Raw genomic sequence first — 62,261 nt, forward strand, 5'->3', positions numbered from 1 at the left:
AAACAATGAAGTTACTGTACATTGGTACATGTACTTCAATAAACAAGTGAAGCTCATGACAAGACAGGTGACTTACTTTGCAAAACCAGATTTTGTTTCAGAACAGAGACGAATGCTTTGGTGACAATCCAATGAGATTCAGAGCAGGTTTCTTCACAGGATTCTACAAAACACAACAAAGGCATCTTGAAATCTCAGAAACAGTACGGAACACTATTTATTTGCAATTTGTGTATTATTAAAACGCTGATAATAGCAATGGGGAAGGCAGAGTTCTCAAGATGCACCAATCCACCAGGCATCCCAGAAAAAATTTGAATGGGACTGGTAAAATCCAAATTTTATTGGTCAAAATGCCTGGCCGTTTTTACAGCCAGTATTAAAATGACAATGAAAATCTTAACAAAATTATTTAATCAACTGACATCTTATTAATCATTATTGAAAAATATTTTACCAAAAGCCAAAAAAATAATAAACCTTTTTTTCACTCCACATTTGCCAAATCTTCTTTTACACATACATGTATTAAGACTATTTTCTATCCGAGTTAAAAAATAAAATGGACGTTAGCAACAGGAACAAGTAACTATTAACAAGACTTCATGACATTTTTTTTTCACTTTTGATTTATAATTAATAATGAAGTAAAGAATTTACGGAGGATTTATGAAGGGTACTTGCCCTAAGGTCCACCTGATCACAAACTACGGTGTTAATTTAAACCCCTGTCACACCGGGACTGCGTCCTCATGGTGATCGCACAGCGTCCATAAAAAATGCAAAACGCCGAGGTGAGCGCAGTAGAGTCTCCTACAGCGCCGTGACAATGCGACGAGATCTCCACTGAACGCGGTAGGGTCGCGTAGGGTCTCCTAGAATGCCAGGGGATGGCACGCACTTTGGGCATGCACAAAGTACACGCCGTGTGATCGCCGTCTGATAAGAACGCAGTAGAGACGTAGTATGATCGCCGTAGCAGCGCGGTGAGATCTCCAACAACGCAGTGGGAGCTCCGTACGCACGACGTGAAGACGCACATGATTGCAGCATGAACGCAGCAATAGTAGACTGCGCTTCCACGGAGACCTCGCGGAGTCCTTGGAGATGTCATGGCATTTCTATCGCGCTTTTATGGCGCTTCTAATGAGATTAATTGTCTTGTGTTTTTTTTGACTGCAATTACACAGCGACAACAAGGAGTTGTCACTGCGATCATTGCGCTCCCTTGGCGTTTCTACCGCGTACGTTGGCGATCACAATGCGCTTTCACGGCGTTGTTAGAGCGTTGTCAGCCAGCTCACAAAACAAGAGCAATGGCCTCATATTTGATCAGCAATAATTCTAACGTATTTGTTGCACTCCTGGCCAGGAGCATGGGAGAAGAATTGGGAAGTAAAAATTACACCAGAACCTGTTCTGTTGTTTCAGTGGAGTTGCGATGGAATTACTTAAATTTTATAACAACTTTTCAGTGTGTTTATTTTTTACATTCATAATAAAATCAAAGAAAAAACACATCTGAATTGATATAATTGAAAAAAGAAGGGTTTTAATTATAAAACTAACATTAATTTAGCACTAAATTATTCAAATATATCATTTTTGAAGTCTTTTCATTATGTGATTCGAATCTTTAAAAAAAAATTGTGTTACACTCCTTCTGAATATATATCCATAGTGAAGAACGCATCGTGGACGTATTGTGAATGCAGCAAGCGCAGTGAGAACGCAGTGAACACTAGGTGACAACTCCTAACACGCTGTAAAACTCCGCGGAAGCGCAGTCAATCGCGAAGAGATCTCCGTTGGGAACGCAGTAGCACGCCGCGAGAACGCCGTAGAAACGCGTGGGTCGCCGTAGGGACGCCGTGACATCTTCACATTGTAAAAATTTTACAGAAATTTGTGCAATTTCCCTGCGATTCCACTGCGATTTTAACATTTTTACAACGCCGTAATGACTCCGTGTGGACGCAGCTTGGTGTGACAGGGCCTTTAGAGAAACTGTGTAGGAAATAGAAAGGTAAAGGGAATAAATTAGCATGAACAATATTTTACTGTTTTTTATTACTTTTTTTGTCCATGTGTTTATTTTATGCAAAACATTAATGTTTTGCATAAAGTCTGACTAGTTTCAGGAACTCTGAGAAGACCTCTGTAAATAGATTCAAATCAGGTATTGTGTATTTGTTTGACTTACTAAAGAACCTTTGGAGAGTTTGCTCAATCTGTGCATCATCTGCTGTCGGGGGTATACTGGACAGGGCAGCTTGGACATCATGCATGGTATTAGGGTCCAAAAGAGTGTTTTGGCTGTTGTTATTGTTGTTTGCCAAGGAATTCAGCAACATACTGAAGCAATCCAACTCAGAAGAACTGCTTTCCACAACTAAAAAATAAATTGAAGATGATAATCAGTTTCTTTATAAAACTTCCCTCACCCAAAAGAACTTACGATTATATTAAGTACATACCATTTTTATGCTGATCTTCGGTTGTTGTGAAGTCTTCGTCCAAATTTCTCTGTGCCTGTCTCTTCTCAGAAATGGGTGTCTGTACAGTGCTGGAGACCTCATTTGTTTGACACAGATCCACATTGTTTGACATCTTCTTACTCTGGATAGGGGTACCGGGTTGAGCAGGACTTCTCCTTTCCTCTAGCATGATTTCTTCTGCATTACTCTTGTGGTGACTCACTGTCTCACCTGTTGGAGATCTCTCTTCAGCACTTGGCACCTTCTCTGCTGAGTCTTCTGTGATGGAATTAGTTTTTTGTCCATTTTGTTGAAATTTAATTGAAGGTGACATGTTTTGATCAGTAACCTCTAAATGGTCTGGGTTCTTTGGCATGATATTTGTTCTCTCAATAGATGACACTTTTTCAAGTTGATCACTCCTCTCAGGTTCATGCTCAGTTTGACCAACTTGATCTTGCTTTTCAGGTTCTATCTGTTTGACAATATCAAACAGAATCTCTTCCTCAAGGAGAGTTGCATTCTCTGTCATCTCTGGCAATGAAGGCTCCAATCGATTGAAGAAATCTGCCTCTATCTGTTCACATCTAAATGCCCTGTACTTATTGTCCTTTCTCCTCCTCATACACTCAGTAAGATCTTGAACATCAAATCTTTTACACAAGTCAGCAAAAGGATAAAACTTTAATCCATCAATGACAAGAAACCTGAAATGTGCTCCATACAAAGGGGCAATACCTCCCCTCAGTAATACCTCACATTCATTATTTTCACTCTCATCTATATTGTCTATATCATTATTAATGCCCTTTTCTAGATCAATACTGTCTCCTTGGATTTTCTCACTACACATTTCATCTTCAACTTCTTGACTACCTTCTTCAGTTGTGTCTACCTGTACTATTTTAACAGGCTGAACTACCTCCTTTAAGAAAACATCCTGACTGCCTTCCTCTATTTGCTGTTCTGTCTTTATTTCTTTGTCTATGATATCATCCTGATTACTTTCTCCAGTACTAAGCTGCTTCGTCTTCATCTCTTCATTTGTTGTCACTCCATCTTGTGAATCTGTAGAACTGAAAACATCTAGCAGAATAACATCATCATCATTATCCTCATCACTCTCCTCAGCATATGGAATTGTAGCATCACTTTCATATTCAGTGGATGAGTTAGTTTTCCTTTTAGGACTATCTATTTCAACAACTGTGACTTCAACAGCCTTTCCTGTTCCTCCATCCAGAGAACATTTTCTTGACTTCTCTGATGTCGCATTGGTATTATCAGTGCTGGGGTACAACTGAATACAGTCAGGTCCACAATTTTTCAGTCCAAAAAAATACTGATACAGCCTGTGAGCATCACTAACATGGATAATTCCAATGTGGTTTCCTTTTGTTGTTCTTGTAAGAATTTCTGACTTTATCATGTATTCTTTAACCTCAACTCTCCTCTCCTCTGGCAATTCTTTATAGCGAATGTTCAGGTCACGTTCTTTGGCCAAAAATACATCTGTAAAATATTTATAGTGCAAATTTTTAGCAGGAATGTCTTTACCAGCTTTGGCTTGTGCCAGAGATACAAAGTTTTTCTTCAAAATTTCTCGCATTAACAGGTGTGGTCCATCCTCACAATTTATGCACAAAACTTTTTCCCCATGGAACTTTATTGGGAAACGTGAACGTGCTTCAACAAGTATACAAGTTGTTTCTGGTGGAGGTACTTTTTGATTCTGAGTGGATGCCAGATTAGAGTCTGAGTACACCTCTTTCTCAGTTTCCTCATTTGTATGACACACATTCTTATCTTCCAACATGGGTTGCTGATGTTGTTGAGGATCCTTCTGAGCTTTCTTCTTCACTGTCTCACTGTCTGCAGATTTTACCTCTGAGATCATGTTGTCTTTGGGAGACTGGGCGAAATCTTGGTTCCTCTGATCAGACTCCTTACAGAGTTTTTTGGACGGATGAACATTTAAATCTTGTGTTGTACTTTCTTGATCCACATCAGTTGGGAATCGCTTCCTTTTGATGGCACCGGTATCATCTTCCTGCTTCTTCAGAGAAGTACTTTGCTCTTTTTCCTCACTGATATACTCATTTTTTTCTGATGAATTATTTTCAACTGTGGATATCTCAGTAAGCACTGGAGTTCTGGCATGATCAATAGGTGTTGGTTCTGTTTCCATTACTGAAGTTTCTGTGTTTAAAATAGACTCGGCTGTAGAAGTTATGATATCTGGTGTGGGGTCTAATGTTTGTTTAATGTTCACCATCACCTTACTGAGGACATCAGACAGTTTCTTGATACCTTTATTTGACAATATAACTTTCTGATTGGCAGACATTGAACTTTTCTTCTTTTGTTTCGTCTTGGAGGGGGGATGAAATGGTAATTTAACCATCATGTACTGATGCCTATCTTTTTGGCCATTATCTATTTCATCAGATGAGAGTGTAACCTCAGAGTCATCTTGCTCTCTTTCAGGACTGACAGTTTGTTCACTTTCCCAGTTTTCATTCAATTCTATTTTAAAAGACTGTGAGTCATTTTCAATAGGACTGATGATGTATTCCTGATGGTCAGAGGCTTCAAGTTTATCACTAGGATCGGCAGAGGTTGCTTGGACTTCACTTTGTTGACTGACTTGTATTTCATTATTGTAAGACGTGACTGATTGAACAACTGTGTTCATATTCATTTCTGCTGAATCAGATCCGTTTACTGATCTTAAACAACTAACCTGTTCCTGCCTGTCTTCTGGGAGTCTGTACCATTGTCCCAACACTGACTTGTCTGAAGGTTCATTCACTTGAATATCTGATGTATTCATCAAGGGAGGAAAATCTTTAAATATCCCAATTTCCTCCTGACGTTTGAGATAAGCATCACAAAATTCAGAAAATGCAGATGGCTGACCTCCAGGATTTAATACTGAGAAATTCTTCAGGTAATGTTCGTACAATTGGCGACAGTGGAGAAAGAATCCAATCTTTGGACCCTGTGGAATAACTGCTGACAAAGTTGTTGACTTCTGTTGAAATGATTGCCATTCTGGGGAAGACTGAAGTTGCTCGGTCATTGTCGGTGAATGTATGGGATTCACCATCTGTTGGATGCTTGGTTGAGGTCTAAAAGCTGGGTGCATTTGAGGCCTACTCAATGGTGGTGCATTATGTTGAGGAGTGATGTTTCTTTGGGGTGGATCAAATTGTTGTAAATTTTGTGGTGGATGGTACCGATTTGGTAGCCTTGGTCCATTTACATTTGGCATGGAATATTGTCTCATCATTTGGTTTGTAACATGACCTCTCAAATAATTATTCCCTGCAAGTACAAAGCAATCGTTCTGCATGAATTATTGAACAATATGTTAATGTATATGTATGTTACATTGTCTTAGTGTCCTACAAAATACACAAGTTACATAAACACTGATTTCGACTGAATATCACTGCATAAAACACTGATAACTATTTTTTTCAGAATTACAGAATTGTGCCATATATTTCTGAATAAACATAAAAATAGCATTAACGTTTCTGACATGATTACTGTATACAGTGTTATTTTCACCCTTTCACACTTGCAAACAATTTTGCAAATTAAATTTGCCCAATCACAATTCTGTTTAAGAAATTATACTGTATTTTTTGAATTCAACCCCGTTTTAAATTCGCCCACCTGTGAGTAAGGCAGAAGGGGCGAAAATAAAACGGGGGCGAAAATTTCCCTCTATACAGTATTTGAAAGTACATATTTTCTCCTAATCACATAGTAAAACCTTGCAACTGTCTTACTTATATAAATAGCCAACAATTTTCACTATCTATCAATGACATCACAGACCCTATAGAGTATTTTAAAAAGTATGGCAGTATTTTTGACTTTGGTTGAAGATTCTGTAAATATTTTCAATCCAGTACCAAGTAACATTTCTACTTGCCTTGAGTGTAGGTGGTCCCTACTTGGTTTCTGACTCTGGTGTAACCTTGTGTTGAAAAGCTCTGTTGAGGAGGTACTGAGAAGTTTCTAAACATTTCTGACTGCGACTGAGTCCCATTAGATCTGGACCCTATTCTCTGAGAACTGTCAGTATGTGACATTGGTACTCTTTGATTTGGCCGAGGTACTTGAAAAATTCCCATATCTTGTGAATAATATGGCTGTTGGCCAGGCTGATGTGCCAAAGATCTACCCAAAGGGGCATTCTGATTGATGGAAGTTCCAAGAGTAACTCCAGCACTGGCAAGTGTTGTGTAAGCAGAGGGGTTCCTATATTGGTTGGTACTTGATGCTGGTGTCAAAGGTGTGCCATTAAACTGGTTCTGTTGATCTGCTACTCTCACTGACCTTTGGTAAGTGGCTGTGTACTGCTGATATGTTGGGTAAATGCTTGGAGAAGGTGTCTGCTGGATGCTTCCTGGCATAAACTGATTTGACTGTTGTTGTGCAGGTCCATTTGTTATTGTGCCTGCAATTAAAAAAAACATTACTTATTGATCAATGCAAATCAATCACCTAAGTTATAACTGCATCACCCAAATATATATTACAATAATTCATTTACTGTAATGCCTATAATTTTATTAGGATCCATTATGTGATATAGTCTTACCTATAGTGCCTATCTCTTGACTGAAAGATATTGGTGTTGTTTGTCCATGTGATTGACCTACAGAACTTGAACTAGTCCACGTTTCTTGACCACCACTCTGGATGTTTCTGATAGGCTGTAACCCACTGTCCCAGACTTCTGGGTTGGTTGCCATGTTGTCCTCATCTATATCATGACCAAATACATACTGATAGAGATCCTCTAAAGGTGTAGGAAGTCCTGCTTCACTCTACAATAAAGGTGGAATTCTTTTTTTAAAAAAAAACTAAAATATCATATCAGCCATAAATCTTACATTCATTTCATAAAAATATATATTTTAAATATGATGGACTTAAAAATTCCTCACAAATATTTATCTAACGTAACTCTTGATACCTCGAAGTCCGCGGGACCGAGGAATAGTGAGAGATCAAGTTTTCAAGAGTACAGAATTTTCCGGATTGGTTGACAGGTTGTAATATTAGTCTAACTGGGTGTAATTATTAGCTCACCTGAGCCGAAGGCTCAAGTGAGCTTTTCTGATCAAAATTTGTCCGTTGTCTGTCGTCGTCGTCGTAAACTTTTCACATTTTCAGCTTCTTCTCAAGAACCACTGGGCCAATTTCAACCAAACTTGCCACAAAGTATCCTTGGGTAAAGGGGATTCAAGTTTGTTCAAATGAAGGGCCAAGCCTTCTTCCAAGGGGAGATAATCATGAATTCATGAAAAATTAATGGCATCATTTAAAAATCTTCTTCTCAAGAACCACTGTGCTTGAAAATATGAAACTTATATGGAAGCATCCTCAGGTAGTGTAGGTTCAAGTTTGTTCAAATCATGACCCCCCAGGGGTAGGGTGGGGCCACAATGGGCGATCAAAGTTTTACATAGGAATATATAGGAAAACTCTTTAAAAATCTTCTTCTCAAGAACAGCAAAGCCATGATTGGTCATATTTACATGGAAGCATCCTCAGGTAGTGTAGATTCAAGTTTGTTCAAATCATGACCCCCAGGGGTAGGGTGGGGCCACAATGGGCGATCAAAGTTTTGAATAAGAATACATAGGAAAAATCTGTAAAAATCTTCTCAAGAACAACAAAGCCATGATTGGTCATATTTACATGGAAGCATCCTCAAGTAGGGTAGGTTTAAGTTTGTTCCAATCATGACCCCTGGGGGTAAGGTGGGGCCACATAAAATAATATAGGAAAAGTTTGCAAAAATTTTCTTCTCAAGAACAGCAAAGCCATGATTGGTTTTTTTTATGGGTGCATCCTCAGGTAGTGTAGATTCAAGTTTGTTTAAATCATGACACCCCCCCCCCCCCCCAGGAGTAGGGTGGGGCCACAATGGGCAATCAAAGTTTTACATAGGAAAAAGCAAGCCTTTTAAAATCTTCTTCTGAAGAACAGCAAAGCCATAATTAGTCATATTTAAATGCAAGCATCCTCGGGTAATGTAGATTCAAATTTTGTTCAAATCATGACCCCCCAGGAGAATAGAGGGGTCATAACAGGGGATCATAGTTATACAAAGGAATACAAATGATATATCAATAAAAATTGTCTTCTTAAGAACAGCATAGCCATTTAAAAGCATCCCTTTGAAGTATAGATTCAAGTTCAAATCCCCCCCCCCCCCCCTCTCGAACCACTTTTATATCAGAACTTTTCAAGACTGATCTCTGCTTTTTCCTAGTCAGAGTGCTCAGGTGAGCGATGTGGCCCCTGTGCCTCTTGTTTTTAATCATTTCCAGTGCTAATCATACACATGCCTTAACAACGGGACCCTTTAACAACGATACTTCTTTGTATTTTTCTAGTGAATCTACGCATCTGCTTTTTTAAAAAAAACTGAGTAAAGCAAAAAATTATATTTTGTCATCATATTTAGATGAACATCATACTACACATTCATTACATGTTACAATTTCTAGCATTATAGCATAGATTATTTACATCTGTTCATATCAACATTGAACAAAGTTCTGTAAGTATTTGTAAAAATTGTCATATTGCTGCAATGCATACCGTAGTTTGCATTTTTATTATTCATATAACATGTGACTTAAAATTAGTGTCTCGTCTCATTATCAATTTCTACTTTTCACTGCATCTCCAAATTATCGTAAGAAAGTCTACTTTATTATTTTAAGAGCAGACAGGCAACAATATGATCAATTACATTTGTATCGATCTTTTATCACCTTGTAGTAAAGTGTACATAATCTGAATAAGCATCCCGTTGGGTCCTGCGTCAAATGAATGTTCAGGTAAGGTGTTAATTATGTAACACTTGTGCACATTTCGCCACTTCGAGGAATTGAAGGTAAATTACATTATGCTTAGTGGGACTGCATTTTGACTGAGGAATCAAGGGTTTTGAGAGATCGAGAGGTTGAGAGATCAACAGTAAATCTGCTTACTTATTTAGGGGAAAAAATATCAGGACCAGAGACCCCCCCCCCCAAAAAAAAAAAATCAGCAAATTGTGGTCCCCATTTTCAGGGTATTTTTGGTTTTGGTGCAATGATATGTGGAACATTTTAACTTTTTTGTCTGTGGAATATTTTTACTGTTTTGTCTATCTATTATCATATCTTTGTCATATTTAAAAAGAGGTTTAACATCATAAATCATAGTACATCAAGAAAGGTCTTGTCACATGTTATGTACATGTGAAGTATGAACGATCAGTCTCATCAAGTGCAAAAGGTCAACAATTATAGTTATAGTTATATGTCTAACTGTGACCCCTGTTGTTTTTGAGAAGAATTTTAAAGATATTTCCTATTCTATGTAAAACTTTTGCCCATATTTGGCCCCATCCTACCCCCAGGGGGCATGACTTGAAAAAAATTGAATATACACTATAAAAGAAAGTACATGTATTCAAATTTAAATCTTCACTTGACAGAGGGTTTGGCCCTACAATTGAACAAATCTGAATTCACTTCACCCAGATAAGCTTTGTGCCAAGATTGGTTGAAATTGTCTTTGTGGTTCTGGAGAAAAAGATGAAAACATGAAAATTTCAAGACAAAGATGATTGCGATAATGACAGACAACAAATATTGACCAAAAAACTTACTTGAGCCTTTGGCTCAGGTGAGCTAAAAAATGGAAGCATTTAAGCAATATCAAAATTTGCATATGCACTGTATGTAATAATGATTGTGCCATTTTCTGGTGGAATGTACCATGATAAAATTATTTGCCAAGTACTTGTAGAATAGCACTGTCAGTGAGAATGTAAAGAGCTAGCTTCACTTGGAGAGTAAAATGTCCCTGTTTGTGACAATTAATCATTTGTCACCTATGTCAAATTTTAAACTTTAGAGACTTCATGCTTTTATTTCCTATTGAAAACATCCCTGGAAAAGTCTAATGGAGAATAAGTTTCATGACATCACAAAAATCTTGAATTTTACAGAAAACTGGTATATTGGAATACATTCAACAGTTTTCAATATTAGTACATCTCTGGATCCTAAAAATAGAATATATGTGTAATAAAATTTACTAACAATTCCATCACTATAATCTTAAAAATTTTGGATCATATAGATTGTATTCTATTCAAAATATTGAAAAACAGCTTCAAATTTTGCTCTATAGGTAGAAATTTTCCTAAAGCATTAATGATACATTAACAAGCTGAACTAGAACTGTCCAAAAGGGACAAATTCCCCCCGCTGGGTTTTTCAGAGAAGGTACCAAATCACTAATGTTTTCTAGATGTGAGAGGTGTTCACAATTTGCTTAAACATTTAGAGCGAAAATTTAATTACTCATTATATTTTTTTTAATGAATGAAACTAAGGTGCAGCCTAATAAAACATCAATACTAATAATTACAGTGTTTTTTACATCTTCGCTAGCCAAGGGTTTATGATACGCTACTCTCCTCATAAGCCCTTGGCATACGGTGTTAAAAAAGTTGGGATTTTTTTCTCAAGCTGTGATTGGAGCTGATCGACATCATTCGACCAATCAGCAATTGTTTTTTGTAAATGACGATATTTGCGTTCGGGATATATCTTGACTCTTTAATATCGGAATGAAAAACGCAAGTAAACAACGATCCATAAGATAACATGTCATTCTATGAATAGCTATATGGTGTCACCCAATATCTTAAGCTACATGCAAAATATGTGATTAAGAGTCTATACTGAAGATGTAGATTTGCATTTTAACATGTTTAAATAACAAATTAACATAACTCAATACCTTCTTGTTAATTATTCTTCAAAAACATTATATTTTTACATACGCTTTTTATTTCTGTCGATGACGCAATCTGTGCGTACCTGGTAAGAAGCATGATCACGTGACGAAAACAATCCCGTCTTTTGTCAGCACCGTATGCCAAGGGTTTATGAGGAGAGTAGCGTATCAGGAACCCTTGGCTAGCGAAGATGTGTTTTTTATTACACTGAAAAAATAGTTTGCAACTATCTGTCATCTTTGTGAGACATGACACTCTGCAAATTGTTGAAAAAAAAAACATCATAGTTAATTATACAAAATCAAATTGATCTTAATACCTTTCTATCAAACTCATTTTAAAAATAAAAGGCTGTTCCAGTAACTATGTATTTTGACAGACATAAATTACAATTAAGAGACTTAGACAACAGAGATCTTTATTTCTTTCTGCCCAATTCCCAGGAGATATAGATAAGACCTGCTTGATCAGAGATGCCCTAACAGCTTCCCACACTGAACTCATTAATTAATCTTTAACTGGATGCATGTCCACTCATTACTCCCAAGGGACAAATGGATTTACACTATCTACTGTGTAATGTAAAAACTGTTTTTAATACTTTGTGATTTTTTTTTTAGTTCTAATGAGTAGTTTTAAGCTGTAGTTCACATTTTTGTGATTCTATGTCTCAAACCTTAGACATGAACCCGAAATGACTAAGTCAATAAAAATGAAAAAAAAAAAAAACACCTGTAAAATGCTGAAAAATTATCAAATAATGTTGAAAATACCAGGTGCACATCTTCATATGGTACATAGTAAGTGTACAAATTTTCATACAAATCTATGCAATAGTCTCTGGGAACAGATCCAGACAAAACCAAGTAATAAAAATGAAAAAAAACACACCTGTAAAATGCAAAATAATTATCCAATCATGGAGAAAATACCAGGTGCACACCTTCATATGGTGAATAATAAGTGTACAAATTTTCAGACAAATCCTAGCAACAGTTTCAAAGAAATGGTCCGGACAAAACCTTGTCTACAGACAGACGGACATGCTGATTCCAATATACCCCCCCCCCCCAAACTTCGTTTGCGGGGGGTATAAAAATAATGCATGTCACTATTTATATGTTCATTGTAGTCATCATGAGTCCAACTAACATTTAATGCCTTTTCCATTAAAATTATCATTGACAAGTTTTAATTTTTTGGAAAGAACAAGGTTCACTTACAGCCTTTTTTGGCCCTGTGAATTTCTGAAAAATCAGAAATGCTCAGTTTATTTGAAAATACATTAAATTTCACTTGGACCCTTGGTGACTGCATATCTATTAAAAAATGGCGTAATTTCTCGCTAGTCCATTTATCATGACATCATGAATTGGGTCAATATCCTCAAATACTGAAATATTCTTCAAAAATGGCCAAAAATTTAAGCTGTTTTCTAATATTTTTTGTAGCCCCCAATCTCTGATCCAAATGTTCAATTACATAATAAAAGAACTGCTTCAGCAGAATATAATCCATGTTTTCTTTTTTGGATCAAGGGGTGGGATCATATTTTAATCTTTTCTGAAGGTACTCAAATACATCCATTTTCTTCAAAATTCAAGAACTTTGCATTTCACAAAGCCTGTTTTTCAAAAGCTTGACCATCAGAGAAAATTTTTTAATAGGAAATGAAAGTACTAAGACTTACTTTATATTGATGTTTGAAATGGGACATTGGGACTTGGCCAATTAGTTGGTATATGGCAGGGACATTTTATGGATAAAGTGAACCTAACTCTTTTAGGCTCTTTGTGAACCTTGTTCTCCCATGTAGCCCTTATCTCTAAAAGTCTGACACTATCTAAGTCTAGAGGGTATCCCAGCAGGATATCCACATCATTCAAAACATTCAGCCTGATTCTGTTCATATGTACACACAATTCAATCTACAGATCAGTTTCTGTAGTTATGGATATCTATAGATGGCAAAGCAAAATCTCATATTCAAAACTGATCTATATATTACACAGTATTCAACTGCAAGCCAAAGATTATGATCACTTATATATTTATACATGTAAATGTTTATAAATTTATCTATCATCCAAAAACATGACATGTACTCCAAAATGATTGAATTTGTCCTTTATCTTTAATACTAACATCAGTAGACTAAAAGAAATACATTTTGAATTTTTGCTTACCATCACACAAGTTCTCTGTTCTGCCATGCTAATTCCTCTCTCACAAAACCCCCCAACAATGTGTCAAGCTGTTACTGCATGAGGGAAACCTGAGCCAACATGGCCAGCACAGTTAGAGGCACGAGAGAGTAATTAGGGAGTCAGATACAGGGAACCTGTCATCAAGCAGAAACACAGCATTTCTCCATCAGTGACTATAATATATTAATTTAGAGTGCAATTGAAAGTGTTGATGGAACAATGTTTAAATAAATTGTTTGGTAATTTAATGGGGTGGGGATTCCTATCACTACAAAGTAGATGCACTTGACAAGAGTAATTAATATGAGGGTTTCCATCAAATTCCCATTGGAGGGATAGGCAATAGCATTCTGCCTCAACAGCTTAAAATTTTATCTTTCATTTCAAATTGAAACAAACTATTGTCTATATACTTTTTTCCCTAATGTTCTATCAGGTTTTGAGATTTACCTTCTTGTCTTTTCCCACACTTTGGAAAGTTTCACAGATTTATAACTGACCTCACTATTCCTTATGCTTGTGTTATCAGCTATAATTAAGGAAGCCAGTGTGAAAAGTATGCCAGGTAATGAATTATATCTTCATCTCTCTCTCTTTGTTTATTGGAGAGCATGAGAAAAGATTTTAATGATAAACAGATTGATAATGTTATTTCTATATGATCCCACTCCATTTAATTTAATAATAACCCACCCCAACCCTCCTTGTAAAAGAAAATGGCTCCTTATCTAAATTATCCAGGAATGCTTCCACCAAGTTTGGTTGACAATGGTCAAGTCAGTTTCATAGTAGAAGTGATATTATGTGCCAGAGAGAGTGATTAATAGCTAGGTGAAAATTAATAAAATATAACTATAGGCCCAGTAAGCTAGGCTTGGTATAAAATGCTGAGGATGAAGTCTCCAAAATGGAGTGTCACAGAGTGTAAGGGGTGGAGTCTCTTGAGTAAGATGATGCAAGGGGTGGAGAATCTTGCTGCAATTTTAGCACTATTGCTTTAATTAAATCTGTCAACTCAATTTCTAATTTTCCATGAGAACTTGTTAGAATGCCACATTTTCCAAACAATTAAAAGATAATTTCTTTGAAGTTGACTGAATTAATCTAGTTTATGCCAAAACTCAATTTTGTGTAGACCATTTGACAATACCTTACGAAGTATGTTAATGACAAACAGCTAGGAAACAGTGAAACAATTTATGACCTTCACATGTCAAAAAGGGGAACAACTTTGCTATTGAATTAAATTTTTAAGAGAGACTGAATGAAACAGATTATCCTTTGGTGCAATGTTGTCATTTAATTTTGAAATGATCGAGAAACAACAAAATGAGATTCAATCCAATAAATGACCTTTAGACATCATATTAAACAAAGGGGGGCATAAATCCTCTGCTTTTGATTTAAATTTTGATAGATACAGATACTGAGTGCAAGGGAAACATCTAAACATCGGTAAGATTTGGTCCCCATGTTGCAATCCCACATTTACTCATGAAGTCTTGACATATTTAATTAGGTTTCAGGGTATCAAACTGAATGAAAGATAAAATAGGCAAATGTGTTGAAACCGACATAAGAGGCTCCACCCCTTGCACTATTTGAAACTCCATTTTGGAGCCCCCATCCTCTGCATTTTACACCAAGCCAAATTGTAAACAGGAACTGTTACAGACTGTATTCTCTTTAGAGAAGTAGACAGGCTTTCACCTACATGGATGTAGGCAAAAGCCTGTCTACTTCTCTAAAGAGAATATTACAGACTGCACAACAGTATTAAATTTTGCTATACATTCTTACCAAAAATGCACAACTTTGAGTAGATGGTCTTAATTTAAAACAAAATTTTAAGAGGTTTCCTTTTCAGATCTTGTAAAACAATTCTTTATAAAGATTTTAGTATATATATAGCATTCCAGCAAGGCACGCAAGTTTGTTTTGGTTGAAGTTGAGCAGGTGCTTGAAAATTCACTCCCCACTCAAATACAGTACATAGAAAAATCAGCACGCCCTTCAATTATAATGAATCTGGTCAATACAGGAAGTTTACATATAGTTTTTCATCTCATAAAAAATTCAGCTCCAGTTTCGTGCCAAAATGCCCTAATCAGGAGGGGAGATTCAGGAATTATTTTGTGTCAGCCATGTTTTGAAGTGAACCTCAACTGAAATACTGTTATAACACCTTACAGATATTCCCCTAATGGCTTCCTAATCCCCTTTCGTCCCCCATTCCCTACAAGCTTCAATAGGCAATACTTTTGTTTTATAGTTTTACATTTTATTTTCCCAAGTATTTTGTTGGAAAACTACTCTGATATTACCGTACAGGTATTAGCCAATCAAATTTCAGTGCATGTGCTTGCATGACTTTTCTATACTTTCACATATATTTTCTTATAGTATCTCACAATATACCTATGTGTTAAATATCAAAGAATTTCATTGAAAAATAAAGAAATATAACTATTTAAGTATAAGCCAATCAGAACAATTCAGCAAATGTATGCATGTGTTTGCATTCGGATTTGATAGTAACATAATGTAAGGATGCACTATACTTATCTACTTTTTATGTATTATATACTTGTCCTGAGTGTTCAAAACTAAGAAAGAAAGTTACAACCATTTTAAGTTTCAGCCAATCAAATTGCAACACATGTGCATGCACCTGTTTTCAAGAAATTACCTACATGTATCATATTGAAGAACCTCATAATTGGCTACAATTTCAATTTCAATGTATTTTTGTGTCGGCCAATCAGAGCAAAGTGCACGTACATGCACGTTTTTTGCTGAGCCAACCACATCATCTTGTCTACACTACTAATATATGTTTATAATAATTATAATTTATATACCATGTATACTGAGGTTCAAAGGATATCAGTCATTTTGCTCATAGCATGTGCACGCATGTGCAATGACCTTTGTTCAACAAATCTTAACAACATGACTGTTAACTCAAAAAAAGTTTCTTCTAAATTGGATGAGTAGTTTCAAAGCACAAACATAGGTAATCAAAGATTACGAAGCTCACCTCGACGAAGGTTATCTATAAGTAAGGCAAATCTCACATCATATTTTTTCTAGTTAGTGTACATCCCAAAATCAATATCTATACAAGTTTAGTTTAAGAAGGACTAATAATTACTTGGAAATAGACCTGCTCAAAAAACTTTAACCTGGTCACTCATCTAGAAAATCTAGGTCAGATTCAGCATCCGAAGCAAGTGTGTAGTGTTCATCCCTAGATGCATCATCCATGCAAGTTTGGTCCAGGTAGGGCGTATAGTTACTTGGGAATGGACCTGCTCCAAAAACTTTAACCTGGTCACTCATCTGGAAAATCTAGGTCAGATTCAGCATCCGAAGCAAGTGTGGTAGTGTCCATCCCTATATGCATCATCCATGCAAGTTTGGTTCAGGTAGGGCTTATAGTTACTTGGGAAAGGATCTGCTCCAAAAACTTTAACCTGGTCACTCATCTGGAAAATCTAGGTCAGATTCAGCATCCGAAGCAAGTGTGGTAGTGTCCATCCCTAGATGCATCATCCATGCAAGTTTGGTTCAGGTAGGGCTTATAGTTACTTGGGAATGGACCTGCTCCAAAAACTTTAACCTGGTCACTCATCTGGAAAATCTAGGTCAGATCCAGCATCCGAAGCAAGTGTGGTAGTGTCCATCCCTATATGCATCATCCATGCAAGTTTGGTCCAGGTAGGGCGTATAGTTACTTGGGAATGGACCTGCTCCAAAAACTTTAACCTGGTCACTCATCTGGAAAATCTAGGTCAGATCCAGCATCCGAAGCAAGTGTGGTAGTGTCCATCCCTATATGCATCATCCATGCAAGTTTGGTTCAGGTAGGGCTTATAGTTACTTGGGAAAGGATCTGCTCCAAAAACTTTAACCTGGTCACTCATCTGGAAAATCTAGGTCAGATCCAGCATCCGAAGCAAGTGTGGTAGTGTCCATCCCTAGATGCATCATCCATGCAAGTTTGGTCCAGGTAGGGCGTATAGTTACTTGGGAATGGACCTGCTCCAAAAACTTTAACCTGGTCACTCATCTGGAAAATCTAGGTCAGATCCAGCATCCGAAGCAAGTGTGGTAGTGTCCATCCCTAGATGCATCATCCATGCAAGTTTGGTCCAGGTAGGGCGTATAGTTCCTTGGGAATGGACCTGCTCCAAAAACTTTAACCTGGTCACTCATCTGGAAAATCTAGGTCAGATCCAGCATCCGAAGCAAGTGTGGCAGTGTCCATTCTAGATGCATCATCCATGCAAGTTTGGTCCAGGTAGGGCTTATAGTTACTTGGGAATGGATCTGCTCCAAAAACTTTAACCTGGTCACTCATCTGGAAAATCTAGGTCAGATTCAGCATCCGAAGCAAGTGTGTAGTGTTCATCCCTAGATGCATCATCCATGCAAGTTTGGTTCAGGTAGGGTTTATAGTTACTTGGGAATGGACCTGCTCCAAAAACTTTAACCTGGTCACTCATCTGGAAAATCTAGGTCAGATCCAGCATCCGAAGCAAGTGTGGTAGTGTCCATCCCTAGATGCATCATCCATGCAAGTTTGGTCCAGGTAGGGCTTATAGTTACTTGGGAATGGATCTGCTCCAAAAACTTTAACCTGGTCACTCATCTGGAAAATCTAGGTCAGATCCAGCATCCGAAGCAAGTGTGGTAGTGTCCATCCCTAGATGCATCATCCATGCAAGTTTGGTCCAGGTAGGGCGTATAGTTACTTGGGAATGGACCTGCTCCAAAAACTTTAACCTGGTCACTCATCTGGAAAATCTAGGTCAGATCCAGCATCCGAAGCAAGTGTGGTAGTGTCCATCCCTAGATGCATCATCCATGCAAGTTTGGTCCAGGTAGGGCGTATAGTTCCTTGGGAATGGACCTGCTCCAAAAACTTTAACCTGGTCACTCATCTGGAAAATCTAGGTCAGATCCAGCATCCGAAGCAAGTGTGGCAGTGTCCATTCTAGATGCATCATCCATGCAAGTTTGGTCCAGGTAGGGCTTATAGTTACTTGGGAATGGATCTGCTCCAAAAACTTTAACCTGGTCACTCATCTGGAAAATCTAGGTCAGATTCAGCATCCGAAGCAAGTGTGTAGTGTTCATCCCTAGATGCATCATCCATGCAAGTTTGGTTCAGGTAGGGTTTATAGTTACTTGGGAATGGACCTGCTCCAAAAACTTTAACCTGGTCACTCATCTGGAAAATCTAGGTCAGATCCAGCATCCGAAGCAAGTGTGGTAGTGTCCATCCCTAGATGCATCATCCATGCAAGTTTGGTCCAGGTAGGGCTTATAGTTACTTGGGAATGGATCTGCTCCAAAAACTTTAACCTGGTCACTCATCTGGAAAATCTAGGTCAGATCCAGCATCCGAAGCAAGTGTGGTAGTGTCCATCCCTAGATGCATCATCCATGCAAGTTTGGTCCAGGTAGGGCGTATAGTTACTTGGGAATGGACCTGCTCCAAAAACTTTAACCTGGTCACTCATCTAAAAAATATAGGTCAGATCCAGCATCCGAAGCAAGTGTGGTAGTGTCCATCCCTAGATGCATCATCCATGCAAGTTTGGTCCAGGTAGGGCTTATAGTTACTTGGGAATGGATCTGCTCCAAAAACTTTAACCTGGTCACTCATCTGGAAAATCTAGGTCAGATCCAGCATCCGAAGCAAGTGTGGTAGTGTCCATCCCTAGATGCATCATCCATACAAGTTTGGTTCAGGTGGGGCGTATAGTTCCTTGGGAATGGACCTGCTCCAAAAACTTTAACCTGGTCACTCATCTGGAAAATCTAGGTCAGATCCAGCATCCGAAGCAAGTGTGGCAGTGTCCATTCTAGATGCATCATCCATGCAAGTTTGGTCCAGGTAGGGCTTATAGTAACTTGGGAATGGGACTTGCTCCTAAAACTTTAACCGGGACGCCGACGCTAACGCCGACGCCAACGCCGGGGGTATAGCATAAGCTCATCTCGACTTCGTCGAGGTGAGCTAAAAAAGTACCGGAAAAGAAATAAAAAAAAAAAAAAAAAAGTAAAAACATGTTCCCAAACTTTCTTTGGGGAACATAATTAAGAACAAGTATATGTCAGAAGACTTAATCAAAAGATCACAAGCTTTTGGCTCAATTTTGCTGAAAAGGATGCTTAAAATGAATTCCCACTCCTACATAAGTGTTATCTTTAATTTATAGTTTATGATAGGGCAAGTAAAAATTGAAGTAGGGCAAGTGAAATTTGACCATTTGGGTATACCCATCAGCTCTAATACAAAATCCAAATCTCGAATTTCTAACGCATGCTCCAAAGGATGGAAATCCTTCTACACTTTGTCCGATCTAGATATATCCCGTGTTAACCCGAAGACTATGGCTCACCTATACCGATCAGTGGTATTACCATCTGTTCTCTACGGGTGTGAAACCTGGAACCACATGACTAAAGAAGACGTAAGACTTCTTAACACCTTCCGACATGGAATCTGCAAGCAGATCTTTAACCTTCCAAAATTTACCAGATCAGATATCTGCGAACAATAAATGAACATTCTACCAATCAAGGCAGAAATTGATACTAGAAATCTCCTCTTTTTTGGAAGACTTTGCCGGATGAACCCTGACTTCCTTCCTAAAAAGATTTTTACCTCTCGCCTGTTCTCCTTTCTGTACCATCTAAGTGAGAACCAAATGGGCTTTATTCCTGACGTCCTACATCTTCTCCAAACCTATCAAATTCCAGACTTCCTGAATACTTTTCACTTCCTGGCTTTCAGATGGATCATTCCCGTCAAAATCCGCCTGGAAATCGATTGTACGCTCATCTGTCTATAAGTACCAAACTCTTCAACGAATTGAACGAACAGAACACGATCCGGACTTTTTTCGCTTTAATACTGTTTTCTGTACATCCAATCCAATTCTTATGTGGCCATGCACCAATTCATCTAGTGAAATTCAAAACCTCAAATTTACTTCATAGCTTCCAAACCCCTACAGACCCCGATAGCTTGTATGTTGTGTGGACACATTATTACCGATGTATTTTCGCATGCTACCATCTCATGTCAGGCACTAACAACACAGCACTCCAACTGGTGGAACTTGTTGTCCAGGTCTTTTACCATACACCTGGAAGCAAAACTCAGCGGCTTTCCGGAGGATGACCTTTTCCTAATACTCCTAGGAAAACAACACTGACAGACCTTACTCAAACGGAGGAAATCAAGTTTAGGAAACTGAATGCAAAACATATTGTGACCTCTTGCGCAGTCTACAACAGACTCCTTGGGTAGCTCAATTTCACATCTCCAATTATTTTATTTAAAACCTTCTTATTTTCAAAATATATGTAAATAATTCCAACCTTTCATGTAATTCATTCTTTCTCACTATATATGTACATATATATCTCCACTTTATAACTTTTTTTCTTTGTTCATTATAATTTATTCACTGTATGTATAATTCTAATCTCTGTAATGGAGGAAATAATAGATGAATATTCAGGGAACATAATTAAGAACAAGTATATGTCAGAAGACTTAATCAAAAGATGACAAGCTTTTGGCTCAATTTTGCTGAAAAGGATGCTTAAAATGAATTCCCACTCCTACATATATATAAAACAAGAGGCTCATGGGCCACAATACTCACCTGAGTCACTTAGTTACTGGCCCAGTGGTTCTCGAGAAGATTTTTAAAGATTTTTCCTATATATTTCAATGTAAAACTTTGATTTCCTATTGTTGCCCCATCCTTTCCTAGGGGACCATGATTTGAACAATTTAGAATCTACACTACCTCAGAAAACTTCCACATAAGTTTCAGCTTTATTGGCTCAGTGGTTCTCGGGCTGACAAATCCCATTGCCCGAAGCCCGGGCCTAGTAAATTTTAAGTGAATTTTTAATAGGCACTTGTCCATGAGCAAGTGATTTAAACAAATCAATCAATAAATATTTTTAAAAATGTTATAGTTTTACACAAAATGGAAACTATTTTGTCGTAAGAGTTATCTTCCTTTGCTTGTCACATTTTGTATGCGAACCAGTTTAATTGTGTCATTGTGTATCTTATTCAATTCATTATAAGTTTTACCGTAAGTTTTTAAGTACATGCATTTGTATTTGATTTAAAATGACAAACTGGCATTGGAGAAATGGAGAAAGTTTTTACAGTTGTGAGGCAGAAGCTAATATTAAGTACCTCATTCATAACAATGTTAGTGAAAGAACTACAAATCTGTTTAAGTAAAAGGAAAACAACGGAAACAATTATTTTTGACAAATAGAAGGAATCATGACTATTGCTGAAATATGATAGTGGCACAGATTGTATTGTACTTACTTAACTTAGTACTTACTTGCAGGAGCTTTCAAATGTCGCCAATATTCAAAACAATTAACACATTCGAGTTTGTGTTTTGATTTGGTGACGAATTAATTCGTAGTAGACAACAATGAAAGAAATAAGGGAATATATTTTCTTTTTCTGAATGAAATCGAAACTATTTTGTCACAAGTGTTATCTTTAATTTATAGTTTATGATAGGGCAAGTAAAAATTGAAGTAGGGCAAGTGAAATTTGACCATGCACTTGCCCATTGGCAAGTGCTTGAAAAATATGTTTGTCAGTCCCTGGTTTTTGAGAAGATGATTTTAAAAGATTTTTCCTATATATATTAAAATTAACTGTCTTACAAAATCTTGCAACTTATATCATGAAACTTGTGATAGTTGCCTATCCCATTAGTATATATACCCTGATTTTTTGTACTTATAATTTTAAATATATCCCATTTCAGATTTTACATCAAACACACTAATGAGGCTATTATATCCCAAATTGCTGCTAAGTCAAGTCCATACTCTTCAAGAGTAATTTCCCTTGACTACATTCTTTGAGGAAAAGCCACAGAATCAAGCAATTCTATCAATATATTAAAAGTGAATAAATGAGAAACATACATAAAGCCTACCAGTGAGCTTCAGGAGCTTAGGAAGCTCTCACTTAACACAGGTAGAATTTATGCTTGTCTCTTCACTTCATTTTCACTAAATTTATTGATAAAATTGCGACTCTGTAGGAAAACCATTGACTCCTCACAGTGCCTGGCCTTGGTCTTTATGATGAAGATGGGTTTTCGGTTTGACATAGAAACCTTGTATTTTGATTCTGCTACCCATGCATTGAAAGTCTTAAGAAAATAATTTAATACACAGGAAATTTATTGCACCACGACCAAGTTTTTGAAAGCATAAAGAAGAGACACATAGACTCTGCTGGCACAACTGAACTATATTGCCAGTGTTATCGTTAATATTGGTCCTATTCTCTTTAGAGAAGTGGACAGGCTTTCGCCTACATCCATGTAGGCAAAAGCCTGTCCACTTCTCTAAACTACTAAAGAGAATAATAGCGAGCGCAGCGAGCGGCGCGAAGCGCCGCTCGTCACTGCGAGCTCTAACGACAACGCCTGGGCGAAGAGAAAATTCGGACTACTGCACATTCATTCAACAGAATTTTTTTCCGCAGTAATTCTGACCCACAATGCATCGCTTCTTGTTCTCGCTGCTAACTTCGTTCACGCGGTGACAACAACTAAAAATTCACACAAAATAAACTCACCTTAATTTAATGGATATTGCATGCAGATAGTAGATTAAACGTTCTTTTTTAAAATATTTGCACTTTTTAAACTTTGTTTATGGAAATGCAGCTAACATACGACGTCATGTGACGTCACAGTCTAGACGTTCCAAATGTCTCGTGCGGTTTGAAGAGGCGGATCATAATAATGAAGTGAACACTGCGCTCGCCCCAACGGTCGCACCGCCAACATATTATTGGTCCCAGCGAAATAAAGAACTCTGTCTTTTTTTGTATCATGTGCATTAAGTACTTACATTACCTTCTTTAACTTCAAGTCCGTTTGAAATACTCAATGTATAACATGGTTTACCAGGCAAACTTTCTTTGACAAAATGACAAGAAGGCGCTCTTTCAAAATAAAGGTTTAGACTAATACCCGCTTATCACGTATAATTACCCAGTTACCCTGGCTCACGGATTCATTTGTCTCAGTAAAGCTTATCCCCTCTTTCTAACATTACGTTTGATAAATTCTGATGGTGAAAGTTATTTTTCGTAATGAACATCTAAAATCTATAAGGATAGTACATAACAGTATTGTTTGTGTTTTTCTAGTATTCAATATTGAAATAATAAAATCTTATCATTCAACTCAGGGGCTAATATTACCTATTACTAAAACTTGTTCAAGATATTATCCATAATGGTAAATAATTTTGCAAATCACTTTTTTTTCAAATATAAGCTATAAGAATAACTTTTTAATGTGATTACTCCCCTATACTGTATCCTGTGGTGTTTTGTAGTTATTATACGTATCCCCCTAAATATAGGCAGGCGGTAAAACTAGTCTTGTTGACTCCCGTTCTCGACAGTCCCTGATTGCCTCCGTACCCTCTCAGACACATTCACTGAGTTGAAATGAATTACAAGTACATGTAATATATATATTTAGAGTGATCAGCTGGTAATTCGATAAAGATTCACATTTTAACTCTTAGCATGATAACATGTTGATTTTTTTGAGTTATGAGAACAACACATGCCAAGAAAAGGTACGCATTCTAGTTATAGAGCGAACTCAATAAAAGCGGAATTAGCGTTAATCTGTGATTTTTCCCCAGGGAGATGTGTGCGAGGCAATTAATGTCAGCAGTTTTGAGGGAAGGATCTTAAGTTTTACTGGTTTGAAATTAAAGCTAGAATACTTACTATTTAGAAGCCTTTGCACCTTTTTTCCTGTTGTTGTTTTTTTTAAAGGGGGGAAGGGGGGGGGGCGATTTTCCATGCAAATCATATACGGTTAAAAAAGTAAAAAAAAAAAAAAGAAGAAGAAGAAGAAAAAGAAAGTGAAATAAATTGTAGTGAACTAATTAAGTGTTCAGTAAAAATTAGACGCCTTTCAAATTTTTCAGTGTTTATATATCAAAATATTTTTTTCCTAGTATAAATTAACATCGGGCACGATGAACTTGGTTGTTGTGGAAGTCTCGCGCCTTATTAAGGTATCATAGCGGTAATTGACCAATGAAAATGAACTTAGTCAATTGTAGTTCCATACATATAAAATTATTATTTTTCCCTTTTGAATTTTTTTTTAATTTCCTTCCAGTCTATTTTTACAATTTTGGTACCTGTGTCTAGTGCATTTTACATATTTTGTAAATAAATAAAGGTTTTTGACAGGAACTATTTTTTTCAGGGCATAGGAGGCTACTTCCTGGGGTAGAAGTTTATTTTTCTTTGACTAAGAAAACGGAAAACTTAGGATCCACCCCCTCAAATCTGCTGCCGTTAATTGTCTCGCCAGCGTTAGGGGAATATGGGTGATTTGCATCAATTACACTTTTATTGACTCCATCGCTGTGGAAAAATGGACGGGATTTCTTGGCATGGTCAGAAAAATTGTGTAGATACATGTATAAGATCATTGGCCTTGTCATGATTTGCTCTTTTAAGGAGCGTTTTTTTTTTCTAAATTTTTAATAATTTGTGCATAAATAATTTTAGAGAGTGTTACTTTTGTCTATTGATTATGGTGTTCTGCAGGTTTCATGCATTTAACTCGACCCAGTAAATCAACATTAAGTCATTTTCTGTCTAAATATATTATTTCAAATGAATTTGATGCATTGGAAATGAAATTCAAACAAACAGAAGCACGGAAAAGGGGGGGGGGATGTCTTTTACCGTGTAACGTGAAGCGGTCGCCCATCCAAGGGTTATATATAGGCTTGCCGTTGCTTAACTTGCCTAAAATAGAGGGAGACTCTACCGCATCACTAGAAAAGCTAGCTTACTAGCGAGGCAGTATAAGTTCCCTATATACTGTTCGCTACAATAGTATGTTGAAGAGATACGAAAGGAAAATGAACTTCTTCCAAAAGGATCCAAACAATTGCAATCATAGTAACATCCATTGCATACTATACAAATATGAACAGAGTAACTTTATGAAATAGGTCAGGAAGAATCTAAGTTGCATTTTTTTAATCACTGAATTAGATTACATACAAGACAAATATTTCCGGAGTTTGGGTTCTAATTACGTTCAAATTTTGAAGTTCATGTGAGGTGGAAATACATCAAAATATATTAAAACTCCCACCCCAACCCCCAAAATGGGCTCAAATACAGTGCCAAAACATGAAAAGTGTCTATCCACAAAGCTGTCCATTCTGATGAAAAAGCATCGATCTATATAAAAAATGAGAATTTTTTATCAAAAAAAAAAAAATTAAAGAGGCTAATTTCTTGCTTATGAGTGGACAAAAGTTCTAGACGTCGTGTCACGTTCTTAAAAAACACATAATTTTAAATAATTTACTTTTCTTCATGCTTGCGGAGAAACGCAAACTGCCTTCGGCTCAGCCCTGGACCCAGTGCGGTCGATCCCTGCATCATTAAGGTTTTTCTTCCAATGGTCACCTGCTATGTACCTCACATGATAACCCAGGCACGTAGCATTAAGGGGAGGGGTTCCAATCATAACCTTTTTACTACTGAAAATGGTCATTGAAAGGCAGGTTTCCCCCTTTTTTGTTGCAGTATTTCAAATAAGGGTAATGTCCTAGTGTAATAAAAAAATTTAATAATAATAATAAAATTTGGTACTGACCCCCCCCCCCCCCCCCGAGTTTGGACAATTTTCCTTTTTTCCCAAAACTGAGCTACGTCCCTGTACCCAGTGTGATACATAAGAGTGAAATATGGAGATAATGAACAGTATTCGAGCTCAAAATCCATTAAAACAACACAAATCGGGAGCGAGCAAACACCGTCACGTACGGACCTCCAAAAACATCAGAGGTGGGATCAGGTGCCATGGAGGAGTGAGCATCCTCTGCCTACCGGTCACACCAGCCGTTTGCTCCTTATTATGATCGGTAAATAACAGGAAAATCCATTGTCAATTCAGTGTGTAAACAAAGACCTAACAAATAGTATGAAAAACGTCAGTCAGCATATGACTTAATGATAGATTGTATTTGCTGACAAGGTCATTGTATCGACCATAGAACTTACGAAATGATGACTTTAAACGAGACTGTTGATATTCTTGTTTCATCAACTTGTTTGTCAATAACTTACATCGTTTTAGAAATTGTTCATACGTAGAGCATGCTCTTACTAGATATAAATAAAAAGTTTACGTAGGCAGGGCCGGGACAATCATATGATTCTGAATATGATGACAGGCAATCTGATTAAAATCAGATCTTTGTTACGCTCCGAAATTCTGATGGTCGCTGTACAGCGACCATCAGAATTTCGGAGCGTAACAAAGATCTGATTTTAATCAGATTGGATGACAGGCAAATTCTGTCGAGTCGGATTGTTCATTTTTGATGCTTTCAGAAGAGTTCAGGGGACAGATTAACATTTCCAAGATAACAAGAGACAAATTTATCACTTGATTCCTTCAGTTTCTTACTTTAACAGTTTAATTGTGGTCACAAGTATTCGTAGTAAATATGATACAAGTAATATTGCAATATGAAGACTTATTAATACGTGTACGCCTTACATTTTCTTTAATAAATCATACCGTAACTTAACTGGAATCGTAGAACCACCCAACAGCTGCTCAAGGTAAGACTACTAATTTTCTTGTTAGATTACGATTTTTGTTAAAAAATTTCACGGACAGAATAACTTATTCTAAATCTGCTATAGCACACTCCTTCCCTTCTCAGAGTTAAATAGTCGTCCACTTGTATACAATATTTCTAAATTTCCCCACTAGTAGTTTTTGATTGATTTCTTTCAGATCTGCTTCTTTAAAAAGAAATCAAATGTCACATTACAACCTGCAAATAATCTAGCTATCATAGATGATTTTATCTCCATATTATAAGCTTAAAACAGAGACATATATAATAGATCTATTATATGTCTCTGCTTAAAACAACAATAGTACAAAATTGTCCTCACTAAAATGGTTATATCTGTCTCTATCGTACGAAAGAGACTGTATATACTAGTCATATTTATCGCACATATCAGACAATTAGTCCTGAGGCCCCAAATATGGAGCGCCGTTTCCGTCTTCGCGCCACCGGCTCCGGATTGGACTAGGATTACCACCTGCAATTTAAATTTTGAATTTTGATCGGACTCGGATTTTATTATTCAACTTCCTGTTTTTTTTTCTCTGGAGAAAACTTTATAATTTTTATTTTATCAAAGAAAAAGAGCAGTAGCCTAAGCGTATGTTAAGATTTAAAGTGAGTAAATTGTTGTTACATTCTACCAAAGATATGGTTACTGCGGGATGTGTTGGAAGTGTATAATTGCGTATACTTATAAGTATTTGAGTAAAATTTTACTTCAGCCACCTGGTAATTGCATTACAGTTTCAAAGGGATGCTTTGTTTTCTGGCAGTCTAAATTTAGGGGAAAATGATATTGTATATAGATAAGATAATGCACTATGTACCTTAACTTATAATAATTTATCCTCTATATATTCACTAATTGTATTGGTTGTATGAGAAAAACTAGCAGCAGAAATATTAGTTCTCTGGTCATGCTGGTTGATTAAAGGAAATCAATGGATGTTATATTTTATGTGGGGGAATGCATATAATACATGAAAAAGTACCCAAAGCGAGTGACAAAGGGGTGGCACTGTAAATCAATGCTTAGATCTCTGGTTTGTCTGTCTGAATTTTTTCAACCAGAGAGCTACAGTTTTTAGCTCACCTCAACGAAGTTGGGGGAGCTTATGTAATACCCTCGGCGTCGGCGTCCCAGGTTAAGGTTTTTGGAGCAGTTTTCTTTTCAAGTACTTCTATGGCCTATATTAGTCAGAGATGCATGGAGGATGCTTCTAGTGTGTTTCATTGTACCAGTCAAGGTTTCAGATGCTGCAATTTCAGCTAAAGAATGACCAGGTTAATGTTTTTGGAGCATGTTAAAGTTTTTGGAGCAGGTTAAAGTTTTTGGAGCAGGTCTCATTTCCAAGTAACTATAAGCCCTATATTGATCAAACTTGCATGGGTGATGCATCTAAGGATGCACACTACTGGACTTGCTTTGGATGCTGGATCTGACCTATATTTTCCAGATGAGTGACCAGGTTAAGGTTTTTGGAGTAGATCTCATTTCCAAGTAACTAAAAGCCCTATATTGACCAAACTTGCATGGATGATACATATAAGGATGTACACTACTGGACTTGCTTCGGATGCTGGATCTGACCTACATTTTCCGGATGAGTAACCAGATTAAAGTTTTTGGAGCAGATCTCATTTCCAAGTAACTATAAGCCCTATATTGACTAAACTTGCATGGATGATACATCTAAGGATGCACACTACTGGACTTGCTTCAGATGCTGGATCTGACCTATATTTTATGGATGAGTGACCAGGTTAAAGTTTTTGGAGCAAATGTCATTTCCAAGTAACTATAAGCCCTATATTGACCAAACTTGCATGGATGATACATATAAGGATGTACACTACTGGACTTGCTTCGGATGCTGGATCTGACCTACATTTTCCGGATGAGTAACCAGATTAAAGTTTTTGGAGCAGATCTCATTTCCAAGTAACTATAAGGCCTATCTGAACCAAACTTGCATGGATGATGCATCAAGGGACGAACAATCTCAAAACTTGCTTCGAATGCTGGATTTGACTTACATTTTCTGAATGAGTGACTAGTTTTAAGTTTTCAGATAAGTCTATTCCCAAGTAACTGCAAGCCCTATCAGACCAAAATTGCATATATGTTGCATCTAGGGATATACACTCCTAGATTATTAGTTTAGTGTGGGACTTTGCCTTACTTAAAGACAACATTTGTTGAGGTGAGCTCTGTAATCTCTGATTACCTATGTTTATTTTAAAAGGGCAGCTGATACAGGTCAAGACATATCCTTTTGATGGCTGGAGATTGTTTAAATGTTGGTCCAAAAGGGGGGGGGGGGTGCAGAAAAAATCATGAAAAAAATATAAATCACTATATCAATAAATTATCCAATCAAGAAAATTCAGGTTTAATGTGCTACACAATAAAGATAAGGATCGATCCTGTAGTGCCAAGGTCACGGCACAGGGGTCAGGCAAAGAAAAAGTATGTGCGAAAGACTTCTTCATTTCTCTCTCTCTCTCTCTTTTTCTTTTAGGGTGCAACTTTTATCTTCTTCCTTTTCCTTTCTAATTTTCTATTGAGTTTTCCCTTTCTTCTGATGCCTAGATAGTGTACCTGCCTATTAAGCAGAACCTATACTAACCAAAGTTTGAAGGGTATGGGAATCCGGAAATTTGCTTTCATGAAACCCTTTTGCCTGTTGCATATCTGAGGATCTATAAAATTAGACAGAATAAAGACACAGCTTTGTTATTTGAACAACTGATTAGAACACAACTTCCTCCTATGATGCATTCCAAATATGAAATCCTCCCCTGGGGCCCAGCACAGGGGGTCAGAATCTCTATTTTTGGCCATTACGCATTTTTATGCATACTGGTACATGTATTATTATTATGGCCCTGGAAAGGATATATATTTGACATTGTTATCAGTTAAAATGCTCTGAATATATAGATAGTTTTCGTATGATGTATTTTCCCTTCGAATTATTCTCCTTGGCCACCATTTTGGAGGTCAAACTAATGAATTTTTTTCTCTTTGAGCAACCAGTGTTAAACATGTATGGCAGAAGATTAAGGAAAAAATCTTTAAAATACAAAAATTATGAATTAAAGGAAGCTTTTGTAAACATATATTCCTAAGAAAAACTGTGTTATCTTCACCTCATTGCCTAGTATGACAAGTTTAAATTGGTTAAATAATTAAGAAATCTGGGCTTGTTGACCTCCAATGTGGCGACCAACAGAAAATAGCTCTTGCTAAAATCATGTCTATCAAAAACTATCTATTATTTCTGAAAAGATGCAACTACTGTCTTCCTTTGAATTTCTTGCAAGAACTAAATTTGGTCACCTGTATGTTTTATCTGCCATTATTAATGTTCTAAAGAAATTGTGGAAGCCATCAGGCATTTTCCTGACTTATTTTTTGGATGTGCTTACCTGGCCCCCCTTTTAACTAAAAATCAGTCATATTTCCTTGATTTTTATCTATATGTATTTTAATTTCTCTATCAGGTTTCAAGTAAAAAATGCTATAAAAAATCCTAATCTAAACATTTGATGCATCAAAATTCTCAAATCTATGGACCCTTGACACACTTTGAAAAAAAGATAACTCGTGGCTTTGTGGATTCAGGGAATTAGAAAGCAAGAATTAGCTTAACTAATTTGCAGATTTCAGATTGAATTTCCTATGGTCTTACATATTAGTGTAAAGAGCTAGTTGAGCTCACTATCATATGGTAAGAAGTCGTCAGCTTTTGAATTTGTTTTAATTTATAGGAGCTTATTGATGTCTATTTACCACAATGGAAGAAAGCAATCCCCCTGGAAAAGATCAAAATAATGACACAGAAAAGGCAGAGGAGAAAGCTAAAAATCAAGTAACGTCACAAAAGAATCAATCTGCAAATGCCACCTCTAGAAATCCTCAACCGTCTTCCCTAGGTGCATCAGCTATATCCACAGAAGGAGAAAATGGTCAGCACTATGGCAGTGCATTACCTTCAAAACATCCTGATTCTCGTGCACATAACCTCACCACTGTAAGTTCCCCTACAGTTCCTTTATCCACCAATTCACTGTGCTCTAGTCCTACATGTATGCCACTTGCTTTGGCTGCTGGATCTCTTTCATCAGGTGCTAACAGTCTAACAGACTTTGAAAAACAGGTAAAAATATCAACAATATAATGTACAATATCATCTTGATATGATTTGGTTATCAGGGTTCTCACTAGGATTTTGCTAACTTGAGTCCCAGGACTCAAGGTTTCTGAGAAGGTTGCGTCCCAGCTAAATTTGATGCGTCTCAGAAAAATTATGTTGAGTCCCAACTAAATTATTGCAGTATCCTTCCATCCAAACATCAATAAAAATCTTTATCATTTTATCAGTTTGTTTACGCAGTATTAACATATTCAAGTATATAAACTGGTAATGCATTCAAGCTATATTCTAAAATACACGCGTAATCAATTGCCATAAAAATAACTTGGTGTTTATAAAGCTAAAAAATCAAGTACCCAGAAGTTGACTGTATACAATCACAGGTGTCATGTGCAATGAGGCGTAACTAATCCTGTCGGTCGTCTGCACTGGGTGAAATTCACGAGGTAATCAAGCCGCATTGTGTATACAAGCAGTAATTATGGTTTCTACATGTAGATAACACTCAAGATTCAAAAGTGTTTTTTAAAAAAAGCTGCAGTGTGTTTACAGCTGTCGGAGTTTGGCATGCGACACTATTATGACTATGGACTAATAAACATGAAATATCTTATGATCAATCCCTGTTTTAAAAAAAAAACAGAAGTAAGTATAAGAAAAGTTGTTTCTTGGATAAACTTTATGATAGTTACAGGAAGGTTTCGATTAAATATTTCTTTGACAAATCCTAACATCTAAATTCCCCGTTTTCGAAATCACCCGAATTTTCTCGCTAACGAGGACGCGTCCGATCACGAGTCCGCGGACGCATCGTTTTTAAGAACCTTGCGTCCCAAGTAATTTTGCTGCGTCTAGGACGCAGATTCTTGCGTTAATGAGAACCCTGGATGTTTTGATTTCTTTTATAATCTGATGCTAGTTGTGTCTTTCTGTCTGAATTTAAACTAATAAGAACTATACCAATCTAAATTAATTTTGAATTTGATAACTGAGATATCTAAGTATTTTCATAGTACATGTATCTCCTTTTCTATTGTTATACATAAAGCACTAGGTAAATAAATGAATGGCTAAGTATCTGGAATGTTTTGCAAAATGAAAATCTCTGTTGCATTGTAATCTAGATATTATGTTGATTTTTCAAATAAAATCAAATTGACTTTGAGAGTTTTCAAATGTCAGAGTTGAATCTTTGTTTATTGTAGGTGATTAATGCAACCAGTGGATCTATAGGACATGGTAATGCCCCTTACAACTGGCAGTCCACAAAGACCTCCGTCAAAGAGCGTTTACACTACCTATATAACACAGAGATAATGTGTGACATCCACTTCCTTGTCGGAACCTTGCCCAATCAACAAAAGATTCCAGCTCACAAATTCATTCTGTCTGTTGGGAGTGCTGTGTTTGATGCCCAATTTAATGGACCAATGGCCACTTCAGATGAAGTTATTGAAATCCCTGATGTTGAACCTGCAGCATTCTTGGCTCTACTCAAGTTTCTGTATTCTGATGAGGTCACAATTTGCTCTGATACTGTGATGACAACTTTATATACTGCTAAGAAGTATGCAGTTCCTGCATTGGAGAAAGCATGTGTGGATTTCCTGAAGCGCAATTTGAGTAGTGATAATGCTTTTATGTTGCTGACTCAGGCACGACTCTTTGATGAACCTCAGTTAGCAGCTCTCTGTTTGGAGACCATTGATAAAAACACTTCTGAAGCCATCATGGCTGACGGTTTTACGGACATTGACAATGATACTCTCTGCGTAGTTTTAGAAAGAGATACACTCGGCATCAGGGAATGCAAACTGTTTGCAGCAGTTTGCAGATGGGCAGAGGCTGAGTGCACTAGAAGAAATTTGGCTCAAACCTGTGAAAATCAGCGAAATGTTCTAGGAAGGTCTTTGCGTCTTATCCGCTTTCCACTGATGAATGTGGAAGAGTTTGCTCAGGGAGCAGCTCAGAGTGGCTTACTGGAAGACAGAGAGGTGGTCCAGCTTTTTCTCTACTTCACTGTCAATCCCAAACCTCAGATCAGCTTCCTGGATGTACCCCGGTGTTGTCTTACTGGAAAGGAACAAGTGGTGTCTCGCTTTTGTCAAATAGAAAGTCGCTGGGGATACAGTGGCACAAGTGACAGAATTAGGTGAGTAGTTTATGGTGGCACTTTTGACAGAATTAGGTGAGTAGTTTTATAGTGGCACTATTGACAGAATTAGGTGAGTAGTTTGCAGTGGCACTATTGACAGAATTAGGTCAGTATTTATAGTGGCACTTTTGACAGAATTAGGTGAGTAGTTTATGGTCGCACTATTGACAGAATTAGGTGAGTAGTTTGCAGTGGCACTAGTGATAGAATTAGGTGAGTAACTTACAGTGGCACTGTTGACAAAATTAGGCGAGAAATTTTATTGTAAAGATGTGATTTGATGGTTTCTAATTTTAAGCATTATTGTATGCAGCTTAAATTTTGCCATTGATTAAATAAATGCATTTTTTACTGGTCAATTTCTTTTTACACTCTTACGACCTTTTGTGTAGTTTTCTAATGCCTCTGTGGATTATTTTTAATTAATATAATATTAATTTCACTACAGCATTATTCCAAAGATTTTTCTCTGTGAGAAGATCAATAAAGAAAACTGCAGTTAAATGAGAAATTAGTTTTAAAAGCATGAATCAATCACTATACATGTATATGCAGCCATAGTCGTACTTTTGTTCTCATGAGCATTCAATGCATGTATTTATTTTGAAATGTATATTATTGTAGATTCATGGTAAACAGAAGGATCTTTGTGGTTGGGTTTGGTTTGTATGGGAGTATACATGGACCAACAGAATACCAAGTCAACTTACAGGTCTGTCTGATCAATTCCACTACTTAAGTCAACTTACAGGTCTGTCTGATCAATACTACTACTTAAGTCAACTTACAGGTCTGTCTGATCAATTCCCTACTTAAGTCAAATCTCAGGTCTGTCTGGTCAGTACTACTACTTAAGTCAATTAACTTACAGGTCTGTCTGATCAATTCTACTACTTAAGTCAACTTACAGGTCTATCTGATCAATTCTACTACTTAAGTCAACTTACAGGTCTGGCTGATCAATTCCCTACTTAAGTCAACTCTCAGGTCTGTCTGGTCAGTACTACAACTTAAGTCAATTAACTTACAGGTTTGTCTGATCAATTCCCTACTTAAGTCAACTTACAGGTCTGTCTGATCAATTCTACTACTTAAGTCAACTTACAGGTCTGTCTGATCAATTCTTGTCATTTTACACATCTGTCTGATTGATTCTTCTTGTATGATGGCCACCAACTCTTTATTGTCAAGAAGATGGAAAATGATTCATGTATTTAGATTTCCTGATTGAGGAATTTTTATGCTTGAATATGTGTTGCCTGTAATTAAAAATACTTTAGTTTTTAGGGATTTTCTTGTAATTATTAATTTGGGTTATATGCTTAACAGGTGATTCAGTCTGATTCTCTGAAAGTAATGGGTCAGAATGACACAACCTTCCTTTGTGATGGGACAAACAACACTTTTAGAGTGATGTTTAAAGAACCAGTTGAAATTTTGCCAAACATCAGCTACACAGCCTGTGCTACGCTCAAGGTAAATATGTTAGGTATTACAGATACAATGTAGCAGCCAGAAAAAAGCAGAAGGATTCTAATAAAGGATACCAAATACAGTGGAAAATTATTACAATATTCATTTTATCTTGATAAAATATCATTATAGAGAGTCAAATGTAATAAAAGTTCCCATTAAAAACAACACTGGAAATTGTACATGTGTACATTGTATTTCCATAGATGGGGATGTGTGTGTTTTTCATTCTGTTTCCTTCTTAAAACACTTTGATACATTATTTTATTAAGAACTTATCTTACATGTGTATATTATATTTCTTTTTGCTATTACATGTAATACTGGAACATGGAATGAATGCAAAACATCTGGGTTACTTTTTAGGGTCCAGATTCTTACTATGGTGCTAAGGGACTGAGGAAAGTTACTCATGAATCTGTTTCAAGTGGAAAAGTAACATTTCAGTTTACTTATGCCTCTGGCAACAACAATGGAACCTCAGTGGAGGATGGACAAATCCCAGAAATAATCTTTTATACATAGACAAGCCCTCTCCACACTTGAAGTCACACAGCTGTAAAGGTCTCCTTTTACACAGATTTAAACAGCTGTATATATTCATCTTTGACGTGAAATCACACAACTGTGGTACCCCTTTATACAAAAAGATTTATGCAGCTGTGAAAGTCATCTCCTACCCATAGAGTTAATATAGAGGTAAAAAGCCATCTACACACAGAGTCAGAATAACTTTCAACTTACCAAATCTACAACAGATTCAAGACAACAGCCCTAGTATATACACATGGGACACAGACCTGAACAGTCTTCTTACAAGGAGAGGCAACACACTAGTGCACAGCTCTGACTACCAGGTGGAAGTTTTGCACAATTCAAGGGCTACTAAATATCTTTGTATGACAGGGATGAAGTTCAATATATACTCTAACAGTTTAATTTCAAACCTCAGAAGTGATAATTCAAATATCATGGATATGGAGAAGGGATTTAACATCTCAAATTCTTTTTCTTTATGCATTTTAACTTCAATATCTCGAGCCCTTGGATATTGAAGATTTTTTTCTTGGTTCCACTGAGTTTGATATAACAAGGTTTGACTGTATATATAGACATGTGATAAGAAAAAGTCTGTAAAACAGTTTCTTTTTTCTGTGCATTTGCTTTCAAGCATTGTGATACAATATTGATTTGTAACTACATGTATTTATCTGTATCTAAGATATTTTTATTTACTGTATTTTCTGAGTGTGGTTTCTTGGTACATGTATATGTTAAATAATATTTATACTAAGAATGTGAAGAGGTTTGGAAATGTGGCTTGTTTAGTTATACCACAGGTCAGTTACATGTATATGCATGTATTTGCTATTAAATTTAAGCTTTCTAAATGATATTTAAGAAACTAATATTTGATTTAATTTGAAGATATTATGGAGTGAAAAATGCATGTAACTTAATATGGTCTAAATGTAGGCAAGTATTAAACAAGTATTAGATGTGACCATAACTGTTCTTGTACTTGACTTTGCTGTCCATTGTTTAAGTGAATTTGATAATGATATGGTATGAAAAAAAATGTTAAAATTTGATTTCATATAATAAGGCACATTTACAATATATATAGCATTTTCCCCATATTGAAAGAGTTTGGTTTTTGTGTAAGTCAGTTCCCTTTGTCCTGATGATTAGCTTTGCCAATGTGCATAATCATAATGTATGTTTGTCTTTTATTTATTTTGATAAATGTTATAAATGTTATAAATGTTGATGCTTCGATGAAAAAAAAAACCTGTTCTTTTAAATTATCAAGAACTTGTATACCTTGATATTTATGTACAAACAGTTTTCTGTATCAATTTGAATGTAATCTTACATGTACACAATGTGTGTTGAATAGCTATTTATTAAAAATTTTCAGTGATGACACCCATTTGATTTCTCGATGTATGTTTGCAAATGAAGTTTAGGGGGGTATATTGGAATCAGCATGTCCATCTGTCTGTAGATATGATTTTGTCCATACTTGTTCTTGGAGACTACTGCATTTGTCTGAAAATTTGTACACTCATTATTCACCCTATTAAGATGTGAACCTGGTATTTTCTTCATGGTTGGATAATTTTTCTTCATGGTACAGGTTTTAAAAAAATTTTATTGACTTAGTGATTTTCGGTTCATGTAGATTTGAGACATAGAATCAAAAAACTCTCAGTAGGTATGTCTGTAGAAAAATGTGAATTGCAGCTTAAAACCAGGTCAATAATAATTAAAAAAAAAAAATAAACAAGTATTAAAAAAAATTTATGGTAGACAGTCCGTACAAATCTAAGAGTTACGCAGTAACCTTGTTAGAAAAATGTTGCATCAAGATTACACACTAATTTGATATTGTATGAAATGATATTTTTATTTTATTTTTTTTTTATATCTCAACAAAAAAAATGCAGAGTGTAATGCCTCACAAAGATGACAGATAGTTGCAATTGCAATACAATTTTCACTGTCAGTGTTAAAACAAATTTTGAACACCTCTTATGTCCATAAATACTTTTAGTGACTTGGTACCTTTTCTGAAAAACCCAGAGGGGGTGGGGGGTACCTGTAATTGTCCATTTTGGACAGTTTAAGATTGACTTATCATCTGATAACTCATGTAACTGTTGAATAGTGAACTATTCAACAGCTAGCAGTTGAATAGATACATAACTATTCCACAGGCTGTTCCCCATTCATTCTTGAAGCAACTACACAAGCAATTTACATGAAAAAAGTGCAATTGAAATGTTATTAGAAAACATTTTACAAATTCATTTTCATTGATTTTGAAGAAAATTTTGAATTTGTGAGCTTTTAGTGATCAAGAGATACACATAGTTTTCATACACCTTTTAATTCCTTGATTTTTATCCCTTTCTATCAAAGCTCATAAAAGGAATAAACTTGCATTAGACAGCCTTGAAACACTGTTAAGATGTGTGTGCTCCGGTAGGTTGTCAGCGTATCCTTGTTGCTGCTATAGCTCTCAATATGATGTTTGTAAATCCTCACAGGTCTCCTTTATAAATTATACATTTACATGAATTTTAAACATCTGATTTAGTTCATAAAATCCACATACATCAATCTGTTTCCAAATAATTTTTTTAAGGCACAGTACATGTATCTTCACCAGAACTATTTATTTATTCTTTTTGTTTGCATTTATCCATTTTCAAAATAACTTGCTTGTGTCCATGAATAAAAATTATTATTCCAATGCTTGTAACCTGGTAATATATATTTAGGGACCCTTTGGAACTTTAATTGTGAAACCACTGAACTATGAAATAGATGAAAACTGTGGTAATCACATGACTGTGTTCAGTGGATTTACTTTGTTGTAATACAAGTTGAATAAATGAATGGTTTCATTCTTACTGGGGCTCTATTAGAGGAATATTTTTGAAGTATGTAGCATAAATAAGAAGATGGTGTTGAATCATGTCCATAAGAGCTCAAGAGTTTAAAAAATGTTAAAGAAATAGGAACATAAATAAATTGGTTTTAGGATTAATTCTTATTTGCTTCTGAAAGTTGTAGATCTCAGATTGGTCTTCCATATTGAGATAAAATGATAATCATTAAGATACGCTGTTGGTTTGTAAGTGATGGAGTAACTGGTTACAAGTACATTATCTACCAGTTGTTGGAAATCTGAACGCTCTTGTTTGATATTAAACAAGAAAGAAGCATATAAATTTCATTTGTCATGACTGATTATTGTAATAACTTCATGAAGAATATATAAGGCCATGATCTTTAAAAAAATTGTTTGCTTGCCCTTTCCTGACTCGGGATAAAAAATGTGGATAGGTATAGGGGGATTTTTTTATATTCAAAAACACTTGCGAATGTATAAAGTTAAATAGTTATTAAAAGGCGAGAAAACTTTTGAATGAATGAATAAATGTTTCCTGGAGGTTAAAAAAAGTTTTGAGTTGGGATGTTTTTAGTGAGTCAGTTGGGAGAGAGCAAACAAACGATTTTTTAAGATGGCCTAATGTAACCCAAAGTGCTGTCATAATTAGATTTTACATATATGAAAATTGTCAACCATTTGGAGATTTGTTAATTAAACTAATTTTTAATTTATAGTCTAGCCAAAATAAGTGACTAATCATTATGTGTCACTTAATTTATTTATTATAAACTGTATTTATTTCATTCAATATTCACATGTTGTCGTATAAAAAAAGAAAAGAAATAAAGCTTATGTTAAAGAACGCTGTGTTATTATTTCATGTATCTTCAGGGACAGCTGTGCTACCTATGCTAAATTCTCTCTCTCTCTCTCTCTCTCGTCATGATGCATAAATATAATTTCTACTTGGGCAAGTAATAATATGCTTTTGAGGATGATTTACTAATATTCGTAGCGTAGTTTTGGTGAAGTTGTAAAATGTGAAAAGGTAAAGATCTGACAGGATTCTGAAAGTAAAGTTATTGGATTCTTTTCCTATTAAATTTCATTGTGATTTGCTTTCATTGAAATAAGCTGACATGCTTTGTACCATCGTCGCAAATCTCAACCAAAATCTCCCATTCTTTGTAGTATTTCTATTTTTGTATTTTCTATTTTTAACTTATATGGTCGGGATCGTTCGACAGCTACAAACCTTAAAAGTTATAAGAAAATCATAACCTTCGCGTTTAAGAAAAATATATTTATAGCTTTTTTTCATACCATCATCAACTTATCAAGTGGATAATTATCAGAGACATTTGTACATTCTTGAAATTGATTGATTGGTTTTTTTTTGTTGTTCCTTCTGAAATCGAGATCGAGATTTCAAATATTCATTATTTGATAGTGTGGATTGACTGGAGGTATAATATATATTATACCTCCTCTTGACTGACTGTCTGTCTTACGAAACACTTCCATGTTCAAAGGAAAATGGAAATTGAACAATGAATATTCTTTTTAAAAAAAACATTTGCCTGTTTTAACTATATTGATCAATTCTTAAACCAAAACATCGATGAAATGTAAATAAGGTAAGCCATACGAAATATAGAAGATTTGATATTTCTGTTTGACCTTTAAGTTTAACATTACATGTAAATTGTAAACATATCACTGCACCGGGTGACGCAAGTGATGTGCATTTTTTACACGGGGAAACAAGAAAACAAGTTTTTCTTTTATTAGATCAATTTATTTTCTGTTGTTTCGATATCTATGTAGTACATGTATAGGGATATACCACTTCTTGATTTGCTTTTAATGCCCCACCCCCATCTCTTTCATGTAATATTGTTATATTATGTATATATCCCAGAAGTAACCATAAGTAAACTTTACAGTGTATGATGGAGGTTCAGATGCTAAGAAAATTCGTTGTCTTGGGACGAATCCATACCATATTTGCTTTTTATCGCACTGGAGCAGATGGATTAGATCTCGCTGGAAATGTGTATTATAGAAATAGGCCAGCACCGTTTGTCAAAGTTGTACCGAAAAAGATGTATAGATTGATAAAAAACAAAACCAAAAAACATGTAATGAAAAGTTTGCTAAAAGTAGTTTCTGTGATCAGCAACAAGTGATAAGATTTTGGGAGAGTTTAAAATATCTTGGTGATTAGAATTTTCTTGATTTTTTTTTTAAGATGGACCATGGGGTTAGAATGGGGCTAAAACCAGGAATCTAATTTTACATAATGCATATTTACAGGAAAAAAAAATCTCCAGAACAGCAAGGTCATGATAATAAGTCATATTGATATTGTAGGATCCCCATGGGCCATGCATATGGTGCTTGGATTGACCATTCGAGTTTGGTTAAGTCATGAACCCTTGGAGCTAAGGTGGGGCTTCAATATGGGGTCAAATTTTTTTCTTGTGAATTAATAGGGAAAAAAACTTCTTAAGATCAGATTGTAAAACAAGAGGCCCAGGGGCCACATCGCTCACCTGAGCACTATGGCTAGGAAAAAGCAGAAATCAGTACAGTTTTGAAAGGTTGAAAAGTTTAAATATAAAAGTGGTTGGGGGAGGGGGGGGGCATGAATTAAACAAATTTGAATCTAAATTACCTGAGGATGCTTCTATTTAAATATGACCAATCATGGCTTTGCTGTTCTTGAGTAGAAGATTTTTAAAGATTTTTCCTATATATTCCTATGTAAAACTTTGATCACCCATTGTGGCCCCACCCGACCCCCAGGGGTCATGATTTGAACAAACTTGAATCTACACTATCTAAGAATGCTTCCATATAAATATGACCGATCTTGGCTTTGATGTTCTTAAGAAAAAGTTTTTTTTAAAGATTTTTCCTATATATTCCTATGTAAAACTTTGATCGCCCATTGTGGCCCCACCTGACCACCGGGGGTCATGATTTGAACAAATTTGAATCTACACTACCTGAGGATGCTACCATGTAAATATGACCAATCATGGCTTTGCTGTTCTTGAGAAGAAGATTTTTAAAGATTTTTCCTATATATTCTTATGTAAAACTTTGATTGCCCATTGTGGCCCCACCCGACACCCAGGGGTCATGATTTGAACAAACTTGAATCTACACTACCTGAGGATGCTTCCATGTAAATATGACCAATCATGGTTTTGCTGTTCTTGAGAAGAAGATTTTTAAAGATTTTTCCTATATATTCCTATGTAAAACTTTGATTGCCCATTGTGGCCCCACCCGACACCCAGGGGTCATGATTTGAACAAACTTGAATCTACACTACCTGAGGATGCTTCCATGTAAATATGACCAATCATGGTTTTGCTGTTCTTGAGAAGAAGATTTTTAAAGATTTTTCCTATATATTCCTATGTAAAACTTTGATCGCCCATTGTGGCCCCACCCAACCCCCGGGGGTCATGATTTGAACAAACTTGAATCTACACTATCTGAGGATGTTTACGTGTAAATTTGACCAATCATGGCTTTGCTGTTCTTGAGAAGAAGATTTTTAAAGATTTTTCCTATATATTCCTATGTAAAACTTTGATCGCCCATTGTGGCCCCACTCGACCCCCGGGGGTCATGATTTGAACAAACTTGAATCTACACTACCTGAGGATGCTTCCACGTAAGTTTTATATTTTTTCAAGCACAGTGGTTCTTGAGAAGAAGATTATTTAATGATGCCATTAATTTTTCACGAATTCATAATTATCTCCCCTTGGAAGAAGGCATGGCCCTTCATTTGAAGAAACTTGAATTCATTTTACCCAAGGATACTTTGTGGCAAGTTTGGTTGAAATTGGCCCAGTGGTTCTTGAGAAGAAGTCAAAAATGTTTACAGACGGACTATAGACAAAATGTGATCAGAAAAGCTCACTTGAGCCTTCCGCTCAGGTGAGCTAAAAAGGAAGGGCCAGGATGTCAGGTGAATTTGGTGGCCAGTGGGCCTTTTGTTTTTCATAGTATAATTAGTAAATTACTTTCATTTTTTGAATATTAGAATGTTCAGCAACTTCTTCTATAAACATGGACTTTTTTGTGCCAGTCGACCATGGGAGGTCATTCTTACCACGCTCACCCTCTCAGCTTGTTTGGCTTCAGTAGGAATTATCACAACACCTGACAAGGTGTGTGGCTGGAACTATGAATGTGAAAAACATCAGGTAAATCTATTATTCAATAATTCAAATTTATGTAAAAGAATCCAACATTTCAGAAACAATAGCATATTTATATATAGTCAATAAATATATTTATTTATAGTATGGTATATATATAAAAATAGTCTTTGTATTTTTAACAGGACAAGGAGAACAGCAAAAATGATCACATTTTCCTGCCCATCATCAAACTATCAGCTGTCCTTTACACTTATCTACAATTCAGAAATCTTCGCAGATTTGGAACCAGATATCTTTTGGGTATTTACTGAGCTATAAAATATACTGAACTTGGTACTTATGTCTGAGTTAAAGTCCACTAAAGAAAATCAACGATTTTTAAACTAAAACCATATTATTGTTTTTGTTTGTTTGGGTTTTTTTTTTTTTGGGGGGGGGGGTGGCATTATTTGGTCTTCCCAATAGAAATAAAACTAGTAAAAGGAAATATTTTTGCTTGAGACATAAAGAAAGATTTATTACATAATATTTATTTTGGTATATTGCAGGCATATCTGGGATATTTACTGTGTCTTCCAGTCTCGTGTTCAGTATTGCTATCATTAAAATGTTTGGCAATGATCTCTCAGGATTGACGTAAGTAATTTTTTATTTTGTACATTTATAGGTTCTTATGGGTAATACTTTCTCTAGAGAATATACGAACTAAATCAAAGGGGTTTCCCCCCATCTTTTATTCCTACAAGAGGTTGCTTACACAATACTGCATTGTATTTAGGGAAGCCTTGCCATTCTTCCTTCTACTTATTGACCTCTCTAAGGCATGTGCCTTGGCCCGCTTTGCACTGAATTCTAAAAGCCAGGAGGAAGTTCAGGAGAACATTGCCCATGGAATGTCTATACATGGCCCAGTCATGACGCTAGATGCTATTTGTGAGATTCTAGTCATTGGAGTGGGCACCTTGTCAGGTAAACAAGTTACTCTATGAACTCTCATTCTTTCAACATTGTATATTTTCTTAAAGATGACTTCAGAAGTAATATTTTTTAGAAAAAAAGTACAGTGTATTTCTTGACAGTCTACATATTTTAGAAATTTCATATAATGTATTATTTATTAATGATGAGCACCTTGTGTAAATAATATTTTTTATCTTGTTTTCTTCTCCAGATGTCACCCATTTAGAGATGATGTGTTTCTATGGTTGTTTGGCTGTCCTGGCTAATTACCTGGCTTTTATCACGTTGTATCCTGCATGTTTGGCTTTATTCCTAGAGGTAAGTTCTTCAGTCAGTCTCATAAATCTTTGTTGGAACCATTATATTATGTACATTTACACGTATGTATTGGCTAGTATCCTGGGAAAGTTTTCATGAAGATCGTACATCCTGTGCGTAAGAGGATTTTTTTTTTAAAAACAATAGGTAGCAAGAAAGAGAGGTAGAGGCAAAGGATTAAAGCATCTACAGCAGTTGGCTCAGATTTTACATGAAGAAGAGAAAGATGTGAGACCAAACCCTGTCACCCAGAATGTCAAAATCATTATGGTTAGCATTACTTTATAAATGTATGCAGCTTCTGATTTCAGGAATGATATTTTCATAATTTTTTAGGAATGTATCTGTAAATATCTGGATGAATTTACTTTTTATTTTTGTCTTTATTAATTGACAATGGAAGTAAGTTTAAACATAGATTTATTTTGACAGATTCATAGTTCTGTGAAAACAGCAAGAATAAAACTGCTGCGAAAATAAGGCAGTATACAGTATTGTTAATGCATGTGATATAAGCTCGTGAAATATGTGAAGATAATGCGTTTGTATCCCTGTAGTGACTGAGTATTTTTTTCCCCCTTTTTTAGTCTGCTGGCCTGCTGATGGTCCACTTCCACAGCCGTTTTATGGCAAATAAGAAAACCATGGATATGATTGGAAAAGATATGGCCAGCACCCAGTATAGAGAACCAGATGTTTCACTGTGGTCTTTCTACATTCAGAGGTATAGTATCTCTGTACATAAAAATATTCTTTGATTGTGAGAGTTTGGGGAGGACTATTTGATTGGTGGAGGGATGGAGGGGGGCTGGCAGAATTCGGAAATAATTAATTTGTCCCTGAAACTGTAGAAAATCAATAATTTGTCTTCCTCTTGGAAGAAAATAAGTGATCTGTCTTTACAGGTGTCAGAAATGATCAGATCCCCTTAAGATTTTTATATTCATTTCAATGAAAATCTCAAGAGCAGGTCAACTGGAAAACAGTAATTGTAACTTGTTATAACACATTTACATCATGTACACCACTTAAGTACTTGTTTGATATAAGGTTACACTTTCCTTAGCTACTTAGGTTCATTCATGTGCTCATTTATAATGGACTTTCTTTTTTATGCAGATTGTTTACAGTAAAGGCAGATTCTACTTTCACTTTGGCTTTGGCCATTTTCCTGATTGTGAAGTATGCATTTTATGATGACAACTCAATGGAATATGAACTTCTTATGTCTTCCACAAATAGAGAAAACCCTGAAACAACAACAAATGTATCCACACCAAAAGATTTAGATCAGCTATGCAGTGGTATGTTAAGTAGATTGTGCATTACATATCAATTTTATTCAAGTTTTCCTTTTTTCTCATTTTGCATTATTTTATGAAGCATTTGAAATTAGTTTCCAAGAGATTTAATACATTCAGTATGATCAGAATAAATATTCTGCAAAATTCCCTTCCATGAATATTTTACTGGAGACCGTATTTACTAAGAATTTACTAGTATTCTGTGTGTACTTCTGAAAATGTGTTTTGCCTACATTTATTATGTGGAGAATATTATAGACTCCACGACAGAGAAGGAGAAGCAAGTTGATTTTATACTTGGAGAGGATTCATCAGACTCAGAATCAGAGAAGACTGTGACACATGTAGAAACACAGACAGACATTGATAAATTGTTATACTCACCACTGCAAAGAATTCCCTCCATAAGGCCTCCAAGATCTTTGGAGGAGTGTTTGCAAATTCTAAACTCAGAGGTACTGTTACATGTCAATTATTTTAAGGATTACGAGATTTAATTGCTAGGTGTAAATAAAAAAATGTAGTGCGTATAGCACAAATACCTACATCTATATTGTGATTTTAGGTTTTGCAGATGTTTATTTACTTTTTTTTTGATATATAGGAAGGTGCAAAGTCTTTAACAGATGAAGAGATATCAAATCTAGTCAAAAGTAAACACATTCCTTCTTATAAATTAGAAACAATGATTGGAGATGAGTGCAGAGGTGTTCATATTAGGTAGGACTTCAGTATATCATTCAGAATGTGGCAGTAAATATCGGTAATATGAAACCTGTCCTGAACTGTAAGTTCTGCTGGCAATTATGTCATTTTTTATACTTTCTCATTTTTTTCCTCAGGAGAAAGATGTTGACTGAGGAATTGTCATCTACAGATGCATTGGATGGACTGCCTTATGAAAATTATGATGGCTATGACTTGGTATGTATATGTATTACTGTATATTTATATGCCCCACTTGAAAAGTTTAGGGTATATAGTGATGAGGATTTCCGTCCATCTGGAACTTTCATTGTTGAGAAGATGAAAGCATATTTTGTGCATGTTTTATGCATTGCAAATTTCTTGTACAAGCATTTAAAAACAATAGAACGATAATAAAACTACCGATTATTAATCAAAATGGTAAGGTCAAGAAAGTTGTAAAGAGTTTTTTTTTTCCCCTGTACAACAGGTAACTGGAGCTTGTTGTGAGAATGTTCTAGGTTACATGCCAGTCCCAGTAGGTAAAGCTGGTCCCCTATTACTGGACGGTCAGAAGTTTTACATTCCAATGGCTACCACAGAGGGTTGTCTGGTGGCCAGCACCAACAGGGGATGTAGGGCACTCGAGGTAAAATCAGTAGTATACAAAAGCTGTTCGTTTCCAACTCTAAAATCTGGAACTGTCAAAAAGTAATCCATTATTCAATTCATCATTGATACCAATGACAAAAGATCAAAAAATGATTAATTGATTATTCTATAGAATTATAAATAGCACAGAAATTTCTATCTAAAAATGAGAACAATTGCTGTAAATGTAGTTTTGCAAGATGAATGAAGATCTTGACATTTAATGGTCACATTGTGCATCGAAAAGTAAAAACAAAATATTTTTGCATGCACTAATTTAATGAGTACCAGTACACACAGATTTTATTGTATAAATTTATGAACACCAAGGATTGGTAACTTGAAATTTTGACAGAAGTTATAAAACATTGCTCTTATGTAAAACCAAATATTTTGGGCATCATTTAATGCTTTATTTTGGAGTCCAAGCAGTTTCCAATGTATTGCAATATATAAAAATAATTGTTAAAGTTAGAGTGGTAATATCATGCATCTGCTATATTTTGTCCTTTTTCAAAATATCTAAGTTACTGGCTCTGTAGGTCATATTTTTAATTTTGTGACCTGATCCAATGATTAATTAAGTTAGGCTGGCTAAGTTTGTAAATTAAGTTTCAATTGAATGAAAGGCAAACCTAACAAAATAATTTAAGACGAATTGGGGTACATGTATACAATTAAAAGAAGATTTATTCTGTTAAAGCTAGAGACTAGTGTATATTTTAATTTAGAAATTTTCCTGTATATTTATATTGATGGAGATAAAATTACATTGATGATTTTAGAAGAGCAAAGGAGTTCGTAGTGTAGTGATAGGAGATGGCATGACAAGAGCTCCAGTTGTACGAATGCCTAATGCCATAGAGGCCAGGTTTGTTGTACAAAATTTTGCAATTTGTTCATTTAAACATACTACATAGTACATGAATAAATGCATGTTGAACTATTTTCTTCTTTTACAGCAAATTGAAAGAATGGATGGAAGACAACTTCTGTGCATTAAAAACAATATTTGATGAGACAAGTCGGTAAGAAACAAAAAGATTTTCAATTCAAATTTGATGTATTTAACCTTCCAAAAATAAACAACCCATCTTTTGATTGTTGCAAAACTAATAAATGTAACTTAACATATGTATTTTTTAGGTTTGCTCGGCTAAACAAGTTGCACATTGCACAAGCTGGTCGACTACTATATGTGCGTTTTATTGCTAGTACTGGAGATGCCATGGGAATGAACATGCTATCAAAGGTAACAGGAAAGAAAAAATAATGAAAAATAAATGAACACTGTAATTTTCCTATTTTACAAATATTTTAGAGTATGATTTTTTTTCTATACATTTGCTAAGTTATTCTTTGTGGGTTTTTTTTGCCAGGGATCTGAGAAAGTTATCCATCATGTGAATGAATTATTCCCTGAGATGGAACTTCTCAGTCTGAGTGGAAATTACTGCACAGACAAAAAACCTGCAGCTGTAAACTGGTAGGATTTCAATGTTTTATGTTTTATGTAACTTTAGAGTTGAATATATGAATACAGTATTTTTACCATTTACCGGTAATATTGGGAAGTTATCTTCTTACAATAAGTTTTGGCAGGTAGTGTTGCAACAGTTTGTGTATTTATCTGATAATAAACAATGTACTAGGTGCATTTTACTTCTGTCTTGATTTGCTGATAGGATATATACATTGTACATTTTAATAAATGTTCAGATTATTGTAAAGTTCATAAAGGTTTTAACTTGGACTTAAATTCCCACACAGACATAATTCATGAAGATCATGCATGGACTTTATCATTCAAATACCCTAATGGTAATTTAGAAAGCTTTGTAAGATTCATTTTCTCCATTTATCCTGAAATGTTTGAAAAAAAATTTAATGTTTTTCAAAGTAAAAATGAGCTGTAATGCCTTAACTCTTTGAGTCTTTATATAAACATGTATAAAGGAAGTTTGTTTATGTAAATGTGACGTAGTTGTATGACATTGTCCTGTTCATCAGCAGAAGTTTATGAAAACTTGAACTTTCTGATGATTTAAAAAGGAATATTTATGTAAAAACATCAATAATGTAAATATCAAGAATTCAAATTATAATGTAAAGACCACATTTTTTGTAGGATTGAAGGGAGGGGCAAATCTGTTGTGTGTGAAGCTGTCATTCCAAGTAACGTTGTAAAGAACATTCTCAAAACTAGTGTTACTGCTATGGTAGATCTAAATGTAAACAAGAATCTGATTGGTTCAGCCATGGCAGGAAGTCTAGGAGGATTCAATGCTCATGCTGCAAATGTTGTGTCAGCAATATTTATAGCCACTGGACAGGTACAGATTTTAAACTGGATGTGACTAAATATGCTCTTGTGTGGATGTATATTTGTAATTTGTATTTTTATCATATTTTTTTTATTTAAATCAAATGCAATTTGTGCATTTCATTTCTCAACGTTATGATTATGTTATATCTGTGTTAATTAGGAAAAACTATCATGATCATAATCAGTAAAAAACAAGATGTGTTTGTGAGACACTGCTGCCCCCACATGGCAACTCAAGTTTTAAAGTTTTTCAAATGTAGGTCAAACTCCAAGGTCAAAGTCATGAGGTAAAAAATGTTGGTACCCAAAGAAAGGTCTGGTCATATGGAATACACGTGAAATATAAAAGCCCTAACACCAACTGTTCAAAAGTTATGGCTAAGATTAAAGTTTAATAAAATTTTGAAAAAGAAGGTCAAACTCCAAGGTCAAGAGGTCAAATATGTTGGAATCCAAAGAAGTTCTTGTCACACGTAGCACTAACTGTTCAAAAGTTATGAGAAAGGTTAATGTTTTTGCGGACAAACAGGTCTTGATGAATGTGTACTTTGAAACTTTAACTCCTTGATTGATGTGTTGGAAATATTGTCTGACTGATTGAACAATGTTTTACAGGATCCTGCCCAGTGTGTTGCCAGCAGTAACTGTATAACCCTAATGGAGGCCACAGGACCTACCAAGGAGGATCTGTACATCAGCTGTACCATGCCTTGTATAGAGGTTGGGACAGTGGGGGGAGGCACTGTCTTGCCAGCACAACAGGCCTGTCTAAAGGTAAGCTTTTCTGAAGAATTACATGTCTACTTTAAGTCTCTGAAGAATTTGACCTCTTAATGTTTGCTCAGGGTGTTTACTATTCACTATTTGTTTGCTCACTAATCGCATTTTTGTTTTTCAGTTTGGTTAGTGTTAATTAAAAGCATTTTAGCATTATTATGTAATTACCTGAGCAGTAATTAACCAATGGAAATTGTATGAAAACCAATGAAAATCTACGGGGACAAGCAAATTTTTAAAAATAAAAATTTATATACTAAGTGGTGGATAGATGTAAATAATGATAAGAAATAGAAAAATGATTGAATCCAAATTATATTTTACCAGATGATTTTTTTAATTGATTTTTTTGTTGATTAAAAGCAAGGGAAATAACGCTTCAGGATAGGATAAGTTCAGAAGTAGGGCAGGTTCCAATCTTACATTCTGATACTAAAACATGAATAATATGTCTTAATAAACTGAGTATTCAGCCTATACATATCTTTTATGCATTCAATTCATTGACTCTGAGGCTATTATGGGCTGGATACCTTAAATGAAAGAAAGTTAAATTATAAGGAATATTGTTTAAGGAATGGTGTATTGGTGTTTCACACAGACACAAACATGGTTTTATGATATTTTTTTTCGTTTGATACAGTGACTTGAATGAGTCCATATTTTAGCAGCAATTTATCTTTATTATGAATTATGTTGACCTTTTAGATGCTTGGAATACAAGGACCAAATGCTGAGAATCCAGGAGCCAATGCCAAACAGTTAGCTAGGGTTGTTTGTGGGGCTGTGTTAGCTGGTGAGCTATCTCTTATGGGAGCTCTGGCAGCAGGGCATTTAGTTAGGAGTCATCTAAAGTACAACAGGTACCTTATTAATTCTACATGTCTTAGTTTATAACATCATGGAAGTTTATTGGTTTAACATCTTGGATAAGTCATAGGACTGGCACTTATAACAAATGCCTGTGGTGCCATGCACATGCGAATCATTGACTATACCCCTAAAAATATGCCAGTCCATTGAAGGTCAACTCCCAGTGTAAGTTTTTACCCATTTTCAGTAGGATGGATTTGACAATGAAATTAAAGTGCTTTGTCCAAGGTCACAAAACAATGTCAGGTACCCACGACAGACTCTGAACCAGTGACCTTATGGTTACTGTTGAAAATCCTTCAGTTGATTGAAGCTTGAGGTCAGACAGCAAAGGATTTTGATAATTGTTAACAACAATAGTTCAATTGTTTTTGTTTTTTTTTAAACCATGACTGCATATTTCACATACACAGAGAAAGACACCTGCAAATTTGATGTCACTCCCTTAAAGGTCATGGTCAAAATATGAAGATTAATTATATGTTTGCCAACATTTTTATTTGGAAAAAATATCTCAAGGTCTTTGCAGACAAATGCTTTTATAATAATGACGTAGCTTAGTGATGTTAGAGAAATCACAGACTTTTGGGTTAATCAGTTTAGGTCAAAAGGTCAAGATTGCAGATTGATATTTCTATCACCTCCATTATGTGAGAGATAAATTGGGTTCTTGTTTACCGGTAAGTAATGAATTCATATTCACAACACAGATGAGTATGATTAAAAGGGGAAAGAAAAACTTTGAACATATATTGCACTGTAAAGTGCATTAATACGGCCAGGGCTCACATTAATATTTGTCTGATTGTCAATGTCCAGTTCATTTTGAGATAGGACAATTCAGTCTACATAAACACTTGTCTAAATGGACAAGTAAACTTTTTTTTACCATTATGGAGGAGTGTGAATAAATTCCCACAGAATTCATTAACAAGATATATTGTAAATATACATTTAATGTATTAGTAGTGTACTTGGTACAAAGATTGTTTATGGCCAAAGTTTGAACGGTCACTTTAACAAAAATGCAGCGGCAGGTATCAATTTGTAAGCTTGCTTACAGTTCCTCTAGTATATACTTTCTTTAATGATTAATAATTCTTCTTTTCACAGGTCAAGTGTGTACCTTGCATCTAACAGGTCCAGTGTAGATTGTTCTCAGTCCCAATCACAATTTTTACCTTCACAGCAGGAGAGTTCCACTACCACTTTACATCCATCATCAGCTAGCCTCAGGAAGTGTAAAAACAGCTGATAATGGCTCCTTTGTAGGTTTTTTTTTCCAATGGTTGTGTGCCAAAGGTCTTTTAAAATTGAAAGTGGACTGCCTGCCAAGTTTGCTTATGAGGTTAAAACATAATGTTCACCTATGCTGATATAAATGCTTGACAATCACAAGATAATGTCATTATAAGTTGTTGTGGCTGTATAAGCTTAACTTAATGAATATTCTCATTGATGTTTATGAGAAATATACCTGTATGTAAGTCATCATTTATGATGGAATTCCCAGCTAATATAGTGTGTAAAGGTGCTGATAGTTTTTGTTGCAAAATTAAACTGTCATTTTGATTTCTTTCTTTTTATGAATAATTATTTATACAAAAAAGCTAGCAATCATTTTTATGTTTGTTGGAATTTTGAGCATTCAGAAGCATTATCTTTGGTATTTGTTTTTTAGTATTTATTATCATGTCATTTATTTTACATGTATAGCAAAAATACAGCAAAAACTTACAATGTCTGTTTGAATACTGATATGTGAATAAAAACAAAATATGAATACCTTCCTTGATTATTATATCATCACTGGGGGATCTATCATTGATATTTCTCCAGCTTTCAGACCTGCCAAGTTAAATATTAAATTGAATCATGGTTGTTTAAAGGGAGGAGGATAGGAATCTAAAGTTTGATTTTATGCCTATTGTACAGGGAAAAATCATGCTCTATAATGTTACTATTGTGTTATACTGTAGTTGACAAGTGAAAAGAATGATAGTCATCCTACTTGTATTATTATCTTTCAGAATAATACGGTCAATCTTATTGGTCTAGAGCAATATATGTCAGATGCTGGGAGACAATTTGTGATGTTTCATGTGCAGGGTGACCAATGTGTTGTCTTCTCCTTCAGATGACAAGAAATAGCTTACGTGAACATGCAGGGAGACAACTGTGTTGTCTCACTTTAGATGAAGATATGCCGTAAGCAAAATAACTTGTGTATGTAACTGATATGTATATGTGGGATCGGTGAACAATAAATTCTAATGGTGATGTCAAAGTTGTATGACATATTTTGAAAGTATGGAATCATAGCAGTGGATAGGAGAACACGAGGTTTGTCCGATATTTCTAACAAGTCCATAATAAACATTTATTGACTGGGTTCATATGCAACATGCATTTTGTCCGACTCAATTTTATCACTGTTGAACACCAATGATTGCAAATAAGATTTAGCTGATCCCGCCCTCAGTGTAACATAAGCAGTCCAGTATCTCACTCTGGTCAAACATCAATTTTTTTGGACTGCTTAGTAAAATATTAGAAATGTTACACATTTTTAGGATATAATGTAGGAAACAATTTTTAAAGGTAAAACAAATGTATTTGTTATATTCAGTAAAGAATAGTCTCCATATTCTCTACATAACGAAACAGTCAATATAATTAATATTAGCTTCTCCAAAAGATATTGACAATCACTTAATTTTTACCACTGATTGGCAAAGAGAGTTTTCTCAAAATATCTGATTAATAGATTGATTTATTGTGAAGTAATGATATAACCATTGTGACTTCCATAAAAACATAACATCACAATAAAATAAGCAGGAAACACAATTATGGCAACTTGAAGATTTGCTAGCACTACAATCAATGTGCAGAATAATGCACTGGATACAAATGAGCTGCTGAATTTAGATGAATGAATTCAAAATACTATTTTATTGACTTGTTTTGTTTTTCATATAATAAAACAATTATTGACTGTGTTTTGGGTCAATATTGATATTGGTTATCCCCCAAGAGACGCAAATATTGCCCTCTGCTCCACATTGGGCAATATTTCATCCATTGGGGGCTAATATAATCAATGTTGCCCTCAACCCCAGTCAATGTTTGTGTAGTAGTTATAATGGCATAACTTAATGAAGCATTTGACAGTTTTAAATAAAAGAAGTTCCATGGTATTTTTAAAATAATTTATTAAATATATACAATGTATACATCTGTACATGTAAATGTTATTCATAATATGTATTTACAAATGGTGGATAACTACTGCATAGAAAAAAAAACAAAGGCAGTATGTATACTGTAGATAAGTGTATAAATCAGTCTCTCATGAAGTTTTTTGCATATTGAATTAAGAATGCTGTTTTCAAAGGATTTTGATTTTCAGAAACCTGTTTTCCATAATGCTGTAAACCAAGTGCATACATTTTGATTTCTTTTATAATAAATTATCAGTTAAGTTGGCCATTATTGAAACAGAGTCTAGGTTAAAATCCAACTGAAAAATATATCAACAGCAGCTTTTATATAAAAAATTGTGCAAAATGCAACAACAAAAAAATCCTTGGAAGTTCAGACAACAATTTATATGCTTGACTTCTGTCTGGCTGTGTATTTCTGTGGTTATTTTAGTTAAAGGGAATGGAGTTTCCTAGCTTACTACAGGGTAAACATCATCACCTGGAACCCCCATCATGATCATGAAGTAGTTGACATCTTGTTCTGCTCGATGGGAATCTAAATATGTGTGACATGATACTTCATATTCCTGGGTTCCAAATGGAGTTCTGAAAGGAATCAGAAAATTGTGTATCACACAGCTGAGATGGGAAGGAAAGCTAAAGACTCTTGACTAAGGTATAAGTAAGTGATCATGTGGTGTAGTATAATATTTTGATACTACCAAATACTGAACCCTGGGTTCAATATTATATATTGCATAATATTTTGTACCTAGGTTCACTTTTTGACTGTGATCTACCGGTAATCCCCCCCTTTCATTACACATTGAACCCAGATTCATAATATTATGGCTAAATAATATATTTGCCCCAGGTTTAATTTTTCACAGCAAAATATTGATTTTTCTCCCTCAATTACTACAATGTAGTTTTTTTTTCTTGGGGGGTGGAAAGAAAAGGTTCAAGATATTATGACTGCAATTAATATTGAACCCGATTAGATGTCAATTGTTAAGAGGAAGAGCTAAAAATTATTATGATTGAGAAATGTTGACCCAGTTCAAGTTTATTTTTGTTTTTGGTAAGGGGGTGAAGATATGACTGCAATATATCAACCCCCCCCCCCTCCCCCTGCATTAGACTTCAATGGTTAAGAGAAGACTGGGTTCAGAATAGAATGGTAAGAAATGTTGATCCTTCTATTGTTTTATTTTTGGTGTGGGTTAGGAGGAGAGAACTCAATTTAAGATTTTATGGCTGTGAAATACTGAACCCCCATTAGACTTCAACAGTTTACAGGAGGATTTTAAAATATAATGGTTGTGAAATGTTGAATCCCTTTAAGGGATGGAAAGGAAGAGGGGGTTCAAGATATCATGGCAGCAAAATACTGAATCCTTGTTATACTTCAATTGTTAAAAGGAGGGAGTTAAAAATATGGTTAGAGAAGGGGGTTCAAAATATGGCTATGAAATCTTGACTCCCTTACAAATGTTATCTTTTTTCAGTGAGTGTGAAATATTACGGCTGTGATATATCAAAGCCCCATTAGACTTCAAGGGTTAAGAGGAGGGGATTCAAAATATTTTGGCTGGAAAATGTTGACCCCATTACATTTTTTGTGACATGTTTTTTAAGGGATGCTTTTTATGCATTTGAATAGCTTTCATCGACATGTATCAGCATATGAAGTTTGATAATAATATCATGAATAGTTTCTTTTAAACTAGGCTTAATATCATTTTGAGATAAGTGAGGTCATGTTCAAAGGAAGGACCAAGGTCAAAAAATGTTGATGCAGTTGAACAGCTCTGATAATAGGCATATAATGTTTGATAAAAATATCCTAAGTTTCTTTGAAATTGAGATAATCGTTAATTTCAAAAAGTGAGGTTAAGGTCAAAGGAAGGTCAAGGTCAACAACTGTTGATCCATTTGAATAGCTTTCATCAATATGTATCAGCATATGAAGTTGGATAATAATATCATGAATAGTTTCTTTGAAACTAGTTACTTAGCTTAACACAAATTTATGAAATTTGAAGTCAAGGTCAAAGAAAGGGTAAAGTCAAACAATGTTAATGAAGTTGAATAGTTCTCATCAGTGTGTATCAGCATATAAGATTTGATAAAAATATCTGGAAAAGTTTCTTTGAAATTAAGCTTAACACAAATTTAAGAAAAGTGAGGTCAAAGGAAAGGTCAAGGTCAAAAAATGTTCATGCTTTTGAATAGCTTTTATCAATATGTATTAGCATATGAAGATTGATAAAAATATATTGAATAGTTTCTATGAAACTGAACTATATGCAAAGTGTGATGGAAGGACAGATCTAGAGGGACGGAAAACAGACATGACAAAGTCAGACAAACACTATATGCCCCAGCCATATTCATGGTGGGACATAAAAATAATAAAAGTGTAGTTCAGAGGTATGAACTTTGACCTCTCACATAGTCATATTCTTATTTTTTAATGCATTATTTCATTAAATATTCCTGTGTGAAAAGTTAAACTTTGTGACCTTGTGACATTTTTAGACTTATGAATATTATACACTCCAGGGTACAGCTTCAAAATTATTGTGAAGAAATCTTACAAATCATGTAAATATATATGTTAATTCATGTAAAAGGCCATTGGAACATGTACATGAAATTACTCAATCTGATATTGACTTACCTGATGACAAAATTTTCCTCAACTGCCAGATCATTGTTTGTATATTTGTGGTTAATTAAGGTAATAGCATTGGCCTAAAAAGTATAGGAAAACATTTCAATACAGCAACTGAAAATTTTTATCTATTTTTCAGTCATGATGTCCTTGCTTGTTATCTATTTTAATGCTGCATGGAAGCTTTAGAAATTTCACCAAATGGAACAAAGTGTCTCTTACTATATCCCAAATACACATAGTTCATCAAAAACTGAGACAAAGGTCAAATTGTAATTTAAAAAAATAACTCAAAATTTATCAATCTTTTTAAGTAATTGAAAATGCTCACGAAAATGCCACTGAATTCACAAAGTAATGTTTATTAACCATGGTGTTAAGTTCATTTTTTTTTTAATAGTCAACCATATTATTTATGGAAAATTATCATATTTAAAATCTCAAATATATATTCTCAGAAAATGTGCATAAAAGCACCAGCTATGCATTTTCAAATTGAAAATTGACCAACAAGTATATTTTAGGACAAAAAAAAATTATTGAGGCATTTGGAGAAAATTGAATTTTGTTTTTTCTTTTTTCTTTCTTTTTTGTTTGTTTGTTTGTTTGTTTTGTTTTTGCTGAAAAGATCTTAATTTCAAACTTCATATTGAGACTTTTTCAATTAAATAATAATTTTAAGAGTAATTATTCCTGGCTGAAGAGCAGATATTCTTAATAAGTTAATTATAAGATTATATGTTAATATTTCCCTATCTCCAAATGAATTTTTAAAATTAAAATTATAATACTCACTGGGACAGGGATGCCTTCATATTCCATCCTCATCTGTGGATTATAGTGAAGAATTCTCCATTCTGTCATAAAGGACGGCTCACTGACAAATGTCACTTCTTGTTTCCGAGATCTGGCTGCTGATTTCTCCAGAGTGGCATGGCAGCTTGATAAATAAAGCTGCGTGGAAACATTTTGATACTGGTTAAAAATTATTGTTCTTTGTTAAGTGTGAGGAAATCTTAATAATTTTCAATCAGCAGATTCAAGAAACTTTTCATTTAGTGATCATAATTATTTGATTTTTTTTTTTTTAAATTCAACTTAAATATCTTTGTATTGAATTTAATGAATCTTAAATCAAACTTACACTTCCACCCTCTTTATCTAGTGTACAGAGATAAAACAAATCTCCGTACCTCAATGGTTCTCCCTTCTGTTTGCTTCCATCAATGCTGAATGTGAAAATAATTATGCATAAACATTCATGCATTTGTCACTGTTGATCGAGTGATATCAAAATACACTTTTGACTAATGCACATTCAAATGAGTTAAACAGAAATGGAAATTCTGCAGTTTTTAAAAGTTTTCATCCCAGAATAAATGCACTTGTATAAACTATTCTTGAAAAATATATACTAAACCTATTCAAATGTAACACATTGTCATCATATTTGATATTAGGAAATTCTACATATCAGAAGGTATATATCACACAATGTATATGAAAACAATATTATTATATTCATATAAGAAATAAAATTGTTTCATATTGGTGCCATTTTTCCTAACCTTGTTATAACAAAGGAGCTTCTGAGATTGGAACAGAGATCCTTTGAAGCAGATACTTGACAAGGTCCTTCAAGTTTTTGAGCCTCAAGAATTTTGTTGATAGCAGGAGTTACACAAAGCTGACAGGTGTCTCTTGGTTCTTTGTGGGCAAAATATTTAGTACGATCTTTTGTTCCTGGACATCGTAAGCTCACAATATCCCCAAAGTGGACACATCCATCTCTTGATATACTGAGGTCAATCTGTAACAACAGAAATCTTTATATTAAAAATATTGGTCAGACTCATTGACATTTATTTTTATGTGATGGCATGATTCTGGGTAATGTGGAATTTTCAAGCAATGGCAGCAAAACCTGTCTTACCTTATTGAATATAGTTTGTTCTAGTTTCGTTCTTTTTTGGTAAAGGAGCTGTCCTTGTTCCCTTTTTTCTAGGAAGTCTTTTAATGTATCCTACAAAGTAAATTCGTATGATAACATCTGTGTCTTTTTTTTATACAATAAAAAATTGAAATAAAATTTAATATACAAAAAAGTCCTGGTTAACTTAATTGGTTAATTAAAGGACGAACAGCCACAAGTGCTGACGATGGAGAATCAAGCATTTTGTATTGTTCTTATAGTAAGCTTAGATCACCATATGATTGATGACAAAAAAGAAAAAAAAATTCGAAAGAGTTGGGGAATATAACATAAACTACAAATGGTAAAAAAAATTAAAAGTACCTCCTCTAACTGGATATCCTCATTCCAGTTTCCTACACGCACAGAGGGATTGTAAGTCCTTACGTTCGTCATCTCGCACTGTGACTGTACATACAACTACTACTACGGATGTTTTCCTTGGCAACAACTTAGGACCGCACCAAATGAACTTTTTTTGTTGTAAAAAAAAAATTTGTTTTAACTTTAGTTGAAAAGTACCTTTTTATTTATTATACAATAAAAACTAACGTTCTGATTTTTATCTACGGAATTTTTATTCTAAAACTTCTTAAGTTTGAAATTTTAACGGACAGAAACTTTTTTCCCGGCTAGATTCAATTAAGTAATCCTGATGCGTATTACTTTAGGAAGCAATTTCACTTTGAGGGGGCACAACTATACATTTTCAGTTAGGGTGCACTAGGCACTATCAAGTACCAAAATTCCTTGACAAGCAAAAAAAAAAAAAAAGAAAAGAAAAAGAAAAAAAAAGTCATCAGATGTTAATATCATTGAGGGGCGCACAGGCATATTCTATATAGAATAGAATAGAATAGAATAGAATAGAATAGAATAGAATAGGATTTATTACCAAATCAGGGCCCAATGGGCATAAACATATAACATGTATAATTACAGATAGGATAACAGACAGAATACAACATATAATGAAGAGCAATTCTTCCATTTAGTACATTGGTGGTGTTTTGAGTGTCATATGTAGACATAGGTTGTCTTGATTTAAGATATATCTGTATATACATATCGGCAAAACTATTGGGGGGGGGGGGGTGGCACGGGCGGCCGTGTCCCCCGGTTCCTACGGCCATGTATTATATTTAAACTTCTAAAGAAGATGTCAAGAGCATATGTATTACCGCTTTTTGAGAGATTGTAATAATGTGGATAACTTACATTTCCTTTGTCTGATTTGGAAAAAAATTTCTAAAGATTAAATCCAACAGTTATTTTTTAACGCAGTGTTTATCTAAAAAAAAAAATGATGTCCCTGTACACCTTATTTTACCACTCTATAGTTTTTAAGCATCATTATTAAAGAATACTCATTTATCAAATTTGTAAAATCTTTAATCAACCTTTCATTTACTAATCTTGACCTTTAAAGAAGTTTCACAATATTGACCACTGCCGACAAAATACAGATACGCCGTTTAAAAAAATGAAAACAATTTAACTAACATATTAACTCAGAACAGATAAATATTAGAAAGTACCACACTCACATTAATTCATAATATCACCATTTTTAAAAATCGTCTTTTCTTATTCCTTGCCAGATTGGTTTTGTTTTTCCCTGATAGCGACATCATCCAATCAAATGTTCCAAAATTATTCACGTCATATGAGTAATCTGAGCAGGGAAGATAATATTTTTTTTAGAAGGTATGTAAATATTCACCAAATTTCATTGCTTTGTAATTAAAAAACCCATCAGTTATGTTCATTGAAGCAATAGAAAGATGTTAATACATGCACAAGTTTGTATGAAACTGTGCATCGGTTCTGCTGCAGCATGTTTACATCAGGGAGGGTTCCAAAACGATGGATTGGATGGCAAGAACCGAAGTGTTGACAGGAATATAATAATGGAATGTTTGTTACATCTCCTTACCCTAGCTAATGAGGTGCCCTTAGCAAGTATATAGATGTGTTTTATGTTTAACCGACATCTCAAACGTTGTTTTTTTTTATCCTTCTTTTTCCCCAATATCCTTGGTTATATGAATGGCATGGTAAAGGGGTCAAAGATTTTATCAGTATGAAGTCAGTAAAATTGTGAAATATGAAGTGAAAAGAAGAGCTTAGAGCTCAGAAAATGCAGTGTGCAGAGTAGCATTGTCACACATTATTCTGCATGCTGCAGAAATAATTTGTTAGAGCAAGATTGTTTGACTGGAGTCTACATGGGACGTTCTATCGTTAAAATATTTGGGAACGACTTTACTTTACCAGTCCCCAGAAAAACGCGCTAAAATATAGTGTCGCCGTAGGCGACTTCAATATATATGAGATTGTGTGAGCAATCGAGAAAAAAAAAAAATGAGGTTTTAAGCCTTTTTTACCCCAAAATCGAATTCTATGTTTAAAAGTTTAGTTTAAAACTTTGTTTTTAAACAAAGATTTTAACCTTGTTCTCTGAAAAAAAAGTAATAAATATTGTTTATTCAGTGAAAAGGAGACAAAAATTAATTGTGAACGAAGCATGTGCTGCACATGCTTAGTGCCGTTTCTTTCGTACTTCGTCATTTTTTCATGTAAACAAACCAACAAGATGTCGTTGAAGCTGAATTAAGATCTTGCAAAAAATACAGATGCAACTGAATTTCTTAATTAATCTAAAAGAACAAGACACTATAAACCCTAATCTCTCGGATGGACTAACCCAAATCTCCCAGGCGGATGCTACAAGCATTTGCTAAACCATGGTAGACTAACCCATGTGCGAGGACTAGCCCTAATCTCTCAGATGGATGTGAGACTAACCCTAATCAGTCGAAAACTTTTGCAAGGACTAACCCCTAATCTTTCAGGGGGGTGCAAGACTAACCCTAACCAGTCGAAAAATGTGCAAAACTAACTGTAATCAGTTGAGTGATGTAAATCTGACGTCATAGTGCAATGAGCGCGTGGATCTGGGGACCGGTAAAGTCTACCGAAATATTTGTTCTACAGACCCAGGTTAGCAATAAAATTGTTTCTGTGTTGGCAATGTAACAAATAAACAGTGCCAGATGAATCTAATTTACACTTACACCATGAACAATGTAGAGAGTTACAAATGTCAACAAAGCGAATAATTTTGAAAAAAAAAAATGGAGAAAATTTGTTATATTTTCCCTTCAAATAGATTTTTTAGGTGGAAAGTATATGCATGTGTACAAGATACGATTAATTCGGTTGTTGTTTTTAATGCAATCACCATTTTATTCTTCCAAATTAGTGCTGGTAGGTATTCTCCACTTATGTTTGATTTATGTTTCCATATACAACAAATTGGAAGATGTTTTAAATTAAAAAAAAAAAAGTAATCAGATATCATGTGACATGAGAGCTGAATCCAAATGCCAGTTTTCAAATATGCATAAAATAAATATTGGCTGGGGGGGTTTGAGGTTCCCCCAATGGGGCTTTGTCAATGACCCATGAAGGTGCCTAAGTGGCCCCCTTGACCCCAGACTTATTCTCATATTAAAAAAAATAAATCAAATAAATTGCCAAGTAGGTGTAGCTTTCTTTTCAAATATCCAGTAGAGTTAGTCTAAGAGTCTCGTCTTAGATTTCCCCTTTTTATTTCTGATAGAATTATGTATTTCACCCGTCTGTTGTCTGTCTGTAAACTTTTAACGTTTTTGACATCTTCTCAAGAACCATTTGGCCAATTTCAACCAAACTTGCCACAAAGCATTCTTGGGTGATGGGGGATTTAAGTATGTTCTAATGAAGGACCACATCCTCTTTCAGAGGAGAAAGTTATTAAGAATTAGTGAAAATTTAATGGCATCTTTCAAAAATGTTTTTCTCAAGAACCACTGGGCCAGAAAAGATGAAACTAA

The 62,261-nt window shown here is 35.1% G+C and overlaps 4 protein-coding genes across 4 annotated transcripts in view; 2 read left to right on the forward strand and 2 right to left on the reverse strand.

The window, feature by feature from the left end:
• The window catches only part of LOC133182656 (uncharacterized), a 17,146-nt gene extending 3,623 nt beyond the window's left edge, over positions 1-13,523 (reverse strand). Inside the window, exons 1-7 of the mRNA XM_061317510.1 lie at positions 13,497-13,523; positions 13,089-13,238; positions 7,096-7,324; positions 6,424-6,951; positions 2,478-5,804; positions 2,204-2,392; positions 77-163 (exon numbers count right to left, since the gene is read on the reverse strand). Of these exons, the coding sequence (XP_061173494.1) occupies positions 77-163; positions 2,204-2,392; positions 2,478-5,804; positions 6,424-6,951; positions 7,096-7,324; positions 13,089-13,238; positions 13,497-13,523 (4,537 nt within the window). The remainder of the gene's footprint in view (positions 1-76; positions 164-2,203; positions 2,393-2,477; positions 5,805-6,423; positions 6,952-7,095; positions 7,325-13,088; positions 13,239-13,496) is intronic.
• A 14,291-nt stretch (positions 13,524-27,814) lies between these two features.
• Positions 27,815-36,975, forward strand: LOC133182207 (BTB/POZ domain-containing protein 1-like). Its single transcript, XM_061316962.1, has 6 exons — positions 27,815-27,869; positions 31,029-31,417; positions 32,620-33,566; positions 34,194-34,281; positions 34,899-35,045; positions 35,409-36,975. The coding sequence occupies exons 2-6, from the start codon at positions 31,055-31,057 to the stop codon at positions 35,565-35,567; spliced, it is 1,704 nt and encodes a 567-aa protein (XP_061172946.1). The 5' UTR covers positions 27,815-27,869; positions 31,029-31,054; the 3' UTR covers positions 35,568-36,975.
• Positions 36,976-39,983: 3,008 nt separating this feature from the next.
• On the forward strand, positions 39,984-52,224 carry LOC133182210 (3-hydroxy-3-methylglutaryl-coenzyme A reductase-like). Its single transcript, XM_061316964.1, has 21 exons — positions 39,984-40,082; positions 42,512-42,674; positions 42,815-42,932; positions 43,181-43,268; positions 43,411-43,601; positions 43,804-43,910; positions 44,058-44,180; positions 44,498-44,634; positions 45,030-45,214; positions 45,473-45,669; positions 45,819-45,934; positions 46,057-46,138; positions 46,392-46,550; positions 47,338-47,423; positions 47,515-47,580; positions 47,699-47,804; positions 47,932-48,038; positions 48,681-48,885; positions 49,494-49,652; positions 50,364-50,518; positions 51,642-52,224. Exons 2-21 carry the CDS (start codon positions 42,513-42,515, stop codon positions 51,781-51,783), a joined length of 2,691 nt encoding a protein of 896 aa, XP_061172948.1. The 5' UTR covers positions 39,984-40,082; position 42,512; the 3' UTR covers positions 51,784-52,224.
• Positions 52,225-53,725: 1,501 nt separating this feature from the next.
• Positions 53,726-58,816, reverse strand: LOC133183594 (cilia- and flagella-associated protein 161-like). The gene is made up of 7 exons (XM_061318530.1): positions 58,708-58,816; positions 58,345-58,434; positions 57,980-58,221; positions 57,556-57,640; positions 57,207-57,365; positions 56,418-56,491; positions 53,726-54,340 (listed from the first exon to the last, which is right to left on the reverse strand). The coding sequence occupies exons 1-7, from the start codon at positions 58,777-58,779 to the stop codon at positions 54,205-54,207; spliced, it is 858 nt and encodes a 285-aa protein (XP_061174514.1). The 5' UTR covers positions 58,780-58,816; the 3' UTR covers positions 53,726-54,204.
• Between the last annotated feature and the right edge of the window lie 3,445 nt (positions 58,817-62,261).

The sequence above is a fragment of the Saccostrea echinata genome, unplaced genomic scaffold (assembly GCF_033153115.1).
Source record: "Saccostrea echinata isolate AGI-Se365-2 ecotype Australia unplaced genomic scaffold, CSIRO_AGI_Sech_v1 ptg000009l, whole genome shotgun sequence".
NCBI lineage: Eukaryota > Metazoa > Mollusca > Bivalvia > Ostreida > Ostreidae > Saccostrea > Saccostrea echinata.

Bases quoted from the DNA above. Each gene is read 5' to 3' on its own strand.
- LOC133182207 (XM_061316962.1), top strand. From the start codon at position 31,055: ATGGAAGAAAGCAATCCCCCTGGAAAAGATCAAAATAATGACACAGAA. The intron at 31,418-32,619 runs GTAAAAATATCA...TGTTTATTGTAG, and splicing joins TAACAGACTTTGAAAAACAG to GTGATTAATGCAACCAGTGG. The intron at 34,282-34,898 runs GTCTGTCTGATC...TATGCTTAACAG, and splicing joins AATACCAAGTCAACTTACAG to GTGATTCAGTCTGATTCTCT.
- LOC133182210 (XM_061316964.1), top strand. From the start codon at position 42,513: ATGTTCAGCAACTTCTTCTATAAACATGGACTTTTTTGTGCCAGTCGA. The intron at 45,670-45,818 runs GTACTGTTACAT...TTTGATATATAG, and splicing joins TGCAAATTCTAAACTCAGAG to GAAGGTGCAAAGTCTTTAAC. The intron at 45,935-46,056 runs GTAGGACTTCAG...TTTTTTCCTCAG, and splicing joins TGCAGAGGTGTTCATATTAG to GAGAAAGATGTTGACTGAGG.
- LOC133183594 (XM_061318530.1), bottom strand. From the start codon at position 58,779: ATGACGAACGTAAGGACTTACAATCCCTCTGTGCGTGTAGGAAACTGG. The intron at 58,435-58,707 runs GTACTTTTAATT...TTTACTTTGTAG, and splicing joins AGGATATCCAGTTAGAGGAG to GATACATTAAAAGACTTCCT. The intron at 56,492-57,206 runs GTGAGTATTATA...TATACTTTTTAG, and splicing joins ATGAAGGCATCCCTGTCCCA to GCCAATGCTATTACCTTAAT.